Here is a 71,912-nt window from a genome sequence, read left to right as displayed (position 1 = left end):
TTTGCCAAAAAAGATTTGTTTTTCAATTGGTTGTATTTTTGTCCATTCCATTCCATTGATTTATGAAAAACGATTTCGGTAAAATATCCACAACGGCTGGCTTAGCAATAGCCCATTCGATCGACCTATTTTTGAGAACATTTTCGACTGTCTGTGGTCCTATCTCGGCAATGGCAATTTTAGTCTTGGTCTTGAGTTCGTCAGCAGTTGTTGGTTTGTTCGCGTATCATTTATGTTTCACCGCAGTCCAAAGATAACAGTCCAATGGTGTCAAATCGCAGCTTCTTGGAGGCGAATTCATAACACCACTTCTGCTGATTATTCGATTTCCGACGATGAGGCGCAAAATATGGATCTTGCCTGTCGCTGTATGGCAGATAGCCCCGTCCTGTTTGAACCAAATGTATTTCAAGCTCTCTGCTTCAATTTCGCCAAAGAACCAATCAGCCAACATTGCTCGGTAGCGTACGCCTTCGACGGTTCCAGTGACTCCTTCTTCATTCTTTCATACGGTTGCCGATGTAGATGAAAATTTGGCTTTCGTTCAGATTAAAATATGGTCACCCGTCACAAGGAGCCAGACGTTGTGTTTATTAACGAAAGAGAAACAATTTAAATTAGCATACATACAAATTCCCTTAGCGTAATAGATTAGCTTCGGAGTCATCACTACATTAGCGTCGATTAACGAAGTGAGGAACAGTTCCGACAACCTGTTAGCGACCTAATGCTATTTACTGCCGTTAGTGTCAGCGGGCAGCATACACATTTCTATTGCTTATAATTTTTCCCCACACTTGAACCTTGCTGGCCAAATGTCTGCGAACAGGAGTCAGAGTAAAACAACAACCGAAGCCCGCCGCCAGCAACGAACGCCCTGCCGTCGTTCCGCATGAATAAATCAAACTGAAAAATGCATTTAGTGAAACAAGTCGAGATTTTCAATCTGTGCCACGGTATTGAAATGCAAACTTTCTAAACAACGACACACGGAACGAAACTCCCGCCGCGGGACCGGCGCACCGGAAGTAGACCGCTCCTGTTTGCCATTTGCATTTCCGGGCGCGCGAAGGCGCGAAAGAAACTGTGTGCGCTTCGCCAAACTCGTCCCAAAACAAATCAAGTCCTGTGTGTGGGTGGTGAGGGGGAGGGGGTGTGGGGGGGGGGGGGGAGGGCACTCGAACTATTCGATGTGCCTTGGGCCGGTCGCCGGTCGGTCTCGTCGCGCGTGGCCCCGAAAATCGGTGAATATTGATGGGAAAAGTTTTTGGCGATCGAAATAAAGCGCAGCAAATTGTGGCCCCACCATGCCATGCAGCCGCACCGAAGGCTGCTCGAGGCTCTGCTGCACCTCTATCAATGTCGTCCCCCGTGACAGATGCACGAACCACGCGGGCAACACACGAGCAACAAACAGGCGCAACGCAGTTACGCGAAGGCGAACGAGTGCCGGAAGCGGAAAAAACTAATCAGCGTTCCGGAAAGTCCTTAGCGTCACTTATCGCACCCAAGAATGCACCGAGAGCACCAGCCTGACGATCCGTTCCGATGTCAGACGTGGGCTCCTGCAACATATCACCGATCCGCCAACAAGGACCCCGGACGATCACTGACAGTTTGCGAGTGTGGTCGTTGTGTTCCATCCGCTTTTTCTTTTACGATATTGCTCCTTCCGAGATGGTCCGTTCGTTCGACCGAGCCCCATCTTAACCTTGCCCTCCGAAATGCGAAAGAAAAAAGACGGCAAATCTCCCTCTCTCTCTCTCTCTCTCGTTACTTTCGACTCGGAAGTCTAACGTCCGCCATGTAGTGCTCTTCCGAGCCGGTGTGCCGGTCGAGCAGATTCAGATCAGCCACGGGAATCGGTCGTCCTTCGCGCGGAGCTACAGCGGGCAGGAGCCACGACGATCCGCAACTGTCAAGAGGAGATTTTCCAGCTTATTGCAGATGATTTGGAATCGCACTTCGGAGCAGCGGAGCAGGATGCGAAGGAATCCCGCCGAGACAGCACTCGAGGAAGTGCCACGGATACGGCCAAGAGACTCTCGCTGGCAGGTGAATATCTCCACGCTAACGCAGCGGCTACATCCGACCGGCTTTCGATGCAAGTGGATTGCTAAGCTTACCTTTCGTCGGGAAGTGCATCTCCCGAGTCCGGTCAGATCAGGTTTGATTGGGATCGTCCCAATCATCTTTCGGGGAACGGTTCGCCCCGTCCGATGTCCCATTCTGACAGCAATTAGTGGTGTTATCAAATATTTAGCCCGAGCACTGGATGGTTTTGGAAAGAAGTCATCCAGAAGTTTCCGATGTCAAACGCTGTTCACAAACGTAAGCCCGTTAATGGTTTGCCGGGCCGGCTACTTTGGCCACTTAGTTCGCCTTATTGGACCGTTTCAGTGCTTGACCACTGGCAGCAGCACTTTATGTCACCGATAGTGAACGCCAGCACGCCAGCAGCAAGTAGCCAAACTTTCACCGTACAGACATTCACCCACCATTAGGACAAGACAAACAAATACAAACCGCGGGTCCATTAGATAACCCCCGGTGTTTGGGGCAGCGTGTACCAGTAAGTCATGTGGCGGCCACAAAAAGACGCCAGCAATTGCAGCACCAGACACCAGGCTGGCCATCGCCGTTCGGTAAGCAGCAGCGGGATTAGCCGGGAGTCCAAAATATTGACACTGAAACTTGACACATCGTGGTGGCTCCCGCAGAAGAGTGCCCCAAGATCCTGGCCACTATCTGGAGCTAGTCGATCGATTACTGGCAAACGAGGGCGACGACGGCGGTGTCGTTAATGATGATGAATAAGGTTAATGTTTGTTTGTGCCGGGCCGAGACCGGCGGACACGCGCAGTTGAGGGCCAACCTCATAATAGGAGGGTTCCCTCCCACTGGCAGCCATTATGTGGCCGGGGGGTCGGCGGGGGGCTGGAGCATCCCGGAGGCTGGCCAGCAACAATGGTTGACCAACGGCCGAATGGCGCTCGGGCCGAAGCTTTTTGGGACGGGAGTGTCGAATATTTATCATATCAATAATCGTTATGGGTATTGTTTACACTTCGCCTGTTGTTATTTTTTCTCTTCTCTTGCTTTTCCCGCACCCAACTGTGGCCCATTACCAGGGCTGGGGGAGATCGTGTCGCCTAGCGTCCTCCCGAAAATGGCGGAATGGTCCCGGGACACGGTGGTGCTCGTTCACGATTACAGACCTGCCGCCAACTGTGGAGACGTGTGGGCAGCGGGCTCCGGTGTAAGAGAGTCGCACAGGACGCGACGCTGGCCCCCGGGGGCGCGAACGGCGTGCGATGTAAAATTTATTCATTTAATTTTTACGATTATAACACCCACCGCCGTCCGGATTGAATAATGGAAAAAGTGGGAAAAATGGCTCCCGGGGTCCAGCGGGGTATTTTGGGTTCCATTTAGTCATCATCAGGTGCCTTCTACTACGTGCGCTCCCCAGCGAGTCGTCAGGTCGGACGATGGTTGACACTTCGGTTATATAATTTGTAGTGGCAATTCATTTATCAATTGCCGTATGGTTCTGCAATCAGCGGCACGGCACGGGACGGCCCCGTAGTGCCGTTTACTGCGTCCAGGCAATCGGGAAGTGCTGTTCGGTGGTGAGCAAACAGTTAAAACTCAGCATTCGATTGATCAACCAAACAAATGAATTAATGTACGCAGAAAAAAGCGATGGAAACGGGAGGCAAAAGCTACAGCAAGTCATTCCGTGTGAAATGATGGATTTTTTAAAACAAACAAATAAAGTAAACTCTAGTGTTTTGGATTGCACAATGCTGAATTGCTGCACTGGAGTTTGAAGTAAAAACTATGGCTAATCCAACCAGTGCCGCTCGATCAATATCAATCGGCAGATGCAATCAATATCAACAATTGATGGAAGAATACATGCAAATAAATTGCTTAATTCGTATTTTTGCTCCAATAAATATGTAACAATAAAAACCAGGCAATACCTACGTGTAATTTCAAGCTTTTCCAATAATTCGTTAGGCGTAAATAATTTGTGATTGATTTCTTATAAATCATTTAAAATAAGGTCATCAGCAAACAATCGAACGAAACAAACATGAAACACATCGAATCAAATAAGTAATACGGTCTATGAAATCTGTGTCCATGAGTTTTGCCATAAGAATGACCTATTCTTAACACGCTCGGTATTTTAGGAATTAAATCAATAAATATATGAATGAATAAAAAAAAAGCGTATTAAATAACTTAAACTCTTATCTAGTTTTATTTATCTTGTTTCGCTCCAGGCCTTTTTCGCTTATCATTACACGCCCACTCACCAAACCACTCGTGGGAAGCAAATGGAAGACAGAAATTAATTCAGCAGCTTTTTAAGGCAAATGAATTTCAGATTAAAATAGCAACCGCTCGAACCGCTCGAGCCTCTCAACAAACGGAGTATCTTGGCGATTCCAAACCGAGGGCCCTAGCGGAGCATATTGTTGTGCTATAGAAGCGGTGGAAGTGACATCGCGTCTTGCTATCGATTTCACCGTGGTCATCGATTAGAAACGTTCCGGCAGAGCCAACGGCTCTCGATGCTGCCCCGACATGAGATGTGGTGAGCCGGCGTGGTGTCCTCAAGGTGAGTCGCTATTCTAATCCAGTGTGGCCCAAGATCCGGGACAAGAATTTCGCAAGCTGCAGCAGCAGCAGCAGCGGCTAGGATTTCTTCATACGCCCCAAAAAGGCAAGGCTGTGCCGGAGTGCGGATGCATACATTTGTGCCAAACGGAGCCGCGGCTTCGGCCTCGGGCTTCGGCCCCGTTTGCCAGCACAACACGACAGAGCATCTGCCATAAATATTTTACTTGAATCGTTCATCTCTTGCACTGCATCTCCTTTTCTCTTTCCTTGGGATGGGCTTGTCATTCGTTCGGCGCTTAGTCTCGGAATGGGCGCGTTCGAATTAAATCATAAATGCTTTGTGGCAGCGAAGCGCGAAGAGGTGTGTCGTATGATGAGCTGATCCGTTGCCATCGTCTCCTCGCATTGCTTCACAATGAAGATGGAATGAAACGGGGAATATATAACGATTCCGTATAAGACGGGCATCAAGAAACTCATATAAAACGCAAATCCCATTGTGCAATCTTCCAATCTATCAGGCAGTTTAATCCTGAGCAAAAATCTAGAAGTTTAATTCTCTAACTGATCATTTTCAAGCGGTTCTACCGGGAGCACCAATATTATCTGAACTCGTGTATCTTAAGGTACATCAGACATATGAGTATTGTGACAGGACTTTATTAGACGTGGAAAGACAATCCTGTCTTATAGCTTTATCTGAAACACAAAACAGAACCACAGCCGGAAGTCTCGGTAAGTGACAGTAAAGCAATGGAATTCTTGACTATGTTGAATGTCGTTTTTTCTCTGTTGTTTTATGTATAGGTTATTGACGGTAGCTCACGCATTTCGACAAAGGTAACTTAAGCGTTTCAAAGCATGCCGATAGTAAACGACCATTTTTTTTCTTAATTGGCCATTGTCAGGTGTAAACTTTCTAAAGACTTTGTCGAACTCCATGCACGGAAGGGAGTTTTTCTACATTTTCATTTGAGTTTTTGTTGAATGTTTTTGGCAGTTTGAAAAGGGTTCATGGAGGAAATATTCACTATACATTCACATACATACATTCGTTGTGATGTTGATTTCTTGATTCGCCCACGAGCTTTAATGTGATGAACACGACTTTCGTTTTCATAAACCTTTGATTATTTCATCGATTGCTGTCTCACTTTGGGCAAATATTTTTGCAATATAATCGGTTATTTTGACGTTCTTCATCGTTTATTAGACAATATTTTAAAAAATTTTACCATCTTACAAGCCGAGTAACAGCAAAATGTCTTGTGAATTCTTTACCGTGAGCTTCTCGACCTCGAGTTTGCATTTTGAATACGAAAACATATAAGAAAATCATGTTATTATTGCTCATAAATAACAAAATATACTCTAGTTGGTTTATCACCGAGCAAAACGAAGGAAATTGTTGAAAAATTGAAAACTTCCATCTTCCAACTTCAACTAAACTTGTTTTCGAGGTGTTCTAATTCTGCTACGGACACAAATGGCCTTAAAATCTACGGAACTAAAATGTCGTTTAATCGTCTTAATTTTGCTCTTAGGACCTCCAACTAACATTCAATGTCTCAAAAGAGTGATTCAACAAGAAGATATACGTATCTTTTCACATATTGTTCAAATGTTCATTGGCTAAAAATGGTGTTGCTTTACACTGCATGGTCTTATGCTTTAGTGTTCCGTTTCCATCGTGTTGATGTTTTTGGTGTTGCTGTTCGTGCAAAGCTAATCGTTTGCTTGTCTTGTTGCTGCCAATTTGTTGACTTTGAAATTAGGAAAAATGTTATTTAAATATTTTATCTACCAAAAAAGCATTCAAATATTGTTTAAACTAAATGCCTTTGCAACCTCCGGTATGTGGTCCGAGAACTGCAAGTCTCGCCCTAGCCGGCACAGCTGCCAACCAGAAGTTGATGGTACTTCAAAACGGATTGAAACATGCCCCGGCTACAAGTTCGAGTGGATTCGTGTAAGAAGCTGTATCTTCGTGTAATCATGTAGCGATTATTGCCCAGCAACCCAGCCAGTTCAGTGTGAAAAATACTTCCAATTCTGACGAAAACAAATTACAACCGACCAACCGCCGGGGGCCAGGGAAAAGTGATATCCGATTGCTTACACTCGGTGCTGGCCCCCCGGTGCTGCAGTACTCCATCAATCACAATTGTATTGGGGGCTGAGAAAATGTTCACTTCTGCCGCTCGATGCTCGATTGGGGTTTTATTGAAGTTTTGCGGTGAAAAGATAATGGAAAATGCCCACCGGTAGTACTGGTGTAGTGCGGCAGCCGGCACACCGGACCAGACCGACCGAAGACCGAAGAGCCCGACCGAAAATGTCCGGACCAACCGGAAGCCGGGATCAGTTGTGTTGTTCCACATTTCATTCCGTACCGGTCGAAGCGGCAAACCTTCTGCTCCTTGTCGGTCGGTCCGTGAGAGAATATGGTCATGAATGTGAATATGTTGTGTAGATGATTCAATTTGCCGGGCTCCTTTCCGGGGGGCTGCTTACTTTACAAGAATCACTAATGAAGTGTAAGGAAGGCCGCCGGGCGGTGGTGGGCAAGGCCGACTTCCCCGAAACCCGAACCACCGGCCCCGGGGCGGACATCCGGGGGAAAATTGAGGGACCATCATTTATTTACACCTTACAGTGCCGAGGGTCGAGCGTGGCCGAACGTGGCCGGGCTAGCTAGCGAAGGAATAGGCATGCCCCAGCATCAACGTCAACATCGACCGGATGTTGCTCCAGCATTTCAACTTCATTTTGCGCTCCGACGGCACCGGGCGGAGCTGGTCTCCGACAGCTAATCCAAAGCAATCGACACAGAAACGCTGGGGCACGAATTCGGTCCGGTCGAAAGGAGAAAGAATAGTTGCGTCCCGTCCGCAAGGCCAGCCGGACGGCCCGGAGCAAATTGATTTTATGTTTGTGAAATATTGTGATCCTAAATCAGGGAAAATCAAAACAGTACACTCCGAGTTTTGTGACTCCGACTCCGGCCACGGACTGCAAGGGCAACACATTTTTCACATTTTGCGGACGACTGCAGGGCTCGTCCGGCACCTCGGCAAAGCACTGGGAAATGGAGCAAATTGTACCAAATTGGTCTCGGCAGTGGCAGAGCTGGGACCTCGAAATAAGTTCCTCGACAGGAGATCTGGGGGGTGCCCCCCGAAGAGTGTTGTGTGTTTACTGCAGCGCATATTGCACTCTCTCTCTCTCCCAGGACCGTCATCCCGTAATTCAGCAACTCAATTTCTGGGCCAGTTTCGGAACCGTCGACGTGTCGAGCGGGTCTCGCATTTGCCCAAATCGCTCGAACGAAATTGAAAGCGGACCACCGCACACCGAGCGGAGCCTTTCGCCCCCCGCGCGGACCCCCTGGACCGAGGCCATATCTCAAAATGCGGAAATTGTTGGCCGCCGGTGTTTGTGGGTTGGTTTTTTTTTTATTTCGTCGACTAATAATGCAACCGTGACACAGCGCGCAAGGGATGAATGTGTCGGTGACGCTTGACACCGCCGAGGGCCCGAGGAAAGGCCCTCGGCGCCACACTGCCTTCCTGGTTGTCCAAACAGGCCACACTTGGGTCTGCCATGCGTGTGTCTGTGTGTATCTTAACCTCTAACAAATTGTTTTCCGCAATCGTACTCCGGACCGGCCCAGTTATGCTGTGTTGCTGTTGGTTTTATTTCTTATTTACGTGTCCCATTCACCGACCACTGAAAAGTCAGCTGCGGAATGGACGGACGGACCCTTTTACGACCGGACGGCCGGTAGGTGGCGAGCGTCGTCCCTTTTGATGTACTGCCGGTGAGTTGCTCCTGCCCGGAAATGTGCAACTTGCCCGACCCCAAGTGGAACGGATCCCCGGGCAACCCGGGCTGGGCAGGAAGTTGGGCTGGGCTGTCACCACACTCGGCGCACTCGGCGCATAATCCTGGGCAATGTCACGCCTTTTCGATTTTAAAGCAGCGCCAAGCGGCCATGGCAAGGTCTTTCGCTGCTGGCGTCCAGCAGGAGAAAAAAGGTTTGCGATTCCAGCGCTGTTCAGGCGATTCAATGGTAATCGCGGATCGTTAAGCACCCCTTCATCCATTGGTGTAAATATTGTGAAGGTACGTTTGTGAGTTACAGTAGAGTAAGTGTAGGGGCCGCACTGAGCTAGACTTGTTTGTCGTCCGTTTGGCAACTCTGTTCCGCCTATTTGTAGTCGTCAGTATTTCTATAGGACTTTCATTCAGTTTATGCTAGTTCACTCAGTTTTGAGGTTCGATAAGTAAAATTTACACAATTTTATGGTTTGAATTACAGTTTCTTATTCAGTATATACACTTCCTGAATACTTGTTCCAAGGAGATTCCTATTTATTTATTCCATCCCTGAAGTGATAATCTCGAAGGCCTTCAAAATACGCTTCCACAGCTGTTACGACGTTATCATTTGATGAAAAACGCTTTTCACGCATGATTTTTTTCTGGGTCTAAAAACAGATGGAAGTCGTTAGGGGAGAAATCTGGTGAATACGGTGGATACTCCACCAATTCTAACTTTAATTCATGGATTTTTGCGATTTTGAAATGCTCTTGTGCACCCTTGTCCTGAAGAAAAAGTATGCTTTTCTTTTTCTTCTGCAAATCAGGTTTTTTTCACAAATTTTCTTTTCAGCTGGTTTAAAAAGTTACAACAATAATCGAAGTTTATTGTTTTACTTGTTTACAACTACTCCGCTAACATAGTTCGTTTCGCATCCAAAAAATCTGATGCTTTTTGTGCGATTTGTGGACACGAACTCGTTTCGGAGCCGAAGAACCAGGCCACTCTGTTGTCTCTTGTTTTGATTCAGGATCATAGTGATAGACCCAACTCTCATCCCTAGTGATGATTTAATTTGTGCATTGATCCACTTTATCCTTTCTGAAAAGGTTCAACTGTAGCGTCTAAAAAAATAATTTTAATCACTGCACAATACTTGATTTTTTCATTGTAAAATAACTGAGACTCTGACACGTCGATACGAAAAGGCTTGTAAACAAAGAATGAATTTACAGATCTGAATGAAGCTTTGCATTCGTTTATGCATATACAAATGAAATGTTAAGCCTATACGACCAATACAAATGTACATTTTAATAAAAATCAACAGCGCTCTACACGAAAAATGATCGTTCAACAACGAAAACTGTGCCGAAGCCGAATGCCGAAGTTCTTCTGACTTCTTTCTGTGGTGCTATTTGAAGAGTAAGGTTTATACCAGCGAACCGAAGACCATTGAAGAACTGAAAGCTACATCTATTACCTAAATTGTCAAAAATGGGCCGCTTTTTGTGTGTCTAATGGAGGCGGTCATTTGATGGATATTGTATTTTGAGTGAATTTTTTATGAATGACCCTAAAAAAATCTTATTCATTAGCCAAAATCAACTGACAAATATCGGAGTTATTTAACATTTATATAGTACGGGTCGTGATGGAACACCCTGTACCAATGACCTCTTATAACATTCTTCTTGCCATGGTGTTGTGTTTGCAACAATTTCCCTCAAATTCTCTGTTCCCAAGAATTCTCCGGAACTCCAGCGCTTTTAACAAATGTTTCCCTTTTTATATATTCATGCTTGCGATCCTGCGGACCCGAGACTCTGAGGTGTCGGATTGAACGCGTCGCGCACGAAGAAGTGTCCCGCTGTGTCGTCGCCGTAGCTCCGGACCGCCTTCTTGGCCGGCTGTCCCAGTTGTTAATTCTTCTCGCCGTCGCACGTGTCAGGTACTATCTTTCAGGTAGACACCGGACAACAAACGACGCCCGAGTCCAGAGTCCAGGGCCCCATCTGCAATGCACGACGTATGGTGATCCATATCCGTGGCGATGATAAATTAATTTATTCAAGTGACCATCCATTCCGTCTGGGCCGGATGGTGATCTCTACGGTCGTGTGGACCACTTCCACAAGAGCCTCTATGCCATTGGCCGCGGGACTACGGGGCCACCGAAGGACTTTCGATGACCCCTTGCCCTGGGGGCGACAGTCCACTGTATGTCGCGGAAGACCGAGACCGAGAGGCGCAAATTATGCCACATCTCCGAAGGCCACCGAAGTAGAATACCCCAACAACAACAACAACAGCAGCAGCAGCAGCAGTGTGTTCGGTTAGCCATCGGAGCGAGAAGGCCACGTCGCACCTCGGTCAAAAACACGGTCCATGGCGACCTGATCAGGTATCGATCAGGATGTCGTCGAGCTGCGGGTCAAAGTGGAACTGGAACTGCGCGCTGGTGTCAAAACCGGTGAGGGCACTTCCCCCAAACTGCTCGCGGCTCGAACCAGAATTTGCATTTTTTTCTTCCACCTGCCGGAACTTCCTGGGAACTTCAGAGGAGATCAGTTCTTGTTTCTAGGTTTTTTTTTCGCTTGTTGTTGTTGTTGTTGCTGGCCATTTAGTCGGGTCCGGGATTGCGTTGCAACTGGCACAGTCCGTGCGTTCGAGGGCCCCGTTGGCCCGAACCGATACGGAAATCACTTATGCTAATAAGTTTTAATGGCTACCGGTGGCCGGTCCGGTCCGGTCGCCCCCGGGGCAACCAGGTCGACCAGGACATCTACATCTAGCGAATCGCCGGTGCTCTCTCTGCCAAACTTCGGCCGGTTCCGATAACCATCGCCGGAAGCGCACTAACCGCACAATGCGCCGTCTGTAGCCAGGTCCGGGGACGGTTAATGGATCAAATGTCATCACTAGAAACAAAACAACCCGGATCCCGGGGTGGAGCGCCTGAAGGGCTGCAGTGACAAACGGTGCCCGAGCTAGTGAAACCTCGGACTTGGGCTTTCCATTTCGGAGTCGCGCGGTCCATTTTTCGCGTCGCGTGGTCCTCGGGCACGGTGCGGACTCCGTAAACACCGGTGGATGATTGATGATGCCGGTGGACGGCCCCCCGTGCAGCTTCCAGTATTGAGCCGCATTGTGTTTCCGAAGTCTGTGGACGAACCCTCGGGCAGTACAAGTGTTCGATGAGGGCGGCCGGATTTTTTTAGCACCCCCACCGCCATGTTTGGCCGTTGTTATTACGCTTTTTATTCCGTTCCGTTGCTCAAGGGACCGTGGTACACCGTGGATCGCATCCGAATCTGTCGCCGGACACCAGAGGGCCATCACCGGAGTGGCTCCGTCGTTTGTAGGCCGCGGCTCGCGGCCGATTTCCTCTTTGCGTTCACCGTTCCAGATTTAGCGCGATGAAGACATCCGATCGGCCAAATCGCTTTGCCCTACTAGCCCTCGGCTGCGGCCGTCAACCTTCGCTGCTTGCGCGAGCGTGAAATTATCGACCGCAGCCCTGGTGACGTCGTTCGCGTCATCATCACGCCGGTGACGGGCGAAACAGGCTCCGGCCGGGCGCTCGAACCGGACACGCGGACCCGCTCGGCACGGGACCGGTTCCGACCGCGCGGCGCTGGCGACCAGAAGTGGACCAATTGGCGCGACCGACTTGACCGAGATTTGCGTTGCGTTTGTGTGGCGTAATGTCTTCCGCGGCCCCGTCACCGAGCGGAGCGACCAGAAACAAGGCCCACGGGGCGTAATCGAGTGCAGAATGTGCCCGAGCTCCGGAGTTCGATCGACCTGAGGAAGAAGTTCAGGGAGACCCGTCATCCCGTGACTTCGCCGTCGGAACTGACCTTGCGCTGCTCTCGATTTCAAGTAGAAAACCCTCAATTTGGCCACTGCTTTCCGTGACGGCGGTCGAGCGAGGATGGATGAAATTACAACACCAGAGCTAGATTGGATTTCTAGGGACACGTGACGTGCGCGGTCCGCTTTTTCGGCTCCCGGACCCGGACCACACATCGGATCGGATGCGCTGAATAATTGAGCGTGGCCACACCCGGGAGTGAGACTGAGTGCATCTCGCCACTCCGTGTGGATTTTTGTGGTCGGAATGCGAAGTGTAATCATTGCGTAAGTGGAGACCCGGAGAGCTCTCCGCTCCAATCCGAGGCGACACCAATCAGGGGATCCGTCCTCGGGATCGCCTTCGATCGAAAGAAAATCAGAAATGGCCACCGGAAAGTGGGCAAAAGCAATGAAATTTACATTTCTCCACCGGTTTCGGTGCGACCACCACGGTCCGAAGGCGGAAGTGTGAAATGGAATCGAACTTTTCCCCGATTGGCCACGAGTAGCCTAATCGGCACCAGTTCGTAATCAATTAATGGAGCGCCGAGTGCGCGAGTCCTTGGCCACTCTCTCGACAGTCAGTTGTTGTATTGTTGAGCCGCGTCGAAGTACTTCGGACCATCCAGTTTGCGAAGTGCCGACCTCGGCCGTCACGTTACGGAAGGGCCTCTCGCCCGGTACGAGGACGCCTAGACTTCGGCCGTCTTCGGCTCAACGCCCTGCCAGAGTCGCTGCCCGTGTGAAAGTCTGTCAACCTCGCAGCCTCGCTCAGCGGCCACGTGCACGCAGCGTGCAGCGACACCTTTTTACGCCTCCCGCGTGACTGCCGGGAATGCGGCGGTGACTTACGGCTTCCACGAAGCCGGTCGCGACTAGAATGGCCGGCTGCTGGGCGAATGAGGAAACTGGCTAACGCCGAATGGCTCACGGTGAATGTGACCAATCACGGCGGCGAATGTGATCGGTTTTAACCATTAACCGATCACGTACGCTCGAAGCGTCCAAAGTGCGTCCGGGAAAAATATGCAAAGCGTGAGCGCGAACAATAACTGTTTAATTAGGACAAACGTAATTAGGCCTCTGGCTGGTAGTATACTAATGATTTATAGATTCTGTCAGTACTTCTGTTAACGTTTTCTGGTTCTTCTGGTTCTGAAATTCCGATAATCCGAGTTCTATGGGCATGCCAAGAGATTTTCAGCTTTTTTACACCTTCTGACCGATTTGTGGACAATATAACATTTCCATTTTGTTTGCTTCTTTGAAATTTATATAATGAAGAAGCTCCTCTCATGGGATCTCTTGCTAAACACCGGAAAACGGTGGCTGGGTAAGGGTGCAAAAGAGCCGGTAATCGTGTTTCTCTCTCTCTCGCTCTCTCGACGCCACTGTAGAAAGAGATCCCCTTTACGGGCTTCTGCCTGGTGGGGGCTAGCTTTGTGTCAGGGATGTTGATTGTAGTGTTTCTGCTTAAGACCCTCGGCCTGTATTTATTTCCAAACATTTTCTTTGAAGAACACAAAATCCTTCTTTAGAATTTTCTTTATTTCTGCTAGCATTGGAAATAAATTGGCTACCTGAACCACTTCGTAGACATTCTGCCATTTTTTTAATCGAAAAATTTCACTCCAAAAATCGTCAACATTTCGCCGTCTCGACCAGACGACACGAAAAAACATTGATTTTTTAGAGCCGCCTTACGGGTTTTGTACTTTTTTCGGATTTTTTCATATTATGAACCAGGTGTAGAACTAAATACAGGGTGTTTCGTTAACGATGCACTTTTTTATTTGGTTATTTAAAAAACATGACTGAATATTTTTCAATGATTAACCATTTATTTGAAACGTTCATTCCTTCCATTTTTTTGCGGAAAATACTTTTGGTAAAATGTTTACCACGATTGGCTTGGCAGTAGTTCATTCGGTCGCCCTATTTTTGAGTACATTTTAGATTGAATCTGGTCTTATTTCGGCAAAAGCAACTTGAATTTGGGTCTTGAGATTGTCAATAGCTGCTAGTTTGTTCGCATAACATAAATATAGATTGTGGCTGTCGCTGTATGGCACGTAGCGCTGTCCTGTTCAAAACAAACGCCGTCCAAGTTCTCAGCTTCAATTCCGCCGAAGAACCAATCAACCTAAATCGTCAACAAGCAGTCACTCGTTGTGAGTGCATTGGCTTTTCTTGCACGATGTGTGGGTTTTCCGAACCACAGTACTGCTTAATAATATAGCCACCGGGGGAGGAATGAGCTTCAACGAAATGTGCTTTTGACGAATGATTTGACGACCTACCAAAATAAATAAATGAAATATAATAAATGTTTCATATTTCCCATTTTCCTGCAACCAAAATTGTATTTTATACATAAATGTTATAAATCAACCACTCAAATAAAAGTTCAAGCATGGACAAATATTCAGTCATTTTTTTTAAATAACCAAATGAAAAAGTGCATCGTTAATGAAACTCCCTGTATAAAATCGATTTTTTTCAAAGAAAGCACATGTTTAGTGTATTGAAATAAAACCTCTATTTTATTCAAAGAATGTGCTTTCGGTAGATATACATTTCTTCCATCTATCTGCTAAATCGTGAATTCCACGTCGAAAGAATTCTTGGTCTTTTGATGCAAACCAATTAGTCAATGACATTTAAGGATTCTCAAATTGAATCCATTTTTCATCCCCACTTACGCTCCGACAGAGAAATGACATCCTCTTCTACCTGCCGAGCAGAATTTAACATTTTGTTTTTCGGTTTTCCTGCTGTCTTTCGTTCAGCTGATGTGTCATCCATTTTGCAATCTTCTTGATCTTTCCCAGGGCCTATAAGCGTAGGGATATGGCGTATTGGGACACATTAAGACGATTCGCGTACTTTTGTTGCACTTGCGTGTCATTTTCGTCCAAAAGATTTTGTAGTTCAGCGTTCTCAACCTTTTTTGGAGTCCTCGGACGCTCTTTGCTTGTTCCAGTTCCAAAAGCAAGATCACATCATATTCATAAACTTAAAAACAATCCTCACCTCACCAAATCACAAACGTAATGAACACACGAAAAGAAGCCACTGTCTTCTACGCAGCTATGTTCCCCTGTGACGATTTTACGACGCTTTCGGTGCGCCCATGACCGGCGTAGCCATAGTTGGGTGTTGATGATCCCGACATTTCTGATAGTGCCACCGTTTCAGGACTGGCCCGTCGACGTCGAATGTCGGCAAACCAACCAACAAAGCGCTTTCGAATGCAATAAACCTGAAGCCCGAAGCCGACGTAAGTAGCGCCGACCAGCGCTTAGCAGAAAGTGGCACCCTTTTCGCCGGTAGATGTTTTTCTATTTCGGGTGGCCCGGCCGCCCGGTGCTTCTACCCCGCTCTCGGGGAGAACCGTCGGCCCATGTCGGCGGGCGGTGCCTACGTACGTGTGCCGCCGCCGCGTATTGTATAACATTCGGCCGTCTAATGTGCCAACGGATTCGGTTCACTAGGCGGTCGGTGTACAACATTCTTTCCAAATGATGAAAGCAACTCTCGCCCCCACCAGACGACGTTGCGACGTTCACCCACTTCGGGCTTCCCTTCCCGAGCATCGAGCATAAATCAGCACGCACGCGGTCCGCGCAAGGAATGTGCTCCACTCGCCTCCTCCACTACGCCGACCGACAGCCGACCGGCACTGACATTCTATTCTTGAGGGGCCGGCATCGCCGTCGCAGCGGAGGTTTTATTGGCCCCCGATTTATGGCCGACATCCGCGGCCGACGGCGTGAAATTGATGTTTCAATTCACGAACTCCGCCGTGGCGAGGCTTCTTGGCTTGGGGTAATTCGAGAAATGCCGATGCAAATTCGTCTGCGCCGCGTCCGTTCACCTTTGCGTGCATCGCGCCCGTGCGAGGGGATGAATATCAATGCAGTCCGAGGCCCGGATCGGCCCGGAATTGTATAATCGCGCCTCGCCGTCGTCACGGATGCACCGCTGAACTAGTGCGCGGGTGTGGGTAACGGAACCACATCCTGTGTTGGGGGGGTTCGTCGCTTCGAACCCGCAGCGTTGCAGTCACCGGGCCCATTTCAGCTCGCTCGTGGCGGGAAAGCGGCCCGAAACAATAGGGCGCGCCCAATAGTTATATCCCCTAACGGGTCCTGCTGTCCTTCGTAACGCGCGCACAATGTCAACAATGTCCGGGGCTCAGGAGCCCGTGGGGCCATAATTGATTGTCGCGATCATTTCACCGCGTGATCGTGCGTGTCGTTTGTTTGCCGCCTTAATTTGTACGCCCCGGTCCCGGCCGGTCGGTGGCCCACTTCCACCGAAAATCCGGTTTATGCGGTTACGCGCGCCTCAAAAACGGTTCCTTTCGCCCGAAATTTCTCTCGCCGCCATCGTTAAGTCATCCGATCTGGGGCGGGCTGCGTAGTCCCGTAGGCCCAGCATAAAACGTGCGACGTGTACACAAAACACAAGGCACATTGTACTGCTACAACACTGCGACGGGTCGACGTAATCGGTCCCGGCCGGCGGTGGCTCTACAATTACGCTCAATGTCGCTCAAAGCCCCCCCACAAAGGGATAGGTCCACGGCCCAGAGACACGGCTGAGCCTTATTATCTCCTGCTTCGGTACCGCGGAAACGGGTTTTTCGGGCTCCTCTGGCCGGAGCATATTTTCGGGTGGCCTGCTGGGTTGCTGCATCCGAGTCTGCGGGGCGTACGCACCTTGAAACTGATTATCTAACCGCCCATCATCGTCATCTCGGCTAACACACACGGCCCGGCCCGGTCCGTCATCGGGCGGCGATCGATGAAAGTGAAATTTTTCGTCGCCCAACCCGCCAGCTGCTTATGCTGCATTATGTCAAACAATGTGAACGAACTTCACGCGGGCCCCGCAGAGCGCGACGGAACCGAGGCTCCGGGATCGGTTAACGGCACGCCAACGCCAAGTCGGCTTGCGGTTTCGCTGCCCGTGGGAGTCCATTTTGCATAGATTTGATAATTGTGGCCGGGCCACTTCCTGACTGGGTGCTAAATCACACCCCACCGGGGGCCCCCTAATGGCCGTAGAAAAACGGGAGCAGTTGGGTGGGGTGACTAAACCGAAAGGCAGGGCGCTCGATCCCTTCACTCGGTAGGATGGATGATCGTGCGATCTCCGGCCACCGCCCGAGTGAGCTACCGGTGCAGTGACGTTGCACCGGGCCAATGACATTACAAAAGCGCACCCAGCACACCTCGGGCTCTCGGGTGTTACGTCTTATCGTCGGTCCTTTCGTTGTTTTCGGCTCCGGAATGGTCCTGGGATTATATCACCGGGCCCGAGCGAAAACAGGGTCCATTTCGCGCCAATGATCCTGTTCTGGGCCACCGGGTTGCTTGCCCTAGTTGGTTCGGTGCCGTGGAGCCCGATCGCCGGTGATCTGAAAGGCGGATCAACCTGCAATACGTTAACCAAAGCGGACAACTCAATCGGCAACTCTCACAGGAGTGTGTTTGTGGTCTTTCGGGGAACAATTTCCGTTTCATTCGTCTCTTTTTGAGGTTAATTAAACTGTACACAGCTTCACATCATGTATAAAGTGATCAAGTGTTTGGATTTTAAACTACCGATTACTTGATTTTTAAAACATCAAGATTAATTCTGGAAATTGTAAACATTTAGCCAAATCTTTGATTGGTTCTTCGGCGAAATTGAAGCTGCAAACTTGGACGACATTTCGTTTCAACAGCCTAAATCGATTGTTGATCAGCCTCTATGTCAACAAATCCTACGGCATTGTAACATCCTTTTGTATTATTTATTTCACATGAGGAGTTAGAGCAGACGAAATATGTGATGAAGATCGAGTTGGGTGTCTTCGTTGCCAGAATAAGTTGATTACTTGGACTAGAGAACAATTTAGCCAGTTGACTGCTTTGAAGTTATCTATGAAAACAACCCAAAGAATTGCAGGTGGATGGCAAAGAATTGCAGGAGTACCGAGTAGAATACACAAAGAGCTGACTTTTTGTACTTAAATCAATCATCGCACCTCATTTGTTCTTCAATTCTATTTTTTTTGGTGTTGGGTTGTAAAGCATGGCCCAGTTAGAATCGGGAACAATTGCATTAGCTCTATCTCTGGGTTGGTTTGACTTAGGAAATACATCAAGGTGTCAAACTGAAGGTATTTTATTGTACTTTAAGATTTTAAATTTCAGAAATTTATTATGTCGGTCATCGGATGAAATCACGAACTTTCTTTGGAATGCACACCATAATTTTCTGCACAATCTTCTGGTCCATCTCAGCGGCTAATTTGATCCAATTTCTCGCCATCTCTGCAGCATCCCGCATCACCTTTTCAGTCTTCTTCAACTTCCTATTGATTGTTGCCCAATAATTTTCGATTGGGCGGAGTCTAGGGCAACTTGGTGGGTTGATATCCTTTGTGATGAAATCCACCTTATTGTAAAAGTATCACAGAACTACATCGCTGCTGTAGTGGGAGCTTTCCAAATCAGGCCAAAACTTTACCGGACCTTTGTGTGACTTGATAAATGATAGAACTCGCTTTTTGAGGTACTCTTCCTTGTATAGAGTTGAGTTCATCGTCGTGTTTGTGATGAAAACCTTGATTTCTGTCCACAGGTGCAAATTCCTTGTCATATCATTAATTTTTGTGCCAATTTATTGGCGAATACAAATTTGATCTTGGAGGGGACATCTCCCCGTGCCGTTGCGAGATAAAATTTTGGTCCATGAAGCCGTTCTAAATCAAATTTCACGTATGTTTCGTCGTCCATAAGCAAGCATCCTTTGTACCTCGTCATAACCTTCTCGTACAACTAGAAGCGCGTGTTTTAATGGCTAGATTTTGTGTAAGCTTCCTTTGCGGATGCTTACATGCAAGGAAAATCAGTAGCCTCTTCGTAGACAGATCTTCCGGGCAGTACTTTTGCTGGTACCATATTTTTTTGCAATATCCCGAACCGAAAGTCCAGGATTTGCATCGATAGATCTTAAAACCTTCCAGTTCAGCTGCCGATTGTATGTTCCACTACGACGTCTGCTCTGAATCTTTCAATCTACGGTATTGGGTTCCCAGAAACAGTAAAGCACAGCATATATAGTTGATTTTGCAAATTTTTGTGTTTTTGAGATTTTTAAAGTAGACCACGTGGTGTTTTCGACGTGATTGTGCAGAATTATTTGTCCTCTTTAGAGTTCAGTTAAGCATAACTTTCCATAAACTCCACGTACTAAAATGAAACTTTCAGCACTGAAAGTTGAATGTTTACTGAAGATATGACTATCAACACTTTTGAAATCCAACCACCAGAGGCGCTGCTAGAAATCATGCAATTGTTCTCGATTCTAAGTGGGCCATGCTTTAGTCGGTAGACCAAGTTTCCATGCTGGTTCCAAGCTGTCATGCTTCCAAGATACTACGGTGATAGAAAAATTGCAGGCTCCTACCTTCGACTGCATTTGACTGATAGCATTATAAGTCAGGATTTTCTATGCACTTGTAATGTAATACCAGAGAATCTAAACTAAACGGACATAGAGCATAGAAACTTTGTGAGTGCACTCCGGATCGAGGTTCCTTGTGCGTTCTCCCATATGGAAATGGCTCGATGACGTCGATCTGGAGAGAGGACCACCAAGAGAGTGATAAATATCACAACTGGTGCCCTCCAACAGTGAATGGCACGGGGCTTGGTCCACGGCCGATTCCGACACCTCCAAACAATAGGCAACCGTGCATCGAGTTGCGGGTTGTCGATCGTCCATTGGAACCTGCGCGACCAACCAGCGCCATGCGATCGATCCTGTAACGGGACATGCCGATCGCGCCGCTCGGTGATTTGAATACCACGGCACGGCAAGGGCACTAAGCTAGTAATTTATGTAACCCCCAACAGATTGGTGACATCGCTAGCCACGCCGTATTGTTTCACAAACTCGCACCTCCAGATGTGTGAGCAGGTGACAGATTCCGGGTGTCCCGGGAGAAGGTCACGCCAACGGTGACTGTGAAAGCTACCCCAAGATGCTGCCCCGTCCATTAGCGTCGCCGGCCCGCGGAAAAGCGGCCCGGCCCGTTTTCCCATTTTCCTGCCTAATTTCCAATTATTTTCCTCCGCTTCGGACCACCCCGCCATCTCGGGCCACACTCGGGCGGGAAACCGAGATTGTTCACCTTTCGCGCAGCGTGGCCACGGCTCTGGAAGGGGGCCGTCGGGGTGTGTTGGTGTGCGACAACGTGATCTTTGTCTTGATCAGCTCACCACAAACACATACAGAGCCGATCGCTCGGTCGCTCATGTCGCTTATGTCTGTTTGTCGTCAAACGATCGTTTTGTAAAACACTGACACGGCCCCATTAGGGGTGATGGGGGGTCGAGCGGGGGGAGGGTGGCTGGCGGTGGGACGGGGTGGGCCAGTGTGCACGTAGGGCTCAACAACCGTTGGCTTCCTTCTTCTTCGCGTCGCGCCGAACCTCGAGAAGGATCGCGCCCAGTCTGGGACCCTAGAACCGGGCCGGGGGGGGGGGGCGTGCGGTGGAGTGGCGCTGCTCGCCCCATCGGGCGATCGCCACCCCCTCCGCTGCTCTCGTGGTGTGTGTGCGGCGCAAGCGAATCACGGTGCCCCGCTTGGCGTCTCGGTCGGTGGGCCGGGTGGGCCAGAGCGAGACGGCACGCTCGGCACGGCCACGACGAACACCGCAAAGAAGAACGCAGCAAAAGGCGCGCTCCTCCAACACCTACCTGGGGTATAAAAACCGATTGTAAAATTGCCTTTTAATACAGTTTTGCTGGAAGTTTCGCTGCGTACGGCTGCACCTGGGCGAACTAGTGGAGAACCACCGAGCGCTGCTCTGACATACCTAGCTCCGTCTGACCCTCCGTGTGAGACTCTGAAGGACTCTGCGGGATTCGGTTGTTGTTCGAGGTGTCGTTCTCGAGTTTATTGTTTCTGGGGAAGTTGTGTGCACGAGAGAGAGAGAGAGAATTGCGAGAGGCGAATTCTGGTGGCGTGACGTAGAGCGTGAATCCTGCGTCTAGTGTCGGAAGTGTCCTAGTACCCGAGTGCCCAACGGCCTGTGCCCAATTCCCCCCCGTTTAGTGACGCAGTGCGGACAGTCAGAATGAAGTATAGCATAGTGTCCGTGATCGCCCTCTTCGGAGCTGGTACGTACCATCAAGATAGTCCCTATACCATAAACGCTGCAGGTGGCCTACCCCGTATATCTGAGGGGCCCGTGAGGAGTGCACGCACTTTGCAGAACCCGTTCGTCTCGCAGCCCCAACGTGTCTCTGCTGCGACATTCCACATTCGCGATTGTGAAACGAATGGCAAAAGTCGGCCACCAGAACGCCGACCAGTGTTGTGTGGGCTGCCTTTAATGCTGCTCCACCACACGTCGAGAGAGAGAGCGAGAGAGCAAGAGGCCTTCCCGACCACTGGCTCGAGTGAAACGGCTACAGGAAGTCGCCATCGCCGAGTGGGGCTCTAATACCGCAGCTTTCGTTTTCTGTGCGATCGAGTTCTCGAAGCGGGCGCAGATCGTGTAGATTTCGCTTTCGTTTCGAACTGGTTTTCCCGGCTCCGACTCCGACTCCGACTTTCTTGCCACCTCCGGGCTCGTCCACACACGCGCGTCCCCAGAGAGAGGTGGAGCTCTGCGTCTCGCTTGCGTCTTCTCGAAATATGAGTCGAGGTCAGCGAGTTTCTGGGGTGGAATTTATGCACGTCGAGCACGGAGTTGTGTGTGCCTTTTCTGTGGTTCTGTGTTGGGCGTGGCGCTACGCGTCCGAATTGTTGAAGTCCAATCCACAAAACCCACCCGGTCCACCGGTCCGGATCCGGACCGGATGTCCTTGAAACCCAAACCAACCCGCGCCAGTTCGATCGATTTGTGGAGTGAAGCAATCTGACTGACGGCGGACTGACTTGCGTCCGAGTGGGTGACCTCCCGCGGCAGGTAACAATGGATGAAATTATCTCAGCAATGACATTGCCCGGACTGTCATTAGCCAAGCGGGTGATTGAACCCCACCGATTCCCGGACGCAGGAAGATTAATCACCGGCCGGCACCGGGCGGGCCGTGGGATACGTTCAATTACACTAATTACACTTCCCGCCCTGGGTTCGGGATCTGGGGTCGGGATTTCACCGGATTCAACCACGTCGGCGAATCGAAGACATGTCCATCACCCGAACGCCCAACGCCTAGAGGGTGCCCTAATTAAATTACACTTGCAAACACCTCCAGCCGGATCGAGGACCCTTCCTCGGGCGCTAATTAATCATTGTGCACCACAATCGATGAAAAGGGTCCGCGCTCTGGGCCCGCAGTATTGTGGGGTCCGGTGCATACGTGATGCGTTTCTTTGCAGCGGACATCTTCTCCGGTCCGAACTAGCCAGGTCCCGGGGTGGAGGGTAATGAGATTATCGCCCTAGTTGGAAGTCAAACCTGGGCCCGCCGTCTGATGTCTGCTCTGTGGACCTCTGTGGACACCGTGTCATCATACGCGTGAGCGTGATGTGTTTGTTGGATCGATGCTCCCCCGTCCGGTCCACTGTTAGATAATCACTCAATTAGTATTCCACCGGCGTACCCTTTGCGCACTCCGATGATATTAAAATCGTGCGAAGAAGTCTGGTGCCCGGGTCAGTGGCCCAGGATTAGAGGGCCACCGGCATTCAGCTCACGTCCTCGGTGGGCCGCCTGTGACGCGTATCCATCACGAGTCGCGTACGTAACGGTCAAGAACCATAAAGAAACCGCTGGCCAAGCAAATTGTGACAAACACGAGACGGATTACCTCTCTCTCTCTGCAGGCGGGGAGCGGAGGGCTCGACCTATCATCGATCGACGTGCGTGACGAAATTAGTTAATTTTAATGACCCTCCGACTCGACTCGACGTTCCGTTCCGTGAGTTCAGAAAGAGAGAGAAGGAGAGAGAGAGGGACCTCCAGAATTGCTTTTGTGTCCTGTCTTCGCCCTCAGGCGGATCGGGCTCGAGGGCTTCTCTAGGTCCCTCTCTCTTTGACTGGGCTTCCTTTTTGACATTGAACCCCCTGGGGGGTGACACCTCCCCCCGAAGTGCCGCTGACCTTCTTGCCTGTCTGCTGTCGAAGAAGTCGCCTTTCAATTGTGCTCCAGTTTCCAACCCCCGAGGAAGCCCTCTGGCGGCCGAAAGGGACTTGCGGTGGTGTTCCCTTCCAACGCCGGCGGCCACACGTCACCGAAGACCCACTTGGCGGTTGTGAAAGTGGAGCAGCGCGCGAGCGTACCGATCGAGGACAAACGGTTACCATCGGTAATTACTGAGCCGAGCCGATCGGTCCCGCGGCCTGTGGGTCCAACACCGCGCGTATCCTGTCACAGTGATCGAGAGCGCCCGCACACGCGCCCGCGGACTGACCTTCACTGGCTCGTGACGGATCTTCGGATTAGAAAGTAAGGCCACTCGGGTCGGTCGCAATTGAAGTCCGAGTCCGAGCCCGAGCCACGGGCGGAAGCGTCCGCTAATTGCGCAAGTGCGCCTGGCCGGAGGATGTGCGACAATCTTGTGGGCTGAACTTGGCCCACAATCGGTGCGAAGCGGCTCTGGCCACCGCTGGAGCCGCTTTCTAATGCCTCGGTGTCACAACCCGCCGCCAGGCGTATTCAAATCACACCAACCACACCACCGATGCCACATTCCGGCAGGATTTCGTAACGCGACGCGTGATGTTTGCTCTCGGCGGCCCAACCCGGTCCGGAGGTCCGGAGGCTGCGCCCCCCCCCCCGGAAAGATGTGTGGTCGATGTGACATAACCGTGGTCCGTGATTGTGTCACCCTCCCCGGGGTGGGGAGCTACCGTTATCGACGACGGGCTTGGGACTGGTTTCTGCTGCGCGGCGGCGAAATTGCGCAATCGAATTTCGATCCTCGATCATCACGGAGAGATCACCTCACCAGCGCGTTCGAATTTTGCAATTCATTAGCAACCGTGTTGTGTGGCGCTCGTTGGAACTGGAAATACGGAAGACCTGGCTGGCTAGCTGGCGGCGAAGTGGTCGGATCACGCTCCGATTGCCCCGGCCACACCACCTACGCTCCCGTCGCTCGGTGTCGCCTTGGCGTATTCTTTACACTTCACACGTGTGTGCTTCACTTTCACTTTTCTCGGGCTCCGGAACCCGGCCGACCGTGTGGAAAAGGTGAACCAGATCAGCATGTCAACGGAGTCGAGCCGTGGCTTCCTATTTGCGTGCAAATGGCGGTCGGTTGGTTGAGTTACGGCCACGGCCACTACACCTTCGGATGCATCGCAAGGACCCTCTGGCAGGGAGTCGAAGTCAGGGCTTTTGGGGACGACCGCCGGGCCTCTGGCCCCAGGCGGTTACGTAGCCGCTAGAACCCCCGGAAGACTACGGCTTATTTATGTGTTAATTAAATTCCGTTGTCCATTAATGGGCGCCAGACGTTTGTTGGACAGAGCGGTGGGATCGGTGTGGATTTCAGCGTAAACAGCGATTGAAATGTCACACATAAATTCCAATTCATCGGGAGCGCTGCTGTCACCCGATACGACCGCCAGCTCTTAGCGCCTCCCGAGCGCCCTCCAACGGCGGGTGTTTGAACTAAGCACATGGAAAAAGAGGCCTTCTCGAACGCCGCACGGTTTGTGACCGCAACGAGGCTTACCTGCGGCATGGTTCCTGGATCCGGTTCGGGAAAACGAATGATAACATCAAATTTATGCGACTCTTCCGAGAAACGGCCGCAAAGATTCGATACAAAAACGGGCCTCGCGGCACTTCGGCGCAATGCAAACAATCGTTTAAAATCAAATCTTCGTTCGCCAAGCTCAAACATCAACAATGGGCGCACATCACCCACACCCACACACTGTTATCTGTATGTGTGGCCGGCATCTTCCCGGTTGCGATCGGCGACGGCAAACGATCGTGTGGATAATAAACGGTTATTGGTAAAAGTTTGCGCTCGTTTGTCGCAAGGGGCTGGCTCTTCTGTGTTGGGCGACTTCCGCGTTCCACCCCTTAATGTTGCCAACGATTGACAACGGCCCAAAGGGTTGAAGTTTGATGCCGCGTGGTGCTCCCGCCAAACAGAAGCCCTTCGCGGCACGGAGACAACATTTTCTTACAATCACGCGGCTCGTGATGAAATAAAAAAGAAAGTAAAATAAATATAGGACCGGGTCGCATCCCGTCGCATCTCGTACGGATAACAATGGAGATAATCAGCGCGCGTGTCAGGACCTTAGGCAGAAGGCGGCCGACGTCTTATCGCCCGCTCCATTGTTCCGGTGCCCCGGGCGCCATTCGGTGCTGAAAGGAGTGAGACGGCAAAGGACTCCTGTTCCGCGATCCGTTCTGGGAGAGCGAGATAATTGCGATTGCGCTGCGACACTGCGGGGTGTCGATAATAAGATCTAATCAGGCGCGGATTTGTTCGGGTGCCCCCCGGAAACCCCATGGCCGGTGGGTGATCGTTTCGCTGTAAGAGCGACCATTACAGCACGGCGCATTGGGCACGCAAATCTCACGTGTGTCCCACGGTTTGCCGATTTCGATTTCACTTTGCCCCTTGCCGGGGTCGTTAACCCCTCGGAGAACCCCGGGTGGAGGAGGAGGTCTCTCTCGCTGTTCCGTTCATGGTCAGCAGCCGTCCACGAAGTGAGCAGGAAGCGAGCATAGCGCGAAGTGGCTTGACCTCGCCGTGGGAAAGCCAGCCACCCGTCAGCTCCGGAAGGTGTTTCGCTACGATCGCCGCGAGTTGAATGAACCCGGGGCCGCCCGATCCGAGCGCACGGCCAATTGGCACGTGAAATTGAGAGCGAAAGTTTATGCTTTTCTCCGGCCCACCCCCGAAGATTGCAACGGAACGGGCGAAGAAACCGAACCGAGAAAACGAAAGCGGGCGGGTGGCGTTATGCTCGGTGAGGCTTTATGAGGGGCCTTGCAAGCTGAGAGCGATCCGGGCGAGATTGCACGGCAATGGCTGTGGCCAAACTAATTAAGAAACGAGCGCGATTAGTTCAGCCATTTTGCTCCGTTTCTTTCCGTCATTTTCTTCTCCCTTTTTACCTGGTGGCTCGCGTATGTTGCGCGCTCCGCCTAATGGCCTCACGCGAGGCTCACTTATGCGCGAGCCAAACCGAGCATGAAACCGCGGGCAACATAATGTACGCACGGAGCACGCATTACCAAATATGTCACAAAAGAAGCTGGCAGCATCGACAGAGCGAAGAGAAAAAAATAACGGAACCTTACGGCCGATTATCTAATGAGCGATTTTATGTGGAGCGATTATGTTTGCCACTCGAAGTTATGTCACGTGGTGCGCCGTGAGGTGGCTTTCTTGCCCACCGTTTTCGATCGACCCTTTCTTAACTCCCAGTTCCCTGGGTGGGGTGGTCCGCTCCCGCTCCGCTGTGGGTGGCTGTAAATTATCGCCAGTTGAAAGGTCGCCCGGGAGCATAAATTAAAGATCGTTCCGAAGCGATAAAAATGCACCGACTAATTACGGTGTGTAATTATTATCGGCGAGCCCAAATTTATGCGATGTGGCCGAAGATTTATTGAACTCCAAGCCGTGGGCGTGCGTGCGTATGCGCTCGGAAAGGAGAGCGTGCACTATCCCACCGCTGTCATCAAGTGCCGGGTGCCGGGTGTCGGGCGCCGGGTCCATATTGTGGTTTGCGGTTTTGTTGGCGGCGTCTGTCAGATCAGAAACCGCCACGTAGCGCCGGCGGAGGATTAAGGGAATGTGCCGCTTTTGTATGAGTCAGCAGAAGCGGGTGCGCGCCGTGATTCTCGCAATCCGGCCGGCATAATATCATTAGCATCGCCCAGGTGTGCGCCCGGTGCGGTGCTCATTTGAATCTAAATTTCTTGTCAACTTTTATTCTCCCCCGAAATCCGACGCTTCAGCGTGTCGGGATGAGTTCATTAATCATGTGACATCTCGCCGTCGTCGTCGTCCCGCGGTCGTCGGCTGACGTGGTGAATAATTTAAAAAAGTACGAGACAAAAAACGGCAACAAATCTCTCGTCAGTAATATTTCACCGCGCAGACACCGGACCGAACACTTTTTTTTGGCTGGACGCAGGACGGATGGGGCACAATAACCGAGTACAAGCCACCGATAGCCACAGAACGTAGATCACGTTTCACCGTTGGCCAGTCGGGTTGGCGTGCATTTGGATTAATTTTCGCCTGGGCCGTCAGAAAAGCGACTTGGAAGTGATGAAAGCACCGGGCAGAACCCTCTTGGAAGAAAAATTTCCGACAAATCCGACGGGTCACAAATCATTCACCTGATCACGGTCCGGTCGGTGTGCGCGGAACGAGGAACGATCCATCATCTCTCTCGGGCCAGCTCACCCCGGTTCGGCCGGTTGGTTTTAGGCCCCGAGGGGCTCGGGTTCTTTGAAAAATGACACCCAATCATCGCGAGATTGGGGTGCCCTCTGTGGTGGCGGATCCAAGTCCAAGTTTCAATTTTAACTCACCTGTGCGGGGAGATAACAGCGCGAGAACTGCGGCTTGTTTGCGTTTTTGTCCTCACCTGCTCTAATCCACTGTCCCCACGTGTCCTTTCCCGTTTTTTTTCAGCTGTGGCCCAGGAGAGCTTCAAGTGTCCGGATGACTTCGGTTTCTACCCGCATCAGAGCTCCTGCGACAAGTACTGGAAGTGCGACAACAACGTGTCCGAGCTGAAGACCTGCGGCAATGGGTTGGCCTTCGACGCGTCAGACTCCAAGTACCTGACGGAGAACTGCGACTACCTGCACAACGTGGACTGTGGCGACCGCACCCAGCTAGGTATGTTCCGCATCCAACGACCCACCAACCAGGTCCAGTATTTATAGAGGCATCCGCGGGTTAGCTTCGTGTTGCTGCTACTGGCGGAACTCCGCTGGGTGGCTTTTTGCGGAAGTGAACCAGTGGGACCCAAACCAACCCGCCAAAAGACCAATAAACCTTTCCAATCCTGGCTCGATCCTGGCTCTCTAAGCTGCCTGGCTGCGGTGGTTGCCCGCGATGAATGCGATAAATTAAATTTCAAAATTATATTAAATTTTTGCAACTCCAACTCCTGTTCGGAGTGGTTCCGCGGATCCGCAGCACGGCCGAGCGTAGCGCCACTCGCCGGCGCTACAATGTGATTCTCTAATAATTAATTAAACGTCTATAAATTTGTCCATTACACGTGATTTAATCGGACGCTAGCCAACCGACCTCCCGACCGGGTGGGGTTTCCCATTTTCAGAACCCGTGGCCTAAGCCATTGTTTTCGGGTCCGTTCTGTGAACGAACCCAGCTTCCGGCTCCACCGGAAGCAATAGGAATGTTTTCATTAGACCGCAGTCGGGTCGACGAGTCGCCAGCTACTAGTTAGTGTCCTAGTTTACTCTCACTTGCGTATAAATGGGACGTCCGCGTGATTCCGCGGATTGAGCCGATTGAGCTGACGGATAATGCTAATCACTTTCACCGCTAACTGATTGCGACACGCCTCGATGAAGAGTTAAGCTGAACGCCGGTTGAAGTTAGCGTTTGCAACGCAACAATGGTTGCCGGGGATTAATCGATCCAACTCGATGTGGGCAGGTGTCGATAATTGGCACACCTTTCACTAGTTTGAGCGGAACTGGGACTAATCTCTGTTGCTTTCGGTAACGAAGTGATGTCTAACGCCGATCTGTTTTGTAGAACCTCCGATCTCCACGTCCCACTGCGAGCGTCTGTACGGTATCTTCCCGGATGCGGGCAAGTGTGACGTGTTCTGGAACTGCTGGAACGGTGAGGCCTCGCGCTACCAATGCTCGCCCGGACTGGCCTACGACCGTGATGCGCGTGTGTGCATGTGGGCCGATCAGGTGCCGGAATGCAGAAACGAAGGTAGGTCCCCCGTGTGCCCCTTGTTGACTGGCTCCGGGTCGCTAACGCCGCTTGCTTCGATCACGATTTGCAGAGGTAGCCAACGGATTCTCCTGCCCCGCTGCCGGTGAGATCGCCAACGCTGGTTCCTTCTCGCGACATGCCCATCTGGAGGACTGCCGCAAGTACTACATCTGCCTGGAGGGAGTCGCCCGCGAGTACGGCTGCCCGATCGGAACGGTCTTCAAGATTGGCGAAGCCGACGGCACCGGCAACTGCGAGGACCCGGAGGACGTTCCCGGATGGTAAGCGCTACCCCTCACAGCAGCCCCCCTTTGGTGCTTGTGCCCTTTTCTGACGCTTCGAGCTCTTGTTTGTGGGTGTGTGTTTGTGTGTGTGTGGTTTTTGGCTTAATTCCGTTCCTTCGGCTGAACTTCTGGGAACCGCCCTACAGACGGGCTACCGTTCTTGGTCCTCCTTCAGTCTAATCCGACCTATCGTATCATGGACTATCTCTTTCTCTCTGTCGGCTTCCTGAGATCTTCCTGAAATCATCCGAACCTCACTTCCAAATCGACCTAGCGTCGTTACACCACACAGCACGCCTTCAGAGAAGCGTAGCCTTCCACCGAAAGACCCCCGGAACTACGGAAACTCTAGAAAATGCCAGGCCAATTGAGTCGCCCACTTGTCTTTGCTTACGCATACGAATCCCTTGCCTTCGCCGCCCGCCGTTTCATGTTGAGTGAATAATTCTTAATTCTTTTCTCTAACCATTCATCTAATCTCCCACCTCAACCAACAGCGAAGATTACTACGGTGATTTGGACTTGAAGAGCATCCGCAAGGGTGAGCTCCTTGCCGGTCTGGCCGGCCAGTCCGGTGGTGCGCCCGCTCCCACCAAAGCTAACGTTAAGTCCAACCGTCCGGCACCGTCCAAGGACAGTAACTAGAGGATGCGCGCGCGCGGGGATAGGACCGTCACAAGAGCCCGCGGGGTGGGGAGGGAACGCTAGAGATATACAGCATACCGATAGGACACACGAAAAAGGACGAGTGGCAGGGACCAACGATACAAACTGACAGCAACCGTAAGAGCAGCAGAGAGACAACGAGAGAGAGCGAGCGAGATAGATCAAAAGATAAATAGAAAGAGTGAGAGAGAGAGAGAGAGAGAGAGGGAACGATATGAGAGATAAGGGAGAACAACAGCGAAGGGTGGTAGCGAAGCGGAGTAGTTCGCGCTGAAGAAGGGCCAAGAAAATACTTTTAAAATTGCTACTTTACAACCATCGTCGAGGTCCGGCACGAGACGCCCGGTGGTCCGGTGGGCAGGGACGGAGGAAAAATCAAACAAATAGCCCTCAGAGAAACCCTACGCGCCTTCCGGCACACACAGGAGCAGCCGACGCCTAATCAATGGCCCGGCCCGGCCAGGAGCAAAGGAGATTGACGTCGACGAAGGGATTGGGTCGGGCCCCGCACGATAAGGTTCTGTTGCCTCGGGAGTGCGGGAGGAATGCGTTATTGGCTTACGCGAACGTATCACTTCTTTCTTTGGAGGGGCCCGGGACCCCTGGCCCCACCCAGCCCTGCCACCCGGCACCGAAGCACAGGAGGAGGAAACGAACCCTTTAAGTGATAAGCATTCAGAAAAGGGGAGCTGTAAAACGTCCGGCCGCAAGGCATCCCTTGCTCGTCCGAGCCGCCTTCTCCTGTTACACTAGCTCCCCGCCCCCACAAACCCAGTACCTCCACACCTACTCCACCGGGGCAGCCATTACAGTCGACATGAAGGGGGTCGTCGTCGAAACACTCTCACAGCCAAACTCAAGCCGATGCGCTGAGTGTGGCTCGTGTGCCGTGTGTTTGTACGTGTCCTTCCCGGGACAGCGCAGGACACCCCACCCGGTTCCTCCTTCAGACCGCCGAGCCAGATTGACGATGTCTCATTTTAACTTATTTATTGTGAAGCTCGAACTCGACCGGGGGTTGATTTCCGCTGTCGGCCCTTTGCCTTCTCCCGAAACCCCCGCCTAATAATTAGGCAGTGCCCCCCTCTTAACCGCCAGCAGAAGAATACTCAACTAAGCTTTGGTAGCCCGGAACTCAGTCGGACCCACCCTCTAGCCACCCACCCCCCCGTAATGGTGAGAGGTCCTTGGAATTGGAAAACTCGCGAGAACGGACGACGACGCCACGCCACAGAACAGTTTTGTTTTCATCAACAGTTTTGCTACAGTAGTCTGATTAGTAGGTTTACGAACTGCGCGACTAGACCAGAGAGAGAGAGAGACAGGTGAAGAGAGGAAGAGAGAGAACCGGGGGGGGCCCACGTGGCCACAGCCGGAGAGACGGAGGGGAGTTTAAAGTCTAAAGAAAATGAAATAATAAAAAAATCTTTAAAACCGTTACACACATTCTCTCTCCTATTTCGCCATCCACTCTACTCTCCACCCTTCATCGTCATTCATCCTTTCCCCCGGGGGCCCGGGGTCTGTGGGCCCCCGGTGGACATCGTTCATGACGTTTCCGCGGTGTTCCTACCTTCCCTAACTGCCGATACTAACTGTTCCGAGTGGCCGACGGGGCGTGATTTTCGTTTGTGTTTTTTAATTCACTTCCCTTACGCACTTTTACGTACCATGTTGGTGGGAACACGGGACACCGGTGAACACACGACGATCCGACATCCGAAAGCATCTTGCATCTTGTTTTGTGTCATCCCTAAACGTTGGGCTTCCGGTAACGTTGACCAACCTATCTCCTGATCTTTACTGACCTCCGGTTGTAACCTTCTAAACTGGTTTGAGTGGGCACTAGCAACAGTTCCGCCAGTCTAACGCATCTTTCCTTCCCCCTTTTCAGCGAGGACTACTACGGCGACCAGGACATCAAGGCCCTTCAGAAGAAGGGCTTCTAAGTTTAGTCATTAGCGTAAGCGCAATCGGCCGTAAGTTATTGCTGCGTGGAGCCAGTGGTACCTTTTCTTTTAATTACAATAAAAAGAGAAAACCGTAACATTTGCATGCGTGTATTTTGTGTGTGTTGTGTGTGTTGTGTGAGAAGTTTGACATGTTTCTACAGGGTTTCAAAATTAAATCTTAAAAATAACACATGAAAATTGAAGGTTTTTATTTTATATTTTTTATCATTAAGTGACCTTTATTATAACGTCACCGAACGTAACCGTTTTGCTGGAACCACATATCTTGTAAGTCGATATCTTCAATTGTAGACAAAACACAATTGTTATCATCTGACGGTATCGCTCTTCAATCGATTAGTTCTCCAGATGCACCTATTTTGCTTGTTTACGTAGATGTGATTCGTCACTGAAAAATGTTTTGATGGAAAAATGAGCGTCTTCTTATTCCCACCTTTGCATTAAGTTTTAATAGTTTTAACACGTTGTTCAGTTGCTAAAGAATTCATTTTCTAAAATGGTAGCCATTCAATTAAAAGTTAGATTCTTTGATTTACTCTTTGGTTAACTTTCGCCTCGCAAGCGAAAATAAATTACGAAATTGTGGTTCACGAACCCTACACAGCCACTGGTGTTTGCAAGCCATAAACCGACGCTACAAACAGTACTGAGGCTATTGCACTAAATATGGATGATTATGGGACGTTTTCTGAAGTTTTATGGTGCTTTCTGCTATCATAATATCAATTTAATTAGTTTCGCCAAGAACGTGCAGTGACTTTTACTAACACTTTTTCCTATTCTAGTTGTTCGTTTTTGTATTCCTTTTTATTATTGTTTTTTGAACATACGGAGCACACAATATAAAGTTTTGCTCTGGAGTAGATGCACTGTCTGGGTTCGAACTGACGTCACTCGAAACCGATGAAACAGTGCAGCGCGTATCTTCGGAAGAGCCACGTAGTAGTTCGTTAGTATTCAGACAATTCTTTCCATTTTTGAGTGGCGAACAATGATGAAATGATTCGATGAAGCTTACAATATTTTCTGCAATCCAATTCGGTGTCCTATCGTTCCTATTTAGTTAGTGATGGACTCATTTCAACGTTTTAGTATTGGATGATGAGTAAAATTTTACATTTCATTTCTCATTTCTCCATTAGCAGTTATAAAAAAGTAATAATTCGGACCACTTTGGGTTGTTCTGATACACATTTGCTACATCTACCACACGTGGTTAGTCCCCCAAGCGAGTTCAGGGCCAAGTGTTTTTAGTGGCCTCTCCGAATGTACTGTAGTGTGATCGAAAGATGAATATCTTGTGTTCAAGAAGCACTCTCATTAGCTAGTGGCTGGTCTGTTTGGACCGTGTAGCCAGTTGACAGGTAGCCCATGTAATGGATGGCATTCCTTAGGCATCGATAGTTTGACAGTGGAAGGCTTGCGTGGAATTCCGCATGATGCAACGTGCCCTGTTATGTGGCCTTGCTGTAGCATATGTCGATCAAAAATTATTGCTTGGTGCTACCCATGGTGGCTACCATTTTCAGAACCAGCTTAGCCTAATGCCAGACCAATGTCTTCAACACATCATTTCAATGAAATGGTCGTTGACACTTGTGTCTTTAAAGATTTCGAATTGCTACAAACATTTTTGGGAGGCTCTACTGAGCTAATGAAAAACATTTACAACCTTTCTCTTGGAGGCCCAAAACTACCAACCGACGTGGTTAGATTGCGTGCTGCGGCCGTCCATCAGATTGCATGTTTTGATTTCTCCAAAATCACCACCTTCGTCGTTGGCCAAAATATTCCGATTGACTGTTGGGCAAATTGTCTCGCGCCACCACCGTGACTTGACATGCCGAAGGTGTTCCGAGAAATGCGTGCAGTGAAGTGGAAAACAAAAAATTCTTTCTTTATTGCGCCACCCGAGAGCGAAGACAACGAAGTGGCGGCTTTTCTTGTTCGGCGGAAAAATCGATCAGACATATCTCGTCAAATATTTCGGCCGTCTTTTACGTGCCAAGTATCGTCAAGTTGACGGAAAGATTTTCCCGCCAGCGTGCGCATACCGTGCGTGGTAAATCAACGCAGAACACACCGGCAGCTGTCGAACGCAGGTGAAATCTGTGCCCGCACCTTCCCCAGAATTGCGCCGGGTTACACAGAAAAACCGGAAAACCCCGGAGCCCGGAACGGCATCGAAACAAGAAATCATTCCTCGAAACGAACCGTTTTGGGCGAACAACAATGTGTTGAAGGAGGTGAAGCCCTCACGCACGCACGGCTCCATCCATCACTCAAAGGTCGCAGTTTATGGACCACTCGGGGGTGGCCAGAAATCTTATTATTAAATTTCATAAGCAGCATATTTTATTGCCAAATACCTGTTGAAAGCACGCGGTGCGCCCCGTTCGCTCGGGGCCTTCGGACCAGCACTTTTAATGGTCCCGCTCAGCCGGCCGTGCGTGTCACCGGTGGCCGCTTAGAGGGGTGGCATTTAACTAGAAACGTGGAAAAATCGTGGAAAACGGAAAGTGGCCCGGGCACGGAAGGTCCGAGCAACACCAACGGTGGCCCCAATCTGGCCCGTTGGCCGATGGCAGATAAGCTGGGTGGCCGTTCCGCAGGCCGTTACTGTTCGAACGTCTGTCACTCGGTGCTGTGTGGTGGGCCACGGGAACGAATAATTTGTCCCCGGTGACCGATTTGTGACGGATCGTTCCGACCACCATCGGCCATCGTCCTGTGGCATGCTCACGCGGTCCGGTCTCCGGTGGGATGTTTGATTGTCGCTACTCTGCTGTTGTGGGGACCGAAAGCATGGGCCGAACTTTATCATAAATCGTGATTGAAATCGCAGCCTTCTTAAACGGTTTATGGGAAACTACTCGCACGACGTATGACAACCTTATCTCATTATTCATTAAACGGTTCATAAACGGTTTTTATAGTCGCTCAGTCTCCACGCGACCGTTTTTCCGAGCCGAGGCGATCGTAACGCTGCTCGAGGGCAATTTGCGCATTACGGAACTTGGTTGGGAAAATTGAAAATTTTTGTAGCGCTTCAATTATCGAATTAGCAGCGGCATAAGTGGTTTACGAATCTTAAAGGGCTTAATCTTTCGATTATAAAAATGAACCGAAATCCAGCGATGGACGGTGAGATGGACGGTGTTTCGATAAAGTTGCGGAAACAAAATCTGCTTCCAATTAATTAAAGTCTTCGGTTCCTGTTCGATAATTTTCGACACACTTGGAAGAGTTCATACGTCTGCGCTGCATCGAGTAAAGGATTCCTATGTGACAGCCGTCATTTTGGGCCCTGACACTATATCAACTTTAGGTTGGTGCTTAATAGGGCTCTGTCCGTCCTAACAATAAATAAAAAAAAAACATTTAAGTAATAATAATAGTGTAATTACACTTATTATGTAACGGTTGCTTTTTTGCAGTCTTTCCATATTTTTCAAGTCGTCTGCTGTTCGTAACTTAATATCTAATGTATCGGAATCTGGGTAATCTGCTTTCTGTAACAACTTTAGATTCTGACCGTCAGTTTGAATTAAGAAAGAAACTATGAACAATAAACCGGCGAACAAATTTTACTTCCAATCAAAAATTTTGTTCGTCCTATCGACAATTTTGCAACATTGTGAATTTTACCAATAATTTGACAACTGAAATGTTTGAAAAGAGTATAAATGATTGGAGAGCAACAATATCACAACGCCATCGAAAACATCTGGCCGCTATACTGGATACGTGTCTAAATTTAGGAACGACAGTTTGCGTTGAGATCTTTTAATAGTCGTTAGGGTACTACAAATGAATCTCCGAGTGGTATGAATTGTGAGGTAGCTAAACAAACCATGTAAAGGAAATGAGTTCAAGTGTAAGATTAAAGTCGCTGAATACGAAGGAAATCCTGTTGCTTGGCCTTTCCCCACCAGTTGTCTCTCATGGAGCAATGCCAACAATCCCATTTATTTCAGATGCACTACTTAACGATTTACTGCCGTATTTGATGAACTTTACTTGCAAAAAAAACCAAAACTCACGAACCAATATTTAAAATTAATTATGGATATGCCCAGTCAAAAATATCAACAAGACTTCTACTGACTTAATCGGCCGCTGAATCCTTAGTGGAATAAAATTCCACTTAAACCTGACCGCGAAGCATAGAATTAAAAATTCTCCACCAGAGCGCTGCCGCCGAGTCGTCGTGCGCCAATTCGGAAGGGATACATTAATCAGCTGACACCAGACATAACCGCCAACCGTGAAATGGTTCGCGAATAAAGCGCCTTCAATAAACTTGATAAATCGATGACAACCCACCAACGGACGGACAAACGGACACAAATCCGGCCTGTAATTTGCTCGGAAGTCCAAAGCTTATAAAACTGTCCCCGCGGAAAAAAGGGGTTCGGGAGCAGGGCAGTGCAAGTGGAGCCCGGCCAAAGTTTGTCCGGCCCCTACCCGATACCACAAAACTGCCGCGACCACGGTTGCTGCTGGCCCCTCCGGGGTTCCGTCGATTTTTCCAATGTTTTCCCATTTCCATTACGCGTTTGACCGGGACCGCGAGCGTAAGCGAGCCCCACCGAAAGTCTTAGCAGCAAACCGTAAAACAGGCGATTAGAGCCTTCATTTAGCTTACCGGCTTTCTTCGCCCCCGGGCTGGCCGGCTGGCTGGCCCCGATGGTTGGCCGTGGCCATTTGGTTTGACTGTTGATGGGTTTCCATTTCACATTTAAAATCCTCCGGCCAAACCATCGTCGATGGCTCGCAATCTCCGGACCCCGGGTCCGTCCGGGTTTGGGTCCGGGTGGTCCGCGTTCCCGGGAGTGGGCAGGGAAGGCCATAAAAATCAGTCTCCCATAATGACCGGGAAATAAACAGAATGTTTCCAACGGGAGGGCTGTCCAGAGAGTGATGTCCGTTTGGGATGGTCAGCGTCGGAACCCGTGTCGGAACGGCGGGTTGCGAAGAAATGATTGTAATAAAAAAAGAACGGCCACCAAGATCCGGATCCCGAATTACGCTTCCCCAATCCGTCAGCCCCCGGGGTAAATGTGGCCGAGCGCTTCAAAACGTGACGTTAGTCAATTAAATCCGCTTGTTCCCGGGCCGCCATCCTAATGGTCCGTCCAGCGCAAGGATACCGATTTCTTTTGGCTTCTCTGTCCTTGCGAAAATCCCCCTCAAGCCAGGGGCAGCACCGAACGATCGTTTATTGGCTAATGCGAAGAATCCGTCCGGGTGTCGGTTTCCGGTGGTCCCGCTGCTGCTGGTGATAAACGGACTGAATTGAGGCATAATCATCGTTAATAAACCACCCGAGCAAATTGTCCGCCTTTTTATTTTATATTTCAGCTTCGGATTTCATTTCCAGTGCCGTTTGTTTCGGGCCTTGTGAAGAGCCTCCTCCGTCTTGATGGCTCTTCCGGGCCTGTTTGGGGCCCGGCTTATTTGAAGTTTGCGGGTTTTGTGGTTTGCTCGATTGGCAAACAACCGGCCACGCCGGGACGGGACGGATGGAGGGCAAGGGAAAGCTTGATGGCTGGCGGTGGGCGTGGGGTGTCGAACCACCTACCCCACCGGTCTCGGTGAGTGAAAACCGTATTGTCAGTGAATAAAACGAAATGGCCGAAATTTGGAAACGGCGCTAAGCAACGGTGGCCGAGTGGGCCCATCAGGCGTCCCTAAGAGCCGTCCGATGGGAGGGGAATGGCGAGCTGCGGTTTGCGCATCACGCCAAGTGTCCGGGACAGGGAAACAGCGGGGAACATCGTGAAGCGCTCCGCTGATCCGCCGGTGGCCACGCTCTTCCGGTTTGCTGAAGTATTAAGATTATAATCACTTATAAATATCGACCGTAAAATATAAAAGCGGCGCTCGGCAAAGGGACGGGCCAGAAAACGATCAAAAGGGATGGAAATGAAATGGATTAGAGTTGGGAAAAAAAAGAAAGGGAGAAGAAGAATCGCACCCCGACCGGGGCGCCGCACGGGCCCGAGCGCCAAATCATTTACAGTCTTGATTTTTATGCGCTGTCCCGCGGTCGGGATTGGCTTAGGAATGTTTCTCGTGATGGCTTTAAACGGTCGCCGGGAACCATCGCCCCGATCCCCGATCGGCACGCACTGATTATTATTGGCCGCAACAGGCGCCCGAGACCGTTATTTGCGTGGCGCATTTTTTACGTTTCCGGCTTCCCGGAGCTTTCGAGGTTTTTTCGTCCCCCAAAACAGTATCAAGCTTTACTAATCCAATTCCGTGAAACATTCGTTCCGGCCGGGGCCCAACATGGCGAATGAAACACACCTCTTTCCACCAGCTGGTGGCTCTGGTCCTACGGGTCCGGACGCACGCCCAAACACGCCTGTAAAAGCGGGGCAATAAAATGAAATGGGTAATGAAAAACAAAACTCCCCGAAGGTCCTTAATCCTTGGGCCCGACCAAAGACCAACGAAATGGGTCGGGGCAGCGATTCATCTGTCTGCTGGTCTCGTCGTCGTGTTAGGTTTTTGTGAAATAAAACACATTCGATTCGATGGAGAAATACTTACAGTTTTGATGTAGAAGCTGTACCATCTGTAAATGCTAGGATCAAGGATTACATTTTACTTAGAGTTTCCGTTTGGACTATTGAGCTAAGAAAAATATGGCGATGGGTGAGCAACTTTTGGGCAGATTTCAAGGCAAAGTTTTCCATAAGCATTAAAGTTCCAATCCAATAAGTCTTGGAATTAGTGCTTCATAGTATCATAAACGACTCCATAGCAGATATTAACCGACAATAAGGATGTGTGATGCGCTTGGTAGCATTTAAATGAAGTGGTGCTTATACGGAGGCTTTCTTCGAAGGCATGCAGCCTGTTTTTAATTCTAGCAGTGATTATAGATACATTCAACATGCAGCTCGGATCTTGAGCAGTCTAGCTTTTGGCTTGTTTGGTTTGAGCCCTTGTAATAGACAAGTTGGCAAAATCCTCAAAAATTCCAGTTTGCTGGAAAAGATGCATCCCTAGAGCATAAAGTCTCATAGCTGTAGTTGAGCCATGCCATCAGTCCTGAGAAGCCAGCACCGATTTGAAGTTTGCCCAGAATCAATCAGGATTCAAATGATGATGCCGATGAAAAAACCGATTTGTTTTATTAATTGTCTGACTTTGGTTTGGAAGTGTTTTGAAGCCAAGGCCAGATTTGCTTGCACAGAAGTGACGTGTATTCCCCTTCTGATTGCATTTTTTATTGAATAGTTCTGGCGGATAGAAAGGGATTAGTAATTAAGATGAGATATCTTACGTCCACCAGCTTCTATACGCAATCACCATCAGCATATCTCTCAATTATTTTGCCAACTACTGCTTCGCTTTGGTTGAATATTTTTACCATATGCTTGTCATTTTTACCATCAAAACACATATTTATGGCCATTCGACGTTTACAATACTCCAAGGTTTTGTCCAACTTACAAGCTGGGAAACAGAACAATGTCTTGTGAATTTTACTGCATTTGAATATCAAAAATTATATAAAAACCTTTTAGTTCTAATTATTGACTAAATCTACTCTGGTGCAGCAAAACGGTGGAAATAGAGAGAGTGATTTAATTGTCATAATTTTGCTCTTAGAACCTAAAACTAACATCCAATATTTTAGACGAGCTATCCCAAAAGAAGTTGAACTTTATTTCGTTAGCCATTCTAAAGTTAACATAAATTTTTGATAAAATTAAACATCAATAAATTAAAGCATAGATTCTTTTTACCCGCAAATATTAGCAGAGCGCTTCCACACTCTTTCTTTCTTCCCTCTTTCACGCTCCCCCTGAAACCTCGAAATGTCTTGTATACAAATAGCTGCACCGGATTGTTACAATCCGCTTACTCTAACCCTCGGCCAGGTGCATATCTTACGTAAGGTTAAGCCCGTGTTCAGCCAGCATTCACAGCCGCAGAGAATTCTCGTTCGGCATTCCGACGGAAGATTAAACATTCCACCTACCTGATGGTTCCTCCGGGAAGCCAATCCACTGCGCGCAATCACCACAATTAGCGGGAGAATCGGGCAGATGCAACACGCCGCCATCGTTCGCGGATGCTGTTTGGTGTCAAAATGTAACACCATCAATTTGTCACATTCCGACGAAACACCCGCGCGCCCGAGTACCACGAGATTGCTGAGGCATGTAACGGGAAGCTCTTGTCTCCTAAGAACCACCGTCACCAACTTCGGAGAAGTTGTGCGTCTTTTTTCTCCCGGCTTCCGTTCCGTCTCATATCACTCAGAACACGCGACACGATCATGATGACGATCAAAGTGTCAAAACTGTGCTTTAAAAACAATTAACCAACTCAAACACACCGTGTCCCCGGCGGGTGGCAGCGAATTGATGCCCATCAGCGATCTGCGTGGCGCGCGTGGGTCGGTGAAAAATTGTTTCTCGGCTCTCCGGTACGCACTGTCACCAGTCCTGGAACGTCCTTCGCGGTGTGGTTCCTGCCACATGCGACAAGGCTGCGCCACGGTGGTTCAATGGAATATGATGGCCGCATATAAGCCCTCAAAGGAAAAAAGGCCACACGCACACATACACGTACCAGGAAAAGGAAAACGTTTTTCTTTCCTCGCCCTCCTCGGAGAGACCCGGGTTTCCGGCTCCAGCTCTGCGCAACAATGGAGGAACAGCCTTCCCTCACGGAATCACTTCGGCCGACAGGTCGGCCGGCCGGAGGTAGTTTATGCCATCGGTTGGCGAAGGAATGACAAAAGAATTTCCTTTTCCGCGTGGTGTGCCAAGGGAATTTTATAATAAAACCATTTTTCCCGGCGCACCTTCCTGCGACCGGCGGCATCGGGCGAACCGCCTAGGACGAGAAAATCGAGTGGAACGTCTCTCTGCGGTTGGCCGAGTGACACAGTGGGACGAGGATTCGCCCAGATGCTGGCCAAAAATACTTACAAAATAAAGCAAAATATTTTATCATGAAGGAGATAATTTTTAACAATTTTTTTACATTTATTCCACTCAAGCGTTTCGAGCGTTTCAAGCGTTTCGAGCGTTTCAAGCGTTTCAACAGCCGCCTTGCGGAAAGTAACGCTTGAAGCAGATTCTCCCCAAAACGCGGTGCGTTTTATTTAAATCAAGCGTTTTCAAGCGTTTTAAGACCCGACGAAGCAGAAAATAACTTTTGAAGACAGTAAGTGAATATAGCTTCTCCCTAAAACGCTCTGGAGCCGGGGTTTTTCGGTGGTTTTCTTATGGTTCCGAGATGTTCGTTGAAGGGCGACTGTCACAATTTCCAATTTTGAGCGATGAATCAATTCGTGTGTTGCGAAACGGGGGCCACATATCACAAGGAGGCCCATAAGGTGCCGCCACCGGCAGAGTTGAAGTGCCGTTACGTTCCGCAAAGTAACGCCTTCGCCGGTAACGGTCGTGTTGTCGGTCTGCAGCAGCTCCGTACTTATGTAACCGCACACCGCACCGGAAACAGGATTTCGTCTTCCGCAATGTGGCCCCCGACACTGACTCTCGCGCACCAGACCACCCACCCGCCCGCCCATCCATCACCCCAATTTCGCCCACTCTGGCACAATTGTTTATTGTTTCTGGTGTCGGTGAGAGTGTGTGTGCTATTTCACCAAACATGCTCCGGAAATGTGTTTCAAATTGAGTTTAAAATTGCGTTCCCCGGCACCGGCGGCCATCGTGTTCCCTGATCGGCCCGAAAAACCGCTACAAGGCACCACGGCACGGAGAGAGCAGATATCTGGGAGATTGAATCCCGCAAGGTGCCCGGTGTGTTCCGACTTTACACATCCCGAGAAAAACTGGCCCAATCGAGGGCGGAAACTTTGCCGTGCAAGTTCTTCCCAGGAACGCTCGCTCTGTGTCTGTGTGCGCGTGTGTGTGGAAACGTAAAATTTATGACTTTTCATAAACTGAAGCCACCGGTTGATTTTTTATGCTCCTTTTACCGTTTTCTTCCAAACGGCGCCACGGCGGACGGGCGCACTAGGTGAAGGCTGCTGATGATGATGGGTCTGGCCAAGCCACATTCGGCCTCATTCGACAACCGTCCGACCGACCGACCGACCGACTCCAGGAACAAATGATCTCCTGGCCACCCGCCCCTCCCCAAAGTGTGTTCCGAGCGGAAGTAAACGACCCAACTATTAGCCGCACCGGACCGGATGCGACAGGATGCGGTGAAGGATTTCGGGTCGTTTCAGCAAATTTCGAAAGGGCCACCACCGCGTCGCGTCGCGTTCAATTTCTTCCTCTCGCTCGCCAGAAGGGGATGCAGTGAAGAAGTTTACTTTCGAGAGAAAACATATTTTCCGTTTAACCAGTCCACTGGAGGTGAATTGCTGTGAAGTGACTTTTGTTAGTTCTACGCCCGGGCGATCGGATCGGGGCCAGCTCGTTGACTGCCGACGCCACCAGGACTCCAAGACCCGGGTTTGTTTCGTTTCGGTGTTTGTGTGTGCCGAAAGTTTCCCTCTTGGCCGGAAATGGTCTTCCTGTGCTGCGGGGCACTTTTCAAGTCTTCGGCGATGGCGATTGCATCAATGGGCTGAATGGGTTAGGGTAGTTGAAACCGTTTCCATTGTTTAACTTATGTGTAGCGGCATAAACTGTCATTTTTCGTAGTGTTAGGTTAAATTTCCCAAACGACGTCTTGGAAGAACTTGAAAGATGTGTAAATAAAGTATCGTGTTAATCTTTAAGAACCTTACAGGACTTTGCTTAGAGGATTAACAGATTCTATAACAGAGTTGAAGTTTCTATTGGACGAATGCTGTATCGATATCGTCTAACGTTATTTGTATTGTGAAACAATGCTTGGACTCCAGGAATTAATGTTTCGAAAAAAAGGCGCACGAGGAAAGTTTCTTGCACAGTGTCAGCAGCAAAATGGGCAATTCCGCTCACCGTGTATAATCGATGTTGAATTTTTCGAAGAAATCAATAATTAAAATGCGACTTTTTTTCGATTTTGCGAGATTTCTGTTAAACACACCAAAGTAAGTAAGAGAATCCTGGCGAGATTAAAGACTTTTTTCCCATCATACGTTAGCCCAACATTGCAACTGCAATGGAGCTAGAATGAATTAATGAACAGTAATTCGAAATGGATGTCTGACTACAGAACTAAAGTTGATAAGGATCAACTCGACTTGTCACTTAACAAAAGTTGTCACCTTGAACCTGAAGGCACCTTTAGTTACCCCAATCTATCCATATTGTAGTCATCGTCTGGTTAAATAAAAAACATCAATCTACTTATTTCGGTTATTCGAATACAATTTCAGTGGGCATTACGAGCTGATAAATAATGCATAAATGCTTTCGGAAGACGAATAAAATAGGTTCAAAAACCAAATGTAAACCAAACTAACCAAATGCACAATAATTGTTTTCTATAAAAATATGACATGAATTAACCTTTCAAATAAAAGATCAAGCATTGAAAAATATTAACCCGTTTTTCTTTATAACAAAATGAAAAAGTGCCCTTTTCAACCACCCTGTGCAGAGACCAAGGCCAGCGCAAGCCACGAATTCTATCCAGTCATGAAAAAGCGGATCCGTTATCGATATGCGACTCAAACCAGAATGCGTAATCGGAACAAGCGAGTCGCCTTATTTACATTTCCCACGAAACGGAACATCGAAGACGCAGTCATAACGCGTCCTAAACAAAGATAAGCGCGAGAGACAGGATCGCGAGCATTAAAATAAGAACGGCTCGCTCTCGAAACATGTTATCAGCTAATTGAAACGAGCGCAGGACGAGTCGCGTTGTTTACATCTCCCACGAAACGGAACATCGAAGACGCAGTCAAAACGCGTCCTAAGCAAATATAGATGCAACGCACTCAATTAATACAGCTGCTGCAATTCAAATGGAACGGCAAAAGAGACCGGAAGGGACCGAATCTCTAATCGCTCCAAAAGAATGCATGATGCAATGCAACATCCAGCCATACGATAAACGGCCCATACGAGTTGGTTGGGGTTGATAAGGCATTGATTGACCGCAGGCTGGGACATGGACGAGGCATCTCACAATTTCGGACCAAATAAGGGCATTAAAAACGCGAAGCTTATATCATAGCTGGAATGGAATTTCGTTGGTATGTGTGAGCTGCGGGGTCACCATTTAACTATAAATAAGGAAGGAGAAATAAAAACGGAGAGCATTTTGATACCACGAATTGAAGCGTGTCAACGTGTTTCATTTTTATACGAGTTTTATTTAGGTAAAAATAGAATCCCCAAGTTGGGGCTCTTCACCTGTATATAAATCCTAACCTAACCTATTTCCTTTTCAACATAGTTACCATTAACCTCTACTCTTTTCTCTCAACGTGTTAACAAGTATCTTCATTCCGCCACTAAAAGAATTTTCCAACTTTTCTTGAACCAAGGACACGATAGCTGTCTTCGCCTGATTACCCGAGCTGTAATGGTTTCCCGAAAGGTCTCCCGAAAACCAATCGCAGGACTTTGTTTTTCCCGGGTCAATACGGTTCAAACTTCAGGTTTTTCAGAGCCGTTGTGTGAACGAGCGTTGTCCTGTTGCAAGCTTGTTGTGCATTCGTGAAATCAACCCGTTCGTTGGATATTTCCATTTAGACCTATAAACAGTATTGTCACAAAAAACAGCCATTCTCAGTGCTTTAAAATTCTCGAACGAAGCTAGTCTGTTGCTCCTGAACACTGTTGTCCTCCGCGTTCTGCTTAGCTAAATTCTAAAGTCATAAGCGCGTAAAATAAGTGACTGCCGTAGTGACCAATAACTGTGAAATAAGAACGCGTTTTGATTCAAGAACACGTAAATCCGCAATGGCGCTCGACGCTAGGCTGCCACATAAAGCATGTATGATAATTATTGGGATCTGGATAACCTTCTACTTCGATCGAAACAAAACCATAAGGGTAAGTGGGCTATTTAAATTACTGTCGAAAACTTAAACAAGCACTCAACGGTGCCAATCATAAAAGGAACAGCCAAAAGAAAGCGGGTTGGGGACGCTGAAACAGTTATCAACCACTATCCACACCTGCGCTGACCGGGCCGTGAATGGAGTGTCGCTATTAATCAGTTGCCTCGCAAGGAAAACAAAGAAAGGCTTTCGGGGTCCGTCATTTTGCCTTTCCGGGTTTAGCGGTAATTTAGCAAAGCGCTCTGTCAGTTGTGAGCAAATGTCATGCGTCATCCTCAATCACAATGGCCTTCACGCACCCCCGGCCCGGGATGTGAAGATGTTGCGTTCGAGGTAGCTAATGTTATGCATAAACCGACGTTCCGCTTTTATCGCACCATTGCAGTCCATGTCGCGGACTCGGACGGGGCCGGCGGAAAATATACCGCAGGACATACATTTTATTCAAATCGCCACTAGCCCCGCACCGGCACCGGCATGTGCGTAGCCAAGGCCGCTTAACTTTAAGCGACAAACCTCGGGTGCGGCCGGGTGAAAGGTAGCAGAAAGAGTGAATGATAAAAATAAATTATCCTGTGTCCCCGCGATGAATTGCGGAGCGAAGAGCGGGGTGGCGTGACACGGGAACCCACGGTGATAAGGGGTTCGGATGACCACAGCGGAAACCGCCACGGCCAAGATGGCGACCGAGGGCTCGGAACGCGCGACAACAACGACGCCGCTGACGACAGCCGCACGCCGAAGGATGGAAAGAATGGCTTCAATAAATCATAAGCGTCCGTTGAAAAGCGGTCGACAGGCTTCGTCCTTCGCTTACCCCGTGGTGGGCGGTGGTCGTGCGGGCCGAGGGACGGGGCATGAGAATTGTAATCTTTTCACCTCACAGCGCACACGAGACGCGGGTCAGCATAGCCGCCACTACCGCCGCTTCCTAGTCGTCCTTTTCATCGGTCATTATTCGCATATCTCAAGACGTTGTAGAGCTGGGAGGGGAGATGTGGGACCTTTTGTCGCCACGCCGGACTTGTGTGGCGTGGCGTCTTTAAGACCGTCCTGGAGGTTTTATGGACTTTCCAAGAAAAGGACGAACATTTTGCAGCAAATGCTCTCCGGCCTATCCGGCTCCTATCGCGTCGGTGAATGTTTCTGATCATCACCAACCGCGCCAAAGCGGCGCGTGATGAGTGATGGTGTTGATCAGGCCGGGTCACAGGACAAAAACCGGGACCCTTTGATGAGCCAACTATTTTAGAGCGCATCCATCGTGGACCCCCCAGGATATGCTGGCTTCCGAGGGCTGTGTTCCCCCCGTTTTTTGACACTCCGTCGGGACATTTACAGCACGGCCACAGCCCGACAGTGGGTTGGCTGTGCCCTCCCACGGGGATGTGAAATCTGGGAAAAGTGCCGATCCTGATACTTTCATCCCCTTGAGGCCGTGTCAGCATGGGACAAGGGAATTAAATTTATGAGCAAAATTTTTCTTCGTCCCGACGCGAGCACTCTGGCACTCGCTCCAAGGCGTTCTAGGCGGGCGTGGCCGTAAGTAGTGGCATAATAGTGTGTTCAACAAAGGGGCCGCCGCCGCCATCAGAGGGCCGGTCGACGGTCAGTTCTTGTCCATTTGATGCTAAAAGGGCGCATCATTCACAGTGGCAGAGCGGCCGGAAGACACGGAAGTATCGCGCACGGGACGCACGATAAACGAGGCGTGACGAGGTGATTTTTCTCTCCCTTTCGCTCTCTTTCTTTCCCTTTTTGTCTATCTCTCAACGAAGGACGCCCGGAACCCGGGGAAATCCTCGGTGAGTTTGACTTTATTGAATATATCTGCCAAATCGGTGTCCTTTGTTGGGCCGACCTGCCAACGCCCGGACCTGGGCCACCAGGTAGCCAGGCATCATAAGTTGGCGATCCTTGCGGACGGCTCCCCGGACCACCCACCCCCCCTCGAATGCCGGGCTACCGGGTACGGGGGTGCTGATTTATAGTCCGCCGCCTGGGAAAGGGATCTTTCTCCCGGGAGTTGGGTGACGGTTGTCAGAGTTCGAGAGGCGAAAAAGGACTCGAAATGGAGTTCGAGCGTCGAAGCGTTTCGAAGGCGACGTCTTCGGCGTGTCGAATTTTGAGGATTTGTGAACAGCTTGAAAAATTGTTTCTTATTATTCTCGGCCCGTCTCGGCACCGACTTTCGCCGATCGAATTCGTGCCTAGGAAGTCAGCCGGTCCGGCTGGGCCGTTGATCTGTGAAGGTGACAAAGTTTCGCTAAGCTTATTTGGGCCCTAAGGGCCGACAGGTTCGTGTCCACACGGCACAGGGCTGACAGTGACCGAGCAGGGCCGGTGAACTGTGGCGTGCCTTCGACCATCCATTTTCCGACGATCGCGAACCGTGCGTGATACGCCCAATGGGAGGGAGTTTTCGGTGAAACTTTACACCGGCCACCGGGACGCGAATTGGGGCTTTGCGAACGGGAAAAAAAGTTGTGTTATTGTGTAATGAGATGAGATAATTTGCGTCATCCGATGCCAACGGTCCGTGGGCAGAACTTCGCACTGCGCCGCAGCTCTGTCGACGGTCATGCATTTTCATTTCGGTTTGTTTGTTCGCATTCATCAAGTTTGGGTTTTTCTGCATGGCGCGTGGTGAAAAGAGAACGTGCGCCACCCACCTTTCAGGACTCCGGGGCCGCCTTTTTTGGGGGTTTCGCACAGTAATAGAAACGCACCGAGGGTTGACGCAACTTTTCCCTGCAGACACATCTGAAGTCAGTGGCGGCGGAAGCCTACGACGTGCTGAGCCCATTTTCGAGTGGGCTTTCGGGTCGGTAGCCAGCGTTGCCGTTCGGGGCCGGTGGCGAAGTTGGAAAAACCGATGCCTTCCATTGTAATCAATTTCTGCTAACGATGCTCATTAGGCACATCTGCCAATCAGGCACCGTGGGCGCGGTGAGTTTTTGGGGTGGATTCAATCCACACTAATTCCCGACCCGTCGGGGTGCAGTGTCGGTGCACTATCGCGTGTGAGTGCTTTGAGTATGTAGCAGGAATGCCAAACATTCCATTCAGTGACACAGTGGCCCTTGCAGAACTTTGTACGGTCTCTCTCGGAAAAAACCGGCTTTCATTAATCCGCTTTGCGTTGTGTCGAAGCGAATGAGATGATAGCAGGATACTGCTACTGTTTTGCGTTGTTTTCCTCGATTTATGCTCAGCTTTGGATTGTTCGGTATGTTTCAAATAGCTCGAGTAAAATTTTTGTAACATATTCACAGAAATTGAGCTTCCAAATTAAGCAAAATAGCACCAAACTCAGAGTTCAATCACTTGTGCTAATAACCCATTGGCAATTGACCAACATTGGCACTGTCATTTGTTATACGAGCGAGGTTTCTGATACGTTTCTGACCTCAACTCTAAAGCTGGCAACTTTAGCAAATGGGGAATTTGGTGAATGTCACAAAAACGAGTTGGTCACATTTAAAATGAGAATTTGGCTGTCGACGCGACGAAACGTGAAAACTGTCCACGCGTTTTCACACCTCAGCGATTGACATGGCGAAAATCCGCGAACTACGGTTTGAACTGCTTGACTATCCGCCTTACTCACCAGCCCTTCGCCGCTTCTTTTAGATTCCTCATCTGAAAATAGCGCTCAGAGGATGGGGATTTTCGTCAAATGAAGAGGCAATCACCTTCGTGAACAATTATTTTGAAGAGGAAATGTACTGCTTTTCCGAGAACTGTTTGGACGGATCACAGAGACCATCGCTGGAAGAAATGTGTAGAGCTTCTGCGACTTCATCATTTGATGAAAACCGCTTTCCACGCATGATTTTTTGAGGTCTGCAGACAGCTGGAAGTCGCAAACATCGCTTAAACTGCCCAATGAGATACCTATGGGATACTAAATCTCTTTAGGACCTTCGACGATTTTCCCATTAGAAATCCTATCCTACTGTTTTTTGAAGTCCTTGACATGGATCGTCTTCAAGGCTTGTCCACGCTTTCAAGGCTAAATAACGATTAAATTCAGCAATTTTTTCTGCTCTATTTATTGAAGGCGAAGAGTCCTTACATACTTTCAACATTCGTTCACAAATTTTCTTTGCTTTTAAATTTTTCAAAAATAAAAATTCAATCACTGGACCAACATACCAAAACAAAACCAATTAGGTTAGCAGTAGCGCCTTCTGTTATTGACCCTCAAAACTTATTGAACAGCCTGCTACAAAGTGACAGCGTTGAAAAATAAAAATTAAAGGAAGAAGGACAATAGCAAAAAGCACGTTAGCACTTAAGCGCCATAAAACCACTATCATTGTATAGAAAAACTGTTTCTTTACTGATCACTGAGAGGATCCGTTAGGATGGAAGGCGTTCTTAATGTTATGGCGCAGTTCTCCATGTTATGACAGGTAAACTTTCGCATCAATCTCATCTACGATTGCATTAGTCCGGTGTCTGGTAGCGGCGTCTGGTGTCACTCGCTGGTCACTCGCTCACCGGTTCGTGTTCGTGATTCAATTATTTTTCCTCGAGCACTTTTCACCGTCGGCGCTTCCGTTTCGGGACTCGTAGCGTTGCAAAGCGCACGCACACCGTGACGTCCGTCCGAACAACCGTACGCCCATACATCACGACTATCACCTCCAAGCACGGAAATCATTCATCATCGGCCGCGTAGGTAATCGGCGGGTGTCGCGGCCTTAGTGCACCTCCTCTCCGGTAAGAGATCCGGCCAAGCCGTCTCCGACATCCGTCAGAGGGCCCCGCGTCAGGGCTTCTGAAAACTTGCCCACTCTCGTGCCGAGACGCCGGGTTTCTGAAGGGGAAAATTAATGGCACGTTTCGTGAGTTAATTGTTTACCTCTCGGAAACACAAGCGCATAATTATTTCTAACCATGAACTTAATTACGCTCCCCGGACCGTGCGGTGAACCGCCTGGTGTCATCTCCCGCGTGCAGCACTGCTTCCCCCTCGGTTCCATCCTGGTCCCGTTTTCCCCCGGCCAAGACGAATCTGCGGGTACGGGGAGCGTGATCACGCAGCAGCCATCGATTTGCCATCGGAATTCGGGCTCCGGAAGGAGAAATTCGAAGGGCCGAGCCCCAGGGAAACTCTCTGCTTAGTTTTTCCCCTGTGTCATCGTTCGTTGCCCCTCCGTCCCTTCGTCCACCGTGACGCGGCCTTTTCCCCCCGCAGAAAACTGCCAAGCTGCCGAGGCGCAAAGTTTTGCCCTCCGAGTAGTGCTGCTAAATGAACCAGTAAGTTTGTTTTTCCTCGATGTGATGTTTGGCGATGTTCGAACAATTTTCCACCGCCGCCCCGTGGCCACGAATTCGAAGATTGTGCCCTCTCTGCCCTGGGACGGGTCGGGTCCAGATCGAACGGAAAAGTTTCACGCTCCGCCACGGAATAATGGAGAACATGTTGCTCATGATTGATTTGTCAACACCATTGATTGAGTGATAGTTGCTCCTGTCGGGCTCGCCGATCCTCGGTGGCGGTTTCGTGGTCAAAGTTGAAGAATTCGGTTCCTCCCGGGGAACGAACCCTACCCTAGTTCGGTTGCTAAGCCCCGGGTGCCAGGTTGATAATTATCGAGCTGACCAAATTAACAGCCATCGGAGCAATTAGCTGATGCCTCATCAGCATTACTGGCGTTTTGAATCACCGCAAGATCGCTCGGTTTGCGCGTAAAATCATATAAAAAGTTAACATTCTTCGCCCGGTTGGTCTCAGTGTTGTGGCGATTTCGTTGGACTCGGCTCAATTAAATTCACTATGGCTCGTGTGGCCATTTTGTTGTGCGCTGCGGTGGTGACCATCGCTACGGCTCGGGCGGATGTGACACCGCGCCGGGATGCGGAATATCCACCTCCGGAGCTGCTGGAAGCCTTGAGGCCGCTGCACGATATATGCGTCAAAAAGACGGGCGCCACAGACGGTGAGCTGCAACTGGGGAGTGCGGTGTTCGAAAGCCTACCGTAGCGATCTAAAGATATTTTTGTTAAAAGAGAATGGTTAAAGTAACTGGAGAACACAAACGGTGGGGTTTGCATAAGTTCAGGCGTACTTTTACACTGTCTTCGGCGTGGTCACAGATCGGAGACGTGCAGATTTATGGTTCCCATTTCTGACACTTTAACGTCATGCCGTGTCCTTCGCAGAGGCAATCAAAAAGTTCAGCGACGAGGAGATCCACGAGGACGAAAAGTTAAAGTGCTACATGAACTGTCTGTTCCACGAGTCCAAGGTGGTGGACGACAACGGGGACGTACATCTGGAGAAGCTGCACGACTCGCTGCCGGACTCGATGCACGACATCGCGCTGCACATGGGCAAGCGCTGCCTGTACCCGGAGGGCGAGAACCTCTGCGACAAGGCGTTCTGGCTGCACAAGTGCTGGAAGCAGTCCGATCCGAAGGTAATCAAGCACCGGTCCGGGCGATCCCGTGCGATCGCCGAGCCAAACCCTGCGCTAAGTCTCGTCTCGCGAACTCCGTTTACGTCGGCAAGTTTTTAATTGAAAAAGTTAAACTTTTAATTGCTTCCGGTTTACCGGGGGCCGTGAGGAAAAATATGATACGCCGCGCCGCGCCGAGACTCCGACGGCCATTTGCGATTTTTTTGCCCCCCCCTCCGATTACAATTCATCCATTCGAAATTCATTCCATCTGACCGTCCGACTGGCCCGTCTGCTCTCATTTGACTCTCCTCTGTGTCTTTGCAGCACTACTTCTTGGTCTGAGGTCGTTCGGGTTGTCCCGGAGCAGAGGAGCGGCAGCTGAAAACCGCGGTCCCAGCCGAACGTTGTGCTTTCTTCGACTTTGGCTGAGTTTCTCCCGAAAAAGGCACACACCAGACACAGTGGGACTTTACGCCGTTGGTCAAGGTTTTCGCGCCCGTGCTCCGAAATAGTAATTAGCCTTTCTGCACCGCACCGTAGTCGCCAAGAGCCGCCGAGAAGGAGAACGGCACTGAGCAAAAAAAAAATCCGCCCCAAAACTAACCCAGTTCGGCCGGGCGCGGAATCGGAGAAAGTGCGACCGGAGTGAAAATGGTGAAAATTTTAAATTCGAGCTTAAACTTTTCTTCACATTCCTCGCGCCCGGTTCCGGCTGCATCCGGGTTTCGCTTACGAGCAATAAAAGGATCAGCGAAAAACGAACTTCCAAAACTGCAAGAATAAAGTCTACAAAAAAACAAACGTTCACTCCCGCGTACGCTCTTTATGCATTCCGGGTCCATGGGGCATGGTAAGTGCATCGAGTGCGAAACTCTAAGCAGACCGTATTTTCTTTTAATTACATTCGGAAAAAAGAAACTTTCAACAAGTATTAAGGTTGACTTTGCCCCACATTCTCCGACCGACCGGTTCCGGCAAAGATTCTCGAAGCGTTCAGCAATTTCTGCTTTCGCCCCGATGGACCGATGATTTCGGGAGAGTTTCCGTTTGCCTTGCCGTAAGCTTAAATGACGGCAGATTTCAGCCCCCTAACGGTAGTTATTGAACAAGCGGCTCTACGTGTTCCACAGGATTTGGGTAAGGTTTTCATCTCGAGTTTTGTGTATTAAAGTTGGATGTTTCTGACCAACTGATGTCAGCATTGTGAGTTATCAGTCTGAGATGCATTCTTTCAACCAGCTTACAGACACGATGAGTTATTTTCAACTGAAATTACTGCGGACTTACAAAATGCAAGACAGCTGAGGCCACTCGGCGAAGAGTGTTTTGATGCAACGAAAATACCAGGCCATTTAGAGCAACTAAGCGAAGGAAACAACATTGCACCATCGTCACGCCGTGCTGGAAAAAAAGGGAACCGGAAACGAAGGCTGGGCACCGGGAAAATGCAAAGCAGCATCCAGCCAGTCCACCAGCCAGCGTGCCAGTCACAAATCTGCCTGTTCGGTAATTAACTGATTCTCCATCTGCACATTCTCCGGCGGCACAATGAAGTCACCAGTCCGGGGCGCCATTCGCGTAATGCTTTTAGCGAGCAATTAAAATTGCTAATTAAGTGACAGTTCATTCCGAAATGATCTGCAAGCGCACTCGCTCACATGCAATTGCCGTTTTCCCAGTCGCCCCTGTCCGTGGGAGTCAGTGAAATTAATTACTCGGCGAAGAAAGTTGGCAAACACCCACCGGAGGAGGGTCGCATCTTTGCGACGTAAATTCACCTTTTCTGCGAAAGGCTTCGGGTGGCTGCTTGAAGAAACAAGCATTGGCAACTTGCTGGAAATTGTGCACCGTGGTTTGTCCTATGTTTCTTGATATTTAAACAATGATATTTCCTGAATTCATCAACAGCTGGTTATGAGCCATCAAAGAACATATAACATGCGTCCGTATATGTACGTACCCTGCAACTTGTTACCCGTTGCGATGGAGCAAGTTTTTGATGTCGGATTCCTGAAATGGTAATTTCTGCGCGCCTTGATTGATCCGCTCCGGAACGTGGCGCGAATTGCGAAGGAAAAGAAAGGATCGTCCATCAACCCCCTTTTTTCGCTGCAACCACTTTAGGCCGCACTTCTTGGAAATGAATCTGTTTCTCGTCTACATCCGATTAGCACAAATTGGATGATCGAATTTGAATCAGGCAACTTCGCTGTTCGCAAATGGCCGTCCGAAGCGAACGGTTCCATCGCGCCCATCGCGAACAGCCGGTAGCAAATGGGACGCATAACCATTAGAGAAATTATTTTTAAGGATGAAATAAACGTAAAATCAAACGATACCGTCTGTTACAGCGGCAAGCAAGCACATTATCCGGCCATGATAAGACAAACGCCCGCACAACCCGTCCTTTCCGGGAAATCCTAGGGCGAGAATCCTTCGCGCAAAGGGACAAATATTTGCATCCGCACGGAATTCGCTGTCCCATGGGCCCCCACGGCCGGGCCCGGAAAAAAAGCCGGGAAAATAAACCAAGTCATCGTCGTCATCATCCGCATTATCATTCTGATCACTTCGCATCCCTTTTTTTGTGCCCCACTTTATGGTCGTTGTGTTGTGCCGATACAGTCGTCGTGCACTTCATTTGGTCCGCCCCCGGTCACAGGCGCCCCAGCCGCCGTTCGGAAAATCCCGATATCCGGAATCAAAATTCAATTTCTTTAAAAGCTCATCCTTTTTCGTTCCGCTTTGATTCCGATGTTTCTCCGCTGCAGTTTAACTTTCGTGAACCTGCCGTGTCGGGACAGTCGGAGACGGGAATTCTCAAGGGGCAGCGAAATGTAATGTGAGTGGCAGCATGTTAGGGGCGGGTTTGAAGATGGCACACGGAACTAGGATAAGAGCATCTTACGGGCTGATGTTTTATTCAGCAATTATAATTCAAAAATGCAAAGTAAAAGTAACAGCAATCAGGTTGGGCGGAATATGTTTCCAAAGTGGCCAGTAGATTCTTAGGAAAACGCACGACTTGACGGGTGAAGGTATACCTTGAGGCAGCAGATTCGACAGCGCACATGTTCATGTTACAACGAAATGCCGGCTTTAGCAATCGATTGATATGTATTTCTATGAAATGTTCAATATATACACAGGAAAATGCTCCTAACACTAATATTTTTTTTCCTAGCAAAAGTTCCTAAAAAGCCCAGCTTAACGTTCACAATAAGATGAAGATGAATCTGGCTCTCATCCGTTTTTCCCGCAAGAGGTAATTCTGTTTCTAATATGCTTGATGACCACTAAGGACTCCCAAATATTTATGTCAAAAATGTCACCTAACTCGTCGTTTCATGAGATTTTTAGTTATTCTTCTTCAGATGCTATTCCTATTCGCTTTATTGAAGTGCTTAGAAGTTAATGAATCATAGATTTATTTTGGAAACGTTAGAATTCTGGAAACAAAATCACAATGCTTAGAATTTTATTTTACATCATGGAGAGTTCGTTTGCTAAAGTAATGTTTTTCCATTATAGCATGCACACGTAGCGTTTTAATAAAAGCATCATCTCAATATTACACCGATAGACTCTTCTATTGGCTCGCTCGGTTTGTGTGCTGCAAAGAAATTCCTGAGCCGGTAGAGCGCGTTTCTCCAAACCGAACTCCAAGAAATGCAGGCCACGACTGGCCACGACCGAGCGGAATGTTTGTTTTCCATAGAAATTGCAAAACTTTTCAGCTGGTTTTGTAATTTGTACAATCATTCAATACTTTTCTCACGCCCCGGTTTGCAGCCGGACCCCGGGCGCACCAATTGCATCAAGATGGTAAGTAGATAACTAGGACTCCCCGATTCTCACCGCTCGCGACGGGGCCCCGAAGGTAAACTTTCATCAATTTTCCACCTTTATTGAACCCCTTGAAGCTATCGAACGATAAATTATACTGCGGAAATGTGCCGAGCGTTGCGACTACTGTCGTCGTCGTCGTCGGCCTTGGCGCTCCGGCTACCCGGAAGCTTGCCGAGCGAATTCCAGCCATCGCCGGGGATGGCCGGGGAAAATCTGTGGTTCCGGTACTCTAAAACTTTGACCAAAGAATTTTAATAAAAACATTCAATTACCAACTTCCGGCGACGGCGTGGTCTGAGTGACCGCTCCTGTGGCCGGCACCGCTTCCGTGGACCGGAATGCACGAAAAGCGGCCCGAAACACAAGGGAGACCACCATTTTACCCGCTCCATTAGGCCACGGCCCGACGGAGTCGCCGGTCGCAAGGCACTACGGGGCAATAATTGATAGAATGTGGCCGAGTGCGTGAACATAGCTCTTCACTTTAGTCGGGCCGCGTGGAACGCACTGGAGTGTAGTCGAGCGTTGCAAAAATCAAACTGCGGAAGTTTCGGTCTGCGCATTTCAGCTTTAGTGACGGAACCCGACGGGCACCGGCCAACTTTTCGATGCCACTTTGGAGTTTGCGTTAAATGAATTAAATGGATTCCGTTTGTTTGGGAAAATTGTATTTGTAAAGTAGTTTTTTTCTTCTTTTCCCTCTTCGGCTACTTCAGTCCCACGCCTTGCTTTCGGACGTTTCGAGCCAACCTAAACTCTCCAATTGACGCCGCGAAACCATTGCAAATAACTTCTTCGGGCATCGTCGACTGACGTCGCACAAAACTTGAAGAAATTATAAGCTGTTTCGCACGCAAAACACGATTCGCAACCATTTCGGTGCCGTCGGAATTTTGACCGAGCCCTGCTACGCATCGCAAGTACCAGTCCCGCGACCAACGGGGGAATGCGCAACTTTAACTGTTATCGCGCCCAAGAGACACCCAGGCAGCTACTTCCAACTTCTTGCGATAATTATCTCAGTAATTTTCATTGAATTTTAGATAAATAAGCATGCAGAGAGAATTGCAAAAAGTTGTTTAGTTGAGCAAGAAACCAACTGAAAGCAGGAATTTTATTTAGAGAAAATTATTACCATTGGGCCAAAGTCATTATACTTTCAAGGATGAACAGTAAGGATGAGCTCTTTAGGTTTATCCGTGATCTATTATAAATTATTTTTACGTCGTCTATTCAAACAGTATTAGGGATGTTCCAATTTTCTCAGAATATGTGTTCGTTTATTCAATATTTTTAAAACGTTAGTTAGTATAGTTCAAAGACTTTACCAACTCAATGTTTTGCACTCAATTTAGGGTTCAAACTCATGGCTTTCGCCTGTATAACTGCCATTTCGGCCTTACTAAATATGCCAAATGCCCAAGTTCATCAAGAACAGACGAAAACATTGAGGAAATGAAGAAAACAGTGTTGGGCAATCTTTGAATTACCATTACAGTGCTTGCTCAGGACTTGAACAACTACTGATTGGCTCGTGCCATTCGGATTTTACGATGAGACGGGTCGCCGTGCAATTGGTGCCAAAAATTACTCAATTTTGACCATTGCTTGAGCGCTAACATCACGCCAATAGAACCATCGTATTTATTTATTTATTTATTCCGATTATCCAGAGCAGATCTTCTTTGACTGTTCCTTATTCCGCTACTCTTCTCATATTTAAAATTTAATAGATGATCATATCTCATAAACATTACTTTGAATGCGGAAAAACAAATATTCAATATCAATAAATAGTTGAAAACCAATCTCCATACTTATTATATTGTCATAGGAATCAATTTCATTTTAACTTTTTACAATTGTTTTAGTATTTTTCTCTCTACAAGCTTCTTTTCAAACGGGCTGCGTGTGGCTTGTTTGCTGCCGTTTTACTTTATTATCGGCTCCTTCTAGCTGTGCGGCTAATAATTCTTCAGTACTCGCCACGCCAAGTGACAGGAAACGGTCCCACAGCTGCCATCCTATAGAATACCACAGCACGGGTTAGGATTTTCCGGTTTTAATTTCATTCTTCGTAAACTCATTGCGTAGCGCTGATCCGGCAGCCGTCGGTTTGTGCAGCCTCCATACACTCCCAGCCGGGATGTGCGCAGTTCTCCCGGTGGCAGCTGATAAAAGGACTCCGGCTGGGACGAAGGAAAAAACGGCCGGAAAACGGAATACACCTAGACCGGAGCCTGGACGGTCGCCCGGAATGCTTTTCAATGTGGCGTTCCCGGTTTTTGCGCGTCGCTTCCGCCTTTCATCTTGCGCTACATCTTCGCATCTGCGTGGGTCATCGTGGCCTGTCCGAGAGGCTCACCTGAAAACCCGCGAAACGGACCATTTTTTTCGGGCCACACCGTGGCTGAAATTCGCGTTTCTCATTGCACTTCCGGGGACACGCGGCAAACGTGGCCCAGTGCACGTGCCCGCCAACGTGCTCCCCGTGGTGTTTCTACTGTTTTCATCATTTTTCGCGAATCTTAGTTCCCGGAGCCGGCTCCTGTTTGTTCTCCCGGCGCTCAACAGGACGCGGAAGATTGAACATCACCGGCCCGCTGGCATCCGTCGCCGCCGTTCCTTCGCTGTCGGAGGGGGACAATGAAGAAAACGGAAAATGAAAGGATAACAGCAACTTTGTTCACTTACAGGTACGACATGAAAGGCAAAAGAGTTCCGCTCCTGGCGGCACCGTCTTCGTTAGGGTACCTTTTTGTGGGAAAAACGGGGTGAAAAGAAGGCCAACCGGGGGCGGCATCCATGGGGTCTGAAGCGTGCGGTAGCATAAAAAACGCAACATAAACGGTGATGGATTTCAGCTAGGCGGAGCATAAAAGACGTCACTGTTTATGACATTTTTTCACTTTTAATTTTTTGTTTTGGTTTTACCATCTGGGCTTCTCTGGGTGCCGCTGCTGCTACTGCTGCTGAACTGTTTACACATTTGTTAACAGTTTCGGTTTTCATTTTTCACTTTTTCTCATCTCTTTTTGCCGATGTGCCGGGGTTTCGGTCCCGGAATGGCGACGTCGAAAACACTTTATTCGGAGCTGTTTGCGACCCAGCCTAGAGGAGCAAAGTGGAAGCGCTTTAACATCGTTAGGCCAGCTGACGGGCTAGGCTCGATTGGAGCAAAAATTGCGTTGGGACGCTACCAAATTACTTGCCATCTGCCAGCCGGTTGCAGCGATTTACTGTCTCATCCGTCATCTGCAATGACAAGCCTAATTGGCCATAAACAGCGTAAACACGCGCAGCATGACGGGTTAAGTGCGTTTAGGCCGTACGCAACCGACCGGGGCGGTAAAGTGGGGCACCAGCACCAAAAAACAGCACTTCGGTCGGAAGGGTTCTAAAAATAATCTGTTAATAACATTTGTAGAGTTCCCCGCAAAGGGTCCCATTGAAGTTTGGTTTAATGTATGAAAAATAGCAAGAGTTCGGAGAGCACTTAATTTGGATTGGCACTTTGGCATAATGCGAACGAAATAAAACAAATAGATAAAAACTAACGACGAAATGAGGCTGATAATTTATCAAGCTTTCATGTGAGCTCAACTGTTCTATCGAACCACAAAAATTGGAAATAAAAATCATTTAACGGCCGAAGCTAAAATTTGGGAAAAATCATGTGCGCCTAAATGTGGGCAAACGGTACAGCATTATTTTCAATTTTAAAAATTTATACTGAAAAATTATTTACAATTCAGTGCTACCTCCTCAGCTGGTGCTTGAGCTATATTCTCTCAATGGACACATTATGCATCAATATTATATACGTACTGTGACAACTTTCCGATTCGTATCTTCCCTTTTAGATCTGATAATATTGTATCTGCTCCATGATTTTCTTGATCCATGAGCAGCGGCATTTCACGCAACGTACTGTCTTCAGATGACGACTTCATCTTACGCACCCATCATTACCCGGTAGTCCCGCCATCATTCTTTGGAGCAACTGTCAACTTTTGTGCCGAAACTACAAATTCAATTATCGAACCTGTCGTTTTCCGCTTCTAGCTCTCCGTGACACGCGGCGAACTCGCACACACACACATACGGACACACGGACACTTCCGGCAGCGAAGGAACCAGAATTCGTTTAACCCGCCTTTTCATTTCATAATTTGAATATCAAATCAAGACCCATATGGCCCCACTTGGCTGATGGTGCCGCTGGAAGCCTCGCCGGATGTCGACACCGGTACCGGGACCGGCCAACCGACATCCGGGGCCGAACCGTGGCAAAAGCCGGTGACAAGAAAATACAATTCTCGGGCCCGGGCGCAACTCGAAAGCGTTCCGGAATCGAATGAATATTTGACAACACGCACTCCGGAAAATGAATCCATCGGCGAGGCATCGGCTTCAGGGCAACTGGGGCCCTCGCTGGGCCGTCCTGGGCCGGGCGCGTTGAGAGAACCGAAAAGAACAACGCCGCCACTATCTCGCAGGACAACGGCGGCAAATAATGCGGACGGGTTGGGCACCGAGCTGCTTATCATCTGGCCGGGCCTGGAGCTGGCGTCTTCGTCAACAGTCAAACCGGGTGACACCTGATGTCAGACATTTTCTGCACCCACCACCGAAGGGTGAGCAAAAAATGACTCGTTATGATTGATTCCATCCTCCTGTCACGGGCCTGACTGAGGGCCCTGAGGTGTGTTCCTACAAATCTGCCCATTTGAACCCATTCGGGCCGAAAGATGGAATAGATTCTTTGCCTTTTTTTTCGCTCCGGTGCTTCGGATTTGGTCCTAATCGGAAACATGCACTCTTCGCCACCCCGGGGGGCCTGACACCATTCGGAGCAGCAGCCGGATCGGGAAGCAAGTCGGATTATACCCACCTCGGTCGAGTGGCCAGGCGGGACCACTTTGCCCGCCAGCCCCCGGAGAGAGAGAGGGGCATCGTCCGACACCGACCCATTCATACCGAGGTGGTGTTTGGAGATAATGATGATATCGAGCATCAGCCCCGCAGCCACAGCCCGGTGGCCGGCGAGCGCAGCCTACGGACGGCCGGCCAGGATGGTCCACGAAAAAACGATATCAATTTCATCCAATCAGAAAATGATCGGTCGAATATTGGCCCCAAAACCGCTCCCGCAGGGATTGGATTGCTACCGTCCGTCCCGGTCCCGGTCGGTGGCCGACGATGTCCAGCATGGCCCCGCCACGTGGGGCATAAATTATCAATACGAGGAAAAATGGCCGAAAACTGGCCGGGATTTAGATTAGGTGGCGTCAGCGGTCCCCCGGTCGACGAGAAACCCTTTTATAAATGGCTTGGGTAACGGGAAGCGTAATGGGTTTCTTTTTTGTTCAGATCAGAGTCCGTATCTGAGGAAGATTGAAGATCATTATTTCCTATCGGCGATAAATAATCCAAAGCCATCGCCAACCTTTTATGGTGGGCGGAATATTTTAAGGAGCTTTTCCAGCTCAACCGATGGGCCTTATTTAGCGAAGGGATTTGGCTCGCCGGCCGTATTGGCCGAGGCAGAGCCATAAACACCCGGTCCAAACACCTCGAAGTCCCGGTTCTTATCTGCTGTGGGAACTGTTCATCAGCGTACATCATGCCTGCGCACATAATCGGCAGTTAATAGTAACCATTCCAGCACTAACTCGTCACGTGTGGCTTATTTTGAACGATAATGGTCAATGATTGATGCGAGGTGTGAAAAATAAATCTATGACACGTAAAACATACACTTTTGAAGGCCAATGAAGTGATCGGGCTAACATTCCTCTAAAATAAAAAAAAATAACGTTTATTATTAAGCTTTAAATTCGTCGTTTTTCTATTCATAAATTAAAATATTAAATTATACTTCTATTATACTAGGAGGAAATAGAAATCCATTATTTTCTGGGCAAAACATTGACCAAACAATTTTAAGTTGCTCTGAAAATCAACAAAAAGAATGGCGAATAAAAACGAAAATCCAAGCCAGGACACTGAAGCCATTTATTATTTAGTTGCTTCCGTATGGTCAAACATTAACTATTCTCAGACCTGACACCTCGGTTATGAAAGTTTTTCGTCAATAAGAACTAAAACTTTTATAAACGAAGCATTATGAAAGAAGCTACCTTTAAAATGGCATATTGTAACATATTGTGTAACGAAATGGTGTCTTTCGTGAACTAGTAAAATATGGAAGATCGTTATACGAAACATTAATTACATTAATTAGGTTAAGGTAAGTTCATTAACCAACAATTGACGCATTTGAGGCAGAATCGAAAAGTCAAAGAATAAATCTCAGTAGAATTCGCACAGTATTTATAGACGTTTCTCTTTCCGGCAAACAGGAGAGAACTATCAACTAGAACTAGAATCAAGCAAAGAAAGAACCAATTTATCAAAAAATATAGTCCAATTCTATTCACTCAATTCAATATTTAAACGGTAAAAAATAGATTCATACAACGGAGAACTCTATATTACCGAGTCGCTGAGATCGGATAATAATTTAATCGCTTCGATTAATTGCATTGATTGGTCATATTTGCTGTCATAAATAAAACGAGGTTATTCACCAAACTTAGAGTTATGTTGTGTCGAAATTATGACCCTCCAACTCAACAACTTTATTATCAAATTTTAACCACTTTCACTACGCTTCTAATTTGAGATAGTTGGAAGGGCGTTCAACAAATGATCCCATTAACCTCGACTGCGTAATTTTGCTCACCTACGTACTCACTAAGGTAAACCGGAATATTGTTAAACTTTTGTAGGTACATTTTATAACACGAAAATTAATTAACACGCCACCGTGTGGAGCCGAACCGCAGCGTTACATGGCAAAATGCCCGGTTTCACATTCCGCTCACCGAACGGAGCGTCAGCCGTCCGTGGCGTCCGTTGGCCCGCCATAAATGAAATAGTTTACACTAAAATTCAATAAACCAGCACCACATGAAATTTATATGCTTTCCACTGCCAGCCTCCGCGAGCAGTCCGCGTCGACCCCGTGGCCGTGGCGTACATTTTTGGCGAGCATCTAATTGGCTTTCATCGAAAGCATTTTAGTCGGCCGTATCAGGCCGGTACCGGCCACGGCACGGGAGTGTGCTCCTTTGGCTCAGATAAGTGCCGCTGTGAAAGCCCGCACGCCAATCCCTGGCCAACAGCGCAGCGGCGGTATTAGCATCAGAATCAACCATCCAATCGGGTTTAGCGTGCTTCGGTCGCCGATAAAATGGCTGCCGCACGCGATGCCGGACAGGATTGGCGATCGCGAAGTTTCGCGATTTAATGATGAGCCACCCGTCTGGACCAGGCTGGCTGGAGGACACGTGGTGCACGTGGTGGTTACCGCGGCTTGTGGGTTCCGGGCGCCAGATAATGCACTTTTCATGAATGGGCCGGTAACGGCGAGCACGTTCCGATGCACTGGAAATTGTTGGCGAACGTGGAAATATTTCATGATGCATTAAACTTCGCCGGCCCGGGATCCTGTGGAACCGATGGATCGTCCCGGAACGGCGTGGAGATTTAAAATGCTCATTAAATGATAAATCTCCGGCTAATTCAGTTAATGGGTGTTAAATCAGCTTATTGCCTTGTCGGGTCGGTGTCACTCGACCGAAGCCAGCGTCCCGAGCCCGAGCGTGGTTGCCGGTTTCGTGAGGGACCACTGTTAAAGTGTGACGCCTCCCGGACCGGAATTACTCCTGGGGCGGACCGGGGCAGCATAAATCAAACCGCGGTTGGCGTTTCTTTTGCGCCACCCGCCCAGGTGTGACAGTTTGTGCATACGCGGCAGCTGTTCCGGGTGAGGAACTGAAATTAATGCGCCGGCCCATGATCCAACTGCCAACATGACAACTCATTTGTCTGGAATTGGGTAGCCAAGCAAACAAATTAACTGATGACTGAGTGGGCGCGACTGGACTGGATTCGCTGGCGAATTCTTCGCTCGCAGGACGAGAGTTGTTATCCCGGATCCGCTCGCTCGGGAACCGGAACCGGGACACAATTAAGCACCCCCGGAACAACAGTTATTTACCGTTAATTGCTGGTTAAGTGTGAGTGAAAAATGAGCCCACAATTATTATGAACGAAGCCGACGGCCAGCGTATGCTAATTACAGTTCGCTGTCCGCATTCTCCTTGGTGGGGCGGATGTCCGCGTGTTTTATTTGCTACCGTTCCGCAGTGACATAACTACAGACCTGTGGCGCTTTCAAAGATAACAGTAGTGTCGATCGTGGGTACGATGTGATGCTCCGTTTCCACATGTACTGAAAGGTGTCCTGAACGTTCGCTAGTAATCGAGAACTATGTAGAAATCTCAGCCGGGACATTTTTTCTAACCTCAAATTGTTTCCATTATGTGTCAAATGGAGTTTGCATTATTCAATGCTGAATCACTTGCCCAAAAATATATTTCAAATTAAACTAAACAAGGCGTTTAAAGAATTCAAATTTTTTATTAGCAATTACCAAGTGCTAAGAAGTTTATTAATAACAAATACCAAAAAACAAGATACCATCAGAACTCACCTTACACACCTTAAACCGCAAAATTATAGTAACTCAGCAACGAGTTTACTAAAATTAGCGATCCGGTTCAAAGCGTTCAAATTAGTCTAAATCCATTTAGCAACATTTTTATTATTATTGAGCGATTGTCCCGATCCGGCATCTGGCAACAGTCCCACCAACTTCACTCTCACAGCTTGCGGTTTGTGACGCAAAGTGACAGCAGTCCTACTGAGTCGACTGACAGCGGAACAACGTTCAGCACTTCGCTTAAAGCAATTTCTTTTTTAAATTAATTCGTTTCTATTTTTCCACATTCTCATGCGTCATTAACGCCGCCGCCCGAGACGTTTGGAGCGGTTTCGAGTTTAAGCTTATCTTTAACTTTTCCATAGTTTCCGACGCAGATCCCTTCCCAGGCCAGCAAAGAGACCCGGCACGCCCTATCGTCCTGCGGAATCTTGTCCCAACCGAGGTAGGCAACCCCCAGCTCGCACACAATGGATCACAGTAATTGCCATTTCAATTAAGTTTTCCTGCTTAATCAGCAACGCCACCGCTTCGGCGGGCTCGGGTGATAAGAACTTTTTTACATCATTCCCCATTCGGCTTCGGCGGATTCGCCTGCCCTGCCCCGGGTGGCTCGGTGGCCCAGCCATCCTATCACTTTCGCCAAATTGGATTCGTGCCACTCATATCAAGCTTTGGCGCTACTTAACCACCGGCCGCCGACTCCGACACGGCGAGTGAGAAGTCCTTCCGTAGGGCCAACTACGGGTTCCGTCCCGTCGATGGTCGATAAACCAACTGTCAGGCGCCTGACGGCCCACCCAACCCAACCACGGTCTTCCCGGTGCTCGAGCTCGTCCCTGGGAGCCCTGGCACCCGACCGAAAACGGTTTTTCCTCAATTTATTCCGCAATTCGTTCGGCGCTGATAATGACTCTTTCTTGTCGACGACACCGCACTATCCATCTCCCTGCCGACCAAGATTATATCTTTTCGCTTGCACTTCGCCCGGAGTCTGGCCGACTTCGGAATTTGACTTCGCTTTTTATGTCCGGCTGTCTGTCTGTGTCCGCGTGCGCTGGCCATCGGCTTTCGAAGCCGTACGGACCCAAGTGTGGTTTCCACGGACGAAAAAAAGTCGCACTCGACGGCACCCCTTGACCGGTTCGTGGTATAGTTTGCTTTTTTGCTTACCCTCTGACCCGCACTGTGGCACCGTGGCACAACCGGCACACAATGCCTGCGAGGCTGGGAAAGAAAATGTAATCATTAGGACTTGCGTCGCCACCTTTTTCTGCGACCGCCGGGAACAGGTGCGTTTGCAGTTTCGATCAACTTACGGTGATTACTTCACTCGCCGTGCAGTGCGGAGCTTCTGCAGGCGAGACAAATTGACTACAGAGCCGATTGGTGGGTTCCAACTACTCAGTGGGCCGGAAACAGGTTTAGCCCCTAGCGGCCAGTTGTCGGTTTCTCGGGTCGGCCCGTCAGAAGATCGAGTTACTTGCGAAGGCAATCAGCACGGGCCGGCGATTGCTGAATCGTTACTTTGCACATCCTGGTGGCCCTGCGACTCTGCCTGTTGGGTTGCTTTCGACGGGCCAATTTTTCCGAACCCCAAAACTCATTAGCTTCCTGTCTCAGGAGCCGCCACGCCACGAAAGCATGCTGTCAAACACTTTTCATTCGCCGGCTAAGGATCTGTGCGATTTGTCTAAGGGAGAGCCTAAACCAGAGGAATTCTGGAACACTAAAGAAGAACATTAATACAGTTCCTTGCACTGAACGCACTGAAACGGATCCCGGTTCCAGCGCCGGAGCTTTTGTTGATTATTATTTGTTCGGTTCGCTTTCGGTGATATGAAACTTTGCTCATAACTCAATGCATTAGATCCGGCGAGAAATGTGTTACCGTGGCTCATCAGCAGCAATCCAAAATGAAGACATCCTTCGAGACGAACGATGATGTATGCACGTCGTCTCCTGTCGCACGCGAAACTTTTCACTCTCGTTTCCGGACCGGGCCAGGGACATAATGAAGGCACCAAATCCGCCAGATCGTGGAGACAACAGCAAATTTCGTCACATGTTCTATTCATTAGCCAGAATAAATTATGTTTTCCGAGCTACGAGCTACGGCCCCTTCTTCGGGACAGATGCAACACGCGGTAATGATTCGCTTTAGCCGTCGTGATACAAGTTTGATAATTGTCGACGGCAACCTTCGGAACCGCCCCGCCCCCACGCAGGCGGATCGAGTGTGCAGATGTTCCGCCTTGGCTGGCGAAGATTTTCTGCTCGGCATGAAACTTGCTCTTGCGCCGCGACAAGGATATCGGTTCTCGAGCTAAACTTCTGCGACGTTTCAAGATTGCGGCCGTTTTGATGGCCGGACGATGACGGGGCGTTGAAAATAATGGGTGACGACGATCAGCGACGGTGACATCGCGGTGTCAGGGAGCCGAGCCCGGCGGAGAAACTTTACACGCCCGGGAGCCGAGCCGGGGCCGGGATGAAAGGTGCCGAGTGACGTCGCTGCATGCGCCCATGAGATCACCGTTTGGCGTAATAAGAAGTTTTCATTGCGCGCTTGCCGTAAATAAATTAACACTGAAATTCTAACAAACAATTAGCCAAAGCTTGGCATAAACGAAACAATTTACGGTCGCACTGAGCGGCGAGCGCGCCCCGTAGAATGAACTCTCCGGAACGCCAGGTACGGGGCTGGTGAAACTTTTACTTCGCACTTTTCGACATCATTTCGACATCGCCCGGCAGGTGTAAGTGAAAGTGCTTTTCGCCGCTCTTCATTGACGTGTACATTGGCTGCGTGCACAATTTCCGTAAAGTTGCACTTAACACGCGGAAACCGAAGGTGGCAAATCGTAAAATTAGCCACCTGTGCTCCGTTCCGAGCGCACACTGTTCAATGCAAGGGCTTTGTTTCTATTGACCCATGGATCGGAACCGTAAGTTATAATGATTTTGGTCACATGCACACACATTAGTTTGGTGATTTAATCACATAATCAAGCGCGAGGAAAATTCGATTTGGCCGTTAAGTTGTATTGGACAAGCGAACAAATGTATAGAGTAGAATCGAACCGTTTATAGCTAGTTTATGATCCGAACTGTTTTCAGTAACAACAAAATTCATACCAGATACCTTGCAACAAAATAGAAACTCTTGCAACACTTGTTTGAGAAGCATGTAAGAAGCTAAGCATCGTAAAAGCTGTGATATTATCGGGTCATAAAAATCAAATCAATCATACTGTTCACTAAACTATCGGTGGAACACAATATTTATTTATCACAACTGAAAAGACGAAAACAAAAGAAGGCAACCAATTTAGGAACTGATAAATGACTATGAAGCGATTAGTGATAAGGTCAGTTATTAAGTCATATTGCGTATACTGCACAACGCAACCATACTCAAGGATCGGGCGGACAGGAGAACAACACGTAGCTTTCGGACAGATAACACCCAAGAACTCAGAACTGATAAGGGTAACAAAATCGAACATTCTGTAGGCACGATCAATCATATCCTTCTAGTGCAGTTTAATGCAGTTTAATCCTAGTGCAATCCTTAATTGCAGTTTAAGGCAATCGCAAACCTAAATTGAGAACATCAGCATTAAGAACTCGAAATGAAGCCCGAGAGTCAGATTATTGATTAACAGCAAAATATCACGAATGACACTGTGCAACCGGTGCAAACTTACAATCAGTGGACGGACACCCAATTTGATCCGTTTCGAAGTGAAGTTAATGTAAAACTCTGTCAAACACTGCCTTGAAGTCAGTATGAATTCTAGCAACCCAAATGCTGTTGGCCGAAATTAAACCAAAAAATTAGTAAACCGCATGACATTAACAGAAAATCAGACATTATAAAGCATGAAAGGATAATTGGCACCAAATTATTTTAAAATATTAGAAAGAGCCTTAGACTCTCGCCGCAGGATTTTAAAGCAAATGTATCATCATAAGCTTTGTAACGTAATTTCCAGTCGCAAAGTCGCAGCCAGACGCATGGTTCATGCAAATCGAAAACAATTTCTTAGAGAGGAACTATCCAAAAGTGAACTGGTCTACATCACGCAAACGTCTACGCCACAAAAAAAAAAAACACGTTCGTGGCCACCAACGAGCCACACCCCGATGGATGTTTAGTGGTAATAGAAACATGATCACCGAAGCATTTGATGTAAGCACACGCGCGAAAGATTTATGTTGAACGTCGCGAACGTTTTTGAAACAGGTAGCAAACGGCCCGCAATCAATTACCGGCGGCAGGACCCATTTGATATGAGAAATGTGCCGCCGTGTCCGCCAACGGGACCGTGTGTGCCCGAAATGGACTCTAGCTTCGTTTTTAATTCCTGCTCTCGGTTTATGGTGTTGCCAGCGGAAAAGTGCCACCCAACTATGGCAACTATGGAGAGGGAGAAAAAATGGTGAAATTCCCGTTTCGCTATTCATTACACCAACGTGACGCTGGCAGTGCCCGTTGAGGCCACAAACACACAGGTGGGCGAAAGCGCTTCAGCGCGGGAACGGCGCCGTGGAAGGAAGCTTTCAAAGGATGCGCCACGTGTTACAACGCACCCCGGGACAATGTATGGAAAACCATTGTTTTCCCATCACTTCCGGGTGGGTCCCCGGGCCGACCACAGCCAGCGAGCAGACCTCGCACGATAGAGTATCTAGTCTGCCGGAGCTCACTGGAGCTGGAGCTGGGGGTGGATGGTTGCCAACGTTATCACCAACGTCAGCAACCGGCGTGCGATAACAACGAAAAAACAGGTACGATACAAAACAACAGCCGAGTATGACATAAATACTGAATAATTCATGGAGTGCTAAGCCGTGAAATTTGAATGCCTTTTTAATATAAAAGCCGTGCGTTGTTTTTTGCACCTTCTCATCGGGTGCCCCATTATCGTGACTAGCGCCACTATCTGGCGGTTTTTATCATTCGCGCGCCTGGCAGCCGGCAGCGAAGACCCGTTTTATTCCTTGACACGCCTCGGTGGCGGAACGTTGGCGGAACTGACAGATCAGACAAGCCCGAGCGCACTTGGAGCAGCGTCAGCGCCACTTTCAGCAAATCAACCACCTGAATGCCGGTTCCGGGGCTCCGGGTCCCCTCCGTGCCCTGCTCCGGTGCGACGCTCTTACGGAGTTTATATAAATCCATAAATCAGATTTTTGTTTTGCTGCTCCGCAGGCGATGTTTCGGGCGCGAAGAGCTCCCCGGGAACCGGGAATCCCAGGTCGGGTGCTATGCTGCGGCGGTCGTGGGTCCGCTTTCCGCTTGTCACACCATCTTGACGACGCTCTCCGGAATCTCCTCCCGCTGGTGACGAGTTGCCATAATATGTGAAGTCACGACGCTAGATTCGAATTCTTCCGTTGGGTCCCGCACGGGGCGCCCGACAAACGGTTGTACGTCATTTCGAAACACTTTTTGATTAGACACCACCCAAAACATTTTGATTACATTCTGACGGTGGCGAAATCCGCAACGTTGTGACGGCAACGGGGGCAACATAATTGCGCATTCTAACCCGAGACTCGCGGGTGGCATAATTTTGATTAATTCTTCGTGATTGTGACATTGTTTCGGTGGGACCAAATTGTGCGTCCCACGGCGCGCTAGCACCATCCTTCGCTTTCCTGGCCGGAGCAGCGACAGCATTACATCACCGTTGGGAGCGCCCTTCGGTGTGGGTTTATCAAACACTGGTGGGGTTTGTAGAAAAACATGGAAAAGGCGAAAACCTGCACCGTCGATTGATATTCATTAATTAAACCGTCCGCGGACTTTTATTTTGAGCTGTCCTATAAAAACCCGCACGCCCGCGTATGGTGCGAGTCAATGAAGGACACGGTGGACAGTAAAAAATGGGTATAAAAATAAATAATTGCCAGATCGGCACGGTGCCGGGCGCCATTTTGTGTTTACGGTCGGCCGTCCGCCCAGAAATCAGCCATGTTCCCCGATAACGATGGGCATCGTTCATGCAACAGCAAACTAACTGTGACGGGGGAAAAGTGTTCGGCAAAAAAGCACCGATCCCAGCCTAAACCCGTACCGTGCTTATGACTTTATCGGCCCACGTACACCAGGACAGGAGTTCTTGTTTTTTTTTTTCATCCGTGCCATCCGCTTCGCATGATGCTGCATTTCACTTCACATCGAAACTGGCACATCACACATCCGTGCCGAGGGAAGGAAATGTAAAAATATTCGAAGCGATATCGTAGTTCTGGGGCGGGCAGTCGGAAACTTTGGCGAATCCGGTGCCGAGCCGCCGACCAAACAAATGGGTCCATCAAATAAATCTCCGATTTATAGCACTAAATCAAGGCTCTAACTCATCACACGGAAGCGCACTAAAACTCGGCCATTTATTTATACACCCACTGGTGGTGTTGCTCTATCCGCTGTTCTCTCTCTCTCTCTTTCTCTCCATCTCTCTTTCTCTCTCTTTCTTTTTTTAAGCACTTTCCCTGGCCATTGATAACCGTTACATTGGAAACATTTTTCATTTCTCGTTTTTTCGGAGCCTTATCAGCCTTATGCGCACCATTTGTAAAGTGTTATGTTGTAAACGATTTTTATGCAAAATTCAGTGAGAGTACACCCACGGTTTGGTGTTCATTTATAAAAACCGTTCGCTTGCACAGTTTGTTCGAAACTTTGTACATACATCATGTGTTAGTTATTTAGTTTATACTGTTCAGCTTAAACTTCATCGTTTTGTGATTTATTGTGTAGATTTTAATTGATTTGAGCTCATTTAATTCGGTGATTTAATTGGTTTCAAATCATTCGTGATTGTGACAAGTTTATCTACTTTTGTATATTGTATTAACTCTAGATTTGAACCAGTCTTTGAACATCCTAAAAATGTTTACAATATGAATTTAAAAAAATTAAAGCGTTCAAAGGCATTGCCAAATAAGTAAACAATGAATAGTTTACGGTTTGTCAGTCACAATTACTGATTATTGTAGTGCAATTTTAACACCACTTGCATACAGAAATCGTAGTTGATAAATCATCTTCGAGTGGTTCTTGCTTGGAAATCTGTAAAATTCTGGACCACGTTCTTCTGCTAATCGGAACAGAAAGTTTCTCCGTGAGATATTTCATTTTGTTGCATTTTGTACGGTATCCCGCTTTTTATTCTGGCTAAATCTAGACTATTGGAAAGCACCTGAAGTGGCCATCTGGAACAAGATTTCCCTGTGCTGATTTGTTGCGTTTTGATCAGTGGCATCACGCCGAATTTGGTTCTTTTATAACACGATAACGGTTCAAGTAATTTCTTAGCAACTTTATCAATTCTAACGTGGCTATGTTTTTCAACTTATATAAGTACTTTTAGATCTTAAGTGTGATTTTTGAATCGCGAAAGGACAATTACAATTTTACCCCTCATGGCATTTATTTAAAAAAGTTCCATTATTCGCTAAAGGGCTTGGTGCATTTGTAGCATCCGTTTTGAAGCAGTTTTCACTGTTTTCAATCAATTTATCTCAAACTGATGGTGATGAACTGATTTATCCCAAATCAACTTGATGCACTGTCCGTGTTCGAAGTGACATCTTTCGGAAGAAACCGAATGAATCGCTGCAACGCGGACGGATGAATGAATGGATTAATTAAGGCCAATTATTGTATTTACTTTTATCCCATTTTACTGTTTCATACTCCTGTGTTTATTGAAGTAGTTTGAATCCTGTATTCCGAATTTTAAAATTCGCATCAACCGATACGAGCACATTTCTGTGTCTCCGTTGTATTACTCAAATAAAACCAATGTACAGTTTGCGCAAACAGTGAACCGCCAGAAGCGACGCTTATCGAGATAAATCACAGTGCTGAAGCGGCCACGTTGTCACAATGTGACTGTTGGGCTCCGGGTGCCGTAGCAACTTCGCACTGCTTGCACTGCTT

General features: G+C 48.8%; 2 protein-coding genes across 3 annotated transcripts; both read left to right on the top strand.

Moving 5' to 3' along the window:
• Positions 1-21,129: 21,129 nt before the first annotated feature.
• Positions 21,130-32,227, top strand: LOC131212740 (protein obstructor-E). Of its 2 annotated transcripts, none has more exons than XM_058206727.1 (5): positions 21,130-21,498; positions 27,950-28,159; positions 29,051-29,239; positions 29,313-29,523; positions 32,087-32,227. In XM_058206727.1, the coding sequence occupies exons 1-5, from the start codon at positions 21,456-21,458 to the stop codon at positions 32,139-32,141; spliced, it is 708 nt and encodes a 235-aa protein (XP_058062710.1). In that variant the 5' UTR covers positions 21,130-21,455; the 3' UTR covers positions 32,142-32,227. The 2 variants fall into 2 exon arrangements, with proteins under 2 accessions (XP_058062710.1, XP_058062708.1); XM_058206725.1 differs by lacking the exon at positions 32,087-32,227 and adding an exon at positions 30,024-30,385.
• Positions 32,228-50,908: 18,681 nt separating this feature from the next.
• Positions 50,909-52,317, top strand: LOC131208759 (general odorant-binding protein 83a-like). Its single transcript, XM_058201640.1, has 3 exons — positions 50,909-51,071; positions 51,295-51,551; positions 51,858-52,317. Exons 1-3 carry the CDS (start codon positions 50,909-50,911, stop codon positions 51,873-51,875), a joined length of 438 nt encoding a protein of 145 aa, XP_058057623.1. The 3' UTR covers positions 51,876-52,317.
• The last annotated feature ends 19,595 nt before the right edge of the window (positions 52,318-71,912 follow it).

The sequence above is a fragment of the Anopheles bellator genome, chromosome 2, assembly GCF_943735745.2.
Source record: "Anopheles bellator chromosome 2, idAnoBellAS_SP24_06.2, whole genome shotgun sequence".
Classification (NCBI taxonomy): domain Eukaryota; kingdom Metazoa; phylum Arthropoda; class Insecta; order Diptera; family Culicidae; genus Anopheles; species Anopheles bellator.
The sequence above is the reverse complement of the archived record's forward strand: the minus strand, read 5'-3'. Positions and strand labels throughout refer to the sequence as shown.

Bases quoted from the DNA above. Each gene is read 5' to 3' on its own strand.
- LOC131212740 (XM_058206725.1), top strand. From the start codon at position 21,456: ATGAAGTATAGCATAGTGTCCGTGATCGCCCTCTTCGGAGCTG. The intron at 28,160-29,050 runs GTATGTTCCGCA...TCTGTTTTGTAG, and splicing joins TGGCGACCGCACCCAGCTAG to AACCTCCGATCTCCACGTCC. The intron at 29,240-29,312 runs GTAGGTCCCCCG...CACGATTTGCAG, and splicing joins GCCGGAATGCAGAAACGAAG to AGGTAGCCAACGGATTCTCC.
- LOC131208759 (XM_058201640.1), top strand. From the start codon at position 50,909: ATGGCTCGTGTGGCCATTTTGTTGTGCGCTGCGGTGGTGACCATCGCT. The intron at 51,072-51,294 runs GTGAGCTGCAAC...TGTCCTTCGCAG, and splicing joins AAAGACGGGCGCCACAGACG to AGGCAATCAAAAAGTTCAGC.